General features: G+C 47.3%; 1 protein-coding gene across 1 annotated transcript; it reads left to right on the top strand.

Annotated features, from left to right (window-relative positions):
- The first annotated feature begins 3,957 nt into the window (after window positions 1–3,957).
- On the top strand, window positions 3,958–36,548 carry TNFRSF11A (TNF receptor superfamily member 11a). Its single transcript, XM_036245443.1, has 10 exons — window positions 3,958–4,030; window positions 4,362–4,443; window positions 5,895–6,020; window positions 9,795–9,938; window positions 14,843–14,936; window positions 18,580–18,674; window positions 20,724–20,837; window positions 22,690–22,742; window positions 24,235–24,982; window positions 36,244–36,548. The coding sequence occupies exons 3-10, from the start codon at window positions 5,903–5,905 to the stop codon at window positions 36,546–36,548; spliced, it is 1,671 nt and encodes a 556-aa protein (XP_036101336.1). The 5' UTR covers window positions 3,958–4,030; window positions 4,362–4,443; window positions 5,895–5,902.
- The last annotated feature ends 34,978 nt before the right edge of the window (window positions 36,549–71,526 follow it).

Consider the following 71,526-nt stretch of genomic DNA (forward strand, 5'->3'; position numbering starts at 1 on the left):
ACTGGCTACCGGTGGGGAGGGCTGCCTCGGAGGAAGACCCCCCATAGCCCGCTGTGCCGTTTACATTTCGTATCGTGTAGCTGAGCCTTTTCCTTCAACAAATACAAACATTTTAAGTGGTTCTGCTTTGTTTGCTTAAGGAAAACAACTATGGTTCAGAAACTCTGTTGTTTTAGAAGGGAGCCCGTCCCTCTTGAAGGAGAACCAGAAACAAGTCTAGATAACTCAAAGTTGGAACCTCAGCTCAGTTACCAGAGACCTTCGGGTGCTGCAGCTGAACAAAGAAACGAGAACGTAGGTGGCTGACAAAATCACCCAATTGACTGAAAAGCTGCAGACCTGTGCCAGACCCCCCCCCCCATTCCCTGGAGAGCGCCTCCACCCCATGTGAGCAGGAGCCTGTGGTTACCAAAGGAACGCCTTACCGGGATTACTGAAAATAGCAAGAGCCGCCACCTCGCAACCAGTGGGAGCTTGGTCTTGGAGGATGCAGCCGGGTCCGAATTCTGAGCCTTGGAAGGGCAGGGCCAGAGAACCAGGAGGGGCTTGGGTGGCCTGGGGGCGCTCCCAGAGCTGGTGAGATGGTAGATACTGAGCTAGAATTCCTTAGGGGAAATGAGGGGCTAGACTGGGAGGTGCTGAAGAACATTCGTTCATTCACACACACACATGCCATTTGGAGGATGCACCTGGCAGGCCAGCTGGGGAGATGGGTGAAATGAGATCCAGCACAAGCTAATGGGAGTCAAGCCCAAGCAGGTGGGACTACGGCAGCAGAGCTAGTCTGGGCTTCGGTAGCAAGAGACAAGTCCCCAGGAAAAAGCAAGACAGGCCAGGGAGTCTGATCTGGATTTCCTAGTGGTTACAAACACGAGAACTGCTGTGTAGACTGCAAAGCAGGGAGCCTGTTCCAGGAAGTGCAGCATGGGGTGCGGGGGACCCCCGTACACAGGGAGCTGCATAGTCCTCTAACGGAGGGTTCCTCCTTGTCAGGGTGCAGGGGCGGGGGGGGGGGGGGGGAGGCTGGAAGCACACAGCCAGGACCCAGCAGGAGAGAGCGTAACAGAGGCACGTTCTTTAAATACACAGGCACCTTCAGAGACTTTTCCACATTCTCTTTATTTTCTCCAACCATACTTCCTTAAATATATCTATGCATGTATGTTGTCTTTTAACTTGTATATTTATTGCCATTTTGAAGGTTGAAGGTGTACTGCGAAGTATGTAGTGTCACTAGAGAACACAGTTGAGCTCTGTTGCAGCTGTTCCTTAAATCAGACTAATGCCACGATTTCCTGCCACCGCAGCAGATTGACCCAGGAGCGAAACTGCTGCTGCTCCTCCCAAGACCTGAAACCTTATAGGTCTGTCAAGTAGACATGTCTGTTTGCGGGTAATGCAAATGCTCTGGAATCAGATAGCGGTGGGCATTGCACCACCACTGCTGAGCGGTGTCCTTTTAAAGAGAGTTTTATGGTATGTGAATTACATCTCGAATTTAAAAAGAGAGAATGTACCCAGGTGCAAAGTCACAGTAAGCCTGCCCTGGCCAGGTTTTCTTAGTGGTTAGAGCGTTGGCCTGCGGACCAGAGAGTCCCGGGTTCGGTTCCCGCTAAGGGTATGTACCTCGGTTGCAGTTTGTCCCCGGTCCTGGTTAGGTCGTGTGGGTGGCAGCCAGTTGATGTGTTACTCTCATATTGATGTTTCTCTCTCTCTTCCTCCCTCTCTGCCTCCCGCTCTATCTGAAGATAAATGCAAAAATGTCCTCGGGTGAGGATAAAAAAAAAAGTCACATAAACTGAGGAGACAGAAATGGATTCTAAGGAATAGTCTGTGAAAATCTGGTTAGGAGCTAGGACCTCTGGAATGGGGGACTTCCCCATTTTTCCCCTGGGGTGAAAGTCTGTGTTGGACGATGGGTGGGTTGAATGAATCGCAGCCACACTGCTCAGCGGGTAAAGACACTGTCCCCACGCCCACAGGAACCAGGGTCTGGAGCCCAGGGCACGGCCAACAGCACCTATGTTCCCAAGCAGCTGCTTCAGGGGTAGCCTGTATCAAATTCCCCTAAAAAGAACCTTTGTGTGCGTGTAACCCCAAGCATGCGCTTATCTCTCAGACTGCTGCAGCTCCCTTGTGGGGCAGAAGTGACTGATAAGCTTTCTCATCAGAGACGCGGCCCAACCGCGCAGTTATCACTTGCCTGTCATCAGTATTGTCGCAGGGTTCACATGAATCCTATTAGGCGGATGTGTGCCAGCCTCGTCCCGTTTACCTCTGTGCACCTGCTGCCTCCCTTCTACGTGCGTGCTTGACTGTGCCCGACAGGGGGCGCAGCAGCCTGCAGAGACATGGAGCCTGTAAAAACGAGAAAGACCAGAAGGGGGCGGTGTCCTGACTGCTGGGTCGTCATTCTTCCTAGTTTCCTCTGGGCTCGCGGGGCTGTCCTTGAGCCCCTGTCGAGCAGTGAATGCAGGGGAGCACCCAGTTCTCGTGACCCGGTGTTCGCCGGGTCTGGGAGGCAAGTCCGGGTACAACCTTTTTGGCACATCTGCCTTCAGGAACACATTTGACTTTCTTATCAACCTCCAAGTACCGTCCCTCCCGTGAGCCCTTTGCAGGGCCGGCTGGGGTCAGAGAGGTCCGGTCGGCTGCACCCCGCACCCCCTCAGCTAGCCTGGGTTTTTCTGGGCGTGGTGCTCTCTTGATGAAACTTCCTTCCATAACTGAGGCATTCTGACGATGTGGCTGCTTCTGGGCGGTTCTGTACCTTCCATCCACGTACAGAGGAAGTCCTCTGCATCATTGTGTGCATCTCCCCGCCCTGCTGAGGGAGGGCATTGCCACCCGCGTGCCTTTCAGTCATCGGTGCCTCTGTCTGAAGTGTTCTTACTGTCTTTTCTAAAACTGATTTGAGAGAGAGAGAGAAAGAGATAGAGAAACATCAATTGGCTGCCTCCGGCTCCCCCTACTGGGGATCAAGCCCACAACCCCAGGCATGTGCCCTGACCAGGAATCGAACAGGCAACCTCCGGGCGCATGGGACAATGCTCAGCCCACTGAGCCACACCGGCCGGGGCTGTTCATACTATATTAAAGAAGTTTTCCTTACCTCTGTGTCTGCCTCCACCTCCCAGTTCCCTTTTCCTCATCTGGCCGATTACTATTTACCTGTGCGGCTGAGCCCACCTGTCATGCCCTGTGGGACACTAGCCCCAGCCTTCTTCAGGGATGTAGGGTGCAAGGGGCCTCCATCATAGCACACACTCAGGTGTGTAAGTTTCCGGAGGGCGGCAAGGTGTGTAAGTTTGCACCCGGGACCCCGAGGGGAACTCGTCCCTTGGAATGGCATAATTTGGTGCCAGTTCAGCCAAACGCAGCTATTCAGTTTCACTTCATTTCTACGTGACGACCTGTCAACAGGCGCGTGTGTGTTTCTGACAGTGAGAAAGCCGATAGGAAGAGCGTGTCTGTGGCACACAGATAAGAATCTCTGGGTGAATGTAAAGGACTTGGGGTTTTGGTCTGTTTTACTTACACAGGCAGATTTGGAAGTGAGCATTTGTATGAGAATCATACAGAAAGGAAGCTGGGGCTCAAAAAGCTTGAGCAGTTGGTCCAGGTCCCAGCAGGTATGCATTCGGGACTCCTCGCTCTGGGCCCACACGGTTCCTGTCATAGCGTGCTGGTCCACGCTTTAAAATTCTCTGCAAGTTTAAAATGTTAGAAGGTAAGCAGTGTTAAACATCGCCTAGAAATCAGAGGTAGCTTGTCAGACCCAATGTGAGATCCCCTAGAATAATATACAGGGGTGGGCAAAAGTAAGTCGACTGTTGCAGCACGTGAAACAGTGTATTCTTATATTACTGATCAGTTACTTTATTGTTTACCATACAAACAACTGCAAGCCTACTTTTTACCGTACATGCTAAGGGGCCTCATTGTGTTCTCCTACAGTTTATGACCAAGTCGATGGAGCTCGACGGAGCATGTCATCCACCCTGTGACCCACAGAAGTGGGACCAGTTTTGTAGGTGGTTTTCAAACTTCTGCGTCCAGTTTGTCAATTGTCCTTTGATGCGTCGCCTTGCCATGAGCATAACCAAAATATTTGTAAATGTTTAAGTGGATTTTCACACCAGGATCTGTTGATTATATACATTCTTAGGGGGAACTGGGCTAGAATAGGAAAGTGTCATCTTGAGGGGGTGGGTAATATTACATAGAGCAATTTCAGGGCTGTTTATGGTGTTTTCTTATGTTTTTACCAAATGTGATTTGATGATTGTTTGTTCGTTTTACTTTGCTTTATCCAGAAAGAACTTGTGCATAAGCTCTGCCTAATGTTTGTTTTCTTTCAGGTGACTTTTCAGATCACCCCTCCATGCGCCAGCGACAGGCATTACGTGCATTTGGGACGGTGCTGCAACAAATGTGAGCCAGGTCTGTGCTGCTGCGCCACCCGGCGGCGTCCCTCACACGGGCTGGGGCTCTGTTCTTTTTAGTCTAAGGAATGATTTCTGTCTGCCAGATGAAAAGCGAAATTGGACGGACTTCTCATGGTGGTGCCGGCGGTAATGTCCGCCTCTCTGAAGACAAAAGCCTGTCTCTCAGAAGATAAGAGCACTTAAAAATCAAAAGCAATTTCTGAAACTGGTACTTAAGTCATGCCGGAACACCGTTTTCCAAAACACTAGTTTTTGAGAAGACAAGAAGGCTTTTAAAGGCATGTTTTGGCATTTTGTGGTTCAAATTCTCAAAATATGAAATTCAGCCCTGGCTGGTTTGGCTCAGCGGTTAGTGTCGGCCCGCGGACCGGAGAGTCCCAGGTTCGGTTCCCGCTAAGGGCACGTACCTCGGTTGCAGTTTGTTCCCAGACCTGGTTGGGGTTGTGTGGGTGGCAACCAGTCGATGTGTCTCTCTCATATAGATGTTTCTCTCTCTCTCTTTTCCCCCTTCTCTCCCTCCCGCTCTATCTGAAGATAAATGCAAAAATATCCTTGGGTGAGGATAAAAAAAAAAAAGAAAGAAATTCAACTCTTACTGAAAAGTGTCATCACAGAATAATTTGGTGGTGGTGGGGGGGGGGTAACCATACCAGAATTGTTGCTGCTGAAATCGCCTAAACCCTGTTATACTTTCTCCCCACATACATACCTGCTGAGGGGCAGAAGGAGGGCTGGTGACAAGGACTTCCCCAAATTGTTCTGTGGGAATGTGGCCACATATTTCTACAGCCCCAATGACCTCCCAAGTCCACTCACTGCTCTGGGGAGGGGAGCATATCTTTGAGGGAATGGTGGTTACTTTATAACGAGACCCTGCAGATATTTCAGCTACCAATATTTCTGGATGTGCAGAACCAAGATCCACTGTGCATGTGCGCGTGCGCGCATGTGTGTGTGTGTGTGTGTGTGTAAGACTCTCTGATCAAACTAAGTTAACCATGAGCTCGCAGTATATGTAGGACAGAGGAAGGTAGCTATCTAGATTGATGGTAGGGGGATTTTGAAGATGGGAGGGGTGAAGTGATGGCCCTCTTGCTTAGCCCCCAGAGAACCCCTCCAGGTCTGCAGGCACCAGTTTGCAAACCATTGTTCTTTACCTTACTCAGCAGAATTTTGGTGCAAAGGGCAATCGTTCACATGGAACTAAAAGGCGCCTGTGACCACAGGCACAGCAGACCCAGAGAGGCGATTTTAGCCACTGGAGGGCCTGAGGAATCCAGCACCGAGAGATGTGGCCTTGTCTCCTGTATCATGCTGTCTCTGGGGGACTTCCTGGGATCATGGTCACATAAATGATCCAGTAGATTGGAGCATTTTTTGTTGTTTCGTTTTTTGGATATTTTTTATTAGAAAATATTTTTGATATTTTCCCTCTTCTAATTTAAGGAACGTATATGTCTTCCAAATGTACCACTACCTCTGAAAGTGTGTGCCTGCCCTGTGGCCAGGATGAGTACCTGGGCACCTGGAATGAAGAAGATAAATGCTTGCTGCACAAAGTTTGCGATACAGGTGAGTTCGTCACGTCCGTGGGAGTGTGGCTGATGACACAGTTTTAGACACAGCAGTGCTGCAGCTCGGGGGCAGAGGAAGACGTTTTGACCACAGACCACAGAAGGATGGGCTTTGTAGCAGCAATTCTTCGTTGAGAACTTTTGTTCTATGTTTGCTGGTCTATGTTTGCTGCAGCTTAATCATGGAACACACCTTAGAGTTGAAAAAATATTTTTCCAGTGTTTCCGTGTCTGGTGTTGTTACATCCTCACAAAAGCCCTGTGAGGTAGCCACAATGATCCCATTGTAAAGATGAAGAAAACTGAGACTAAGAGAGGTTGGATGACTTCTCCAAGGTTATCCGGTGAGAAGCAGGACTACAAGTCGGATCTTCTGCATCTCAAGTCTTTTCCCTAAACAGTACATGTTCTATTAACCCGACAGGTTGCTCTCCTTATCAGTCTGCTATAGTTTGTTGTTGTCTTTTTGCCTTGCATTTTAAAAAATTATACTTTATTTGCAGGAATCAGGATCAAAATATGCCTCTTAAGTCTCAACCTAGAAGTTCCTTTACTTCTTCTTTTTCCTTATTCCATTCGGTTTATCTGCAGGAGAAACCTTGATGCCCATCCTGTGGGGTTTCCAGTCTGATTTCTGCTGGCTGTATCTTTTGGTGCTATTTAATGCTTCTGCCTCCTACATTTCTTGTAGAGTCGTTGTGAGATCTAGAAAGCTGCTCAGACTGTTTTGTGTTTTGTTCTGCTCTTGGCAAAACTCTTGGGTAGTTGGTACAATGCAGTCATGCCAGGAACTACATAACAACTGCTTTTCTCTTTCTGTGATGTTAGCAGCTGTTGACCATCGTGGCCTAGATCTGCTTTCGTTAGGCGGTGCTTTGGTCCTGGTATTCCTTCTTCACTTCTTAGCTGCTTCACAAAGAGAAACTTTCTCCATCAGCGATTCGTTACCCTGAAGCACACTACAGTACAGGAAAGGCAGGGTGAATGCTTGCAGCTTTGTTGACCACATTTCAAAATTGTGGCTTAATCACCAAGCTTTCTCCAAAGGATTTGTATGAATACTATGAACTTGTGAATGTAGACATAGTGGAGGTGTTTCGGCCTATTGCAGTGACTAGTTTTCCTGATGCTTGGATTGTCCCACCTCCTCCGGGTGGTCCCCATCTTTGATACGACCCCAGGAGTCTTTAAGAGCTCCCTTGCCTCCCAGCTCATCTGGGGCGTTTTCTGCCCTGCTGGGACCAGGAATAATATATATTATTCAGATAGAGCAGGAGGGAGAGAGAGGAAGAAAGAGAGAGAGAAACATCGATGTGAAAGGGACACATTGAGTGGCTGCCACCCACACGACCCAACCAGGGCTGGGGACAAACCAGAACCTAAGTACGTGCACTTAGGGGGAACCAAACCTGGGTCTCTCTGGACTGCAGGCCGACACTCTAACCGCCAAGCCAAACCGGCGAGGGTGGCAAAGTATCTTATTTAGCGACCTCAATCTGGGTGCTAGGGAGGCTCATTGCTTCTGGATTGATTCTTATTTATATGTTTTTCTTTTTCCCAGTGGAAAGAACTAGGACATAAGTTTTTTTTAAAACCGTAATTTTTCTAATGTGTTAGAGACAGCTGGCAGATTTTGGTTGGAGAAGATAATATGGAAACTCCAGTGAGCAGAAGCATCTGATCAAGTCTTTTTTCTTTCCCACTGCTTAGTAATGACCTTGACTCACTGCTGTCTCTTGGAAATAAAGAATCATTTTGTCTACTGCCAAAGCTGATTAAAGCACAAAGCCTGGTTCATTCAGACAGTCAAGGATATGTCCGGCTTGCATCCCCTTACGTTCGAGTGGGGCGCTGGAATTAGGGTTGTTCAAGGAAGCGACGGTGTCCATGTGTGTGCCAGGCTTGATGTACATGTTCATACACACTGGCCTGGGCCTCAGAGAGTGCACACGGGAGGGAATGGAGATTTCTCCGGGTTCACCATCTTTGGGTTTGAAACGAATAGGTATAAGAAAAGTGCCCCCTGCTGGCTGCCACTGGAGGCGATGAAGGGAACAGGTTTTCCGTTTGTTTTTCCGTTTGAGTTGTGTTCTAATCAGTTCAGGCTGCTGTAACAGAAATCCATAGACTGAGTGGCTTAAACAACACAAGTTTACATCTTCCAGTTCTGGACACTGGAAGTCTGGGATCAGGGTGCCGGTGTGGCTGGGTTCCTGGTGAGGGCCCTCCTCCTGGTCTCCAGACAGCAGCTTTCTTGTTGTGTCCTGGCCTGCAGAGAGCAGAGAGAGGAAGCAAACTCTGTTCTCTTTCTCGTGAGGGTACTAATCCCAGTCGGAGGGCTCCACCCTCAGAACCTGATCACCTCCAAGGCCCCACCTCCTAAGACCATCACACTGAGGGTTAGGATTCAATGCAGGAATTTTGAGGGGACACAAACATCAGTCCATAGCATGCTCCTTCCTGTAAGTATTCAGGACTATGAAGTACAAGGGCTGTCTGAAGGTGGATGGGTCCTATGGAGGTAGAAGGTCTATTTTAAGTCATGTTATTGTGCTCTATCATGTGTGTGTGCCCTTGGGTGGTTGATTCTCGTTATTCAGCAAATACTGAACCGCTGTTCCAGGAGAAATACAGGTTCCTGCAAGCCTCTGGTCACAGTGTTTTTGTCAACCAATCAACACATAGTCTTGTTTTCTGCGTGTTTCTGTTTAAGGACACTTTGCTTAATAAACGCTTTGATTCATTAACATTGGACTCACAGCCAGCAGTGCTGTAACTCATGCCTGAACCAAGTGTTTCTAACACGTATTTTCTCCACAAGACACCTCACAGCCTCCTTGGGCTTAGAAGCACTGACTGCTTGGAGGACACTTTAAACAGTGAAATCACCGACAAAAAGCACAAAAACGCCAAAAAGTAGAACACTAGACCACAGAAAGGACACTCGTTTCCAGCACGGGTACTGAAACAATAAAGCGGAGGTGTCACTTTTGTTCCCCCTCACCTGGGAACACGTATGTGCAGTGAGTGGCTGGAATTTTTTGCTGTTCTGCAAAAGTACCAGGAGTATTGCTTTGGGGGCTAGGATGACATTTTATCGAGTAGGTGAAACTGCAGATGTGAATCAGTAGATAAGAAGGATCACCTGTGTGAGCATGCACCTCTCTCTCCCACAAAAACTGGAGGGAACAGGAGATGGGGGTAACAGAAGACCACTTTGCTACGTGTTGTGAGAAAAGACAAACGTGTTATCCTGAGTGAGTGGAGAGAGATGAATTTCCAAGTAGATCTTCAGGCCCAACCTCTGCACTTGTCCACTTAGCGAATTGTACAGTGGCCCTGTTCTTCCCGTGCTGAATAGTGGTGACCCTGCAGGATCTCAGGGGGAAGCCCCACGCCCCAGAAACCCCATTCTCTTGGGTCCTATCTAGCATTCATGTTAAGGCGATTTATCACATTTGAATTTACTAAAAATCGGGAAACTATGAAGTCTATTTCACATTAGCCAAAGTACTCTGCGATCATCAGCGCCCTGGTCCTTAATCTTCCTACTAACATGAAAGTTGACTTTTAAAAAGCCACAGGACCCGGTTATTGAGAGTGAAAAACACCCACTGGGATGATTTAGTGCCAGCACAGGAAGCCAGCCCAGGGGGACCGGGAGCTCCCGAAAGCCGCTGTCTGGGATGAGTCAAGGTCGGGTGGGGTGGGGCGGGCCAGGAGCCCGTGCGTCCTGGCGCGCCTGGCCACCCTCTCTGTCTGTCGCCCGCAGGCAAGGCGCTGGTGGCGGTGGAGCCCGGCAACCGGACGGCCCCGCGGCGCTGCGCCTGCACAGCCGGCTACCACTGGAGCGAGGACTGCGCCTGCTGCCGCCGCAACGCCGACTGCGCGCCCGGCCTCGGCGCCCGGCCCCCGGGTACGCTGCTTCCCGCGTCGGCCCCGCTCCCCCGCTCCGGGCCTGCGACCCCCCACAGCGGCGCCCGGGCGGCTGCCCTGCGTCCTTCACGCTCCCGGGAGCCAGGGGGCGCTGGAGGAGCTCGCGGGTCCCCTAGGCGGAGCCAGGTTTGGTTTGCAGAGGACCTGCGGGTGCTTGGCCCGCGCTCCTCCCCAGTCTCCTCCGGCTGCGAGGACTCAGGCCCCCGCCTAGGAGAGAACCCAGTGATGCAGGGGCTTCCGGCTGAAAACAAAAATCCCGTGCTCCCCCTTAGCAGAACTCTGAAAAACCCACGTCCCCCTAGCATGTGTTCAAGTTGACAGCTCACATCTTTTATTACGAATTTAAAGCGTTGCCAAGTAAGACTGAGTGATGTGATAGCAATGGGAGCACTTTCTAAAATATTCAATGCACTGTCACTACCATAGCAGTCTGATGCCCATCATCATCTATTTAAAAGTGTACTCATCGCCCGGCTGGTGTGGCTCAGTGGTTGACCCATGCCCAAGTGGTCGCTGGTTCGATTCCCGGTCAGGGCACATGCCCAGGTTGTGGGCCCAATCCCCAGTGGGGGGCGTGCAGGAGGCAGCCGATCGATGTTCTCTCTCATCCATGTTTCTATCTCTCTTTTCCTCTCCCCTCCTCTCTCTAAAATCAATAAAGGGGAGAAAAAAAAATTTTTTTTAAGTGTACTCATCACCTTAACTGTGGGAAATGTTATATAGTCTTTTCCCTCCTTTGATTTGTATTTATTTCACCTTCCCCACAGTATTTTATTCTGATGTACTTCTGTGCTTGAAGGGTTTTTACTAATCACCTTTCATATATATATATATAAATGCACCTATTTGAAATCTTAATTTAAAAAAGTTTTCTGTGACTCAAGGTAAGGGTTATACACGCTTCTGGGCTAAGTTGTTACTACAGTTATTACATACCAGATCAAAATGAATATATTTTGCTATAATAACTAGAAACATAAAGGCTTTCTAAACTTCAGAATGAATGGAGTTTTTTCCAATTAGCTCATATCTTCATGGTTGAATACAACTTATTGCTAAAATGCATTCGAATTTCACATTAATTCTGTGTCCACTGAGTGCTGAGAAACGTGTTCACTAGGCAACTAAATGGCTAAGGAAGGACTCCGGGACAGGTGTCTCGATTCTGTCAGCGCCTTGAGTTATGTGTCTCACACAGTGATGTGACATCAAAGGCAGGCTTAATGATTGCTCAGTTGAGAACTCAGCTGTGTCCTCCAGTTCTGTTGGAAGTAAGGACACAGAAATCTTTTTGACTCAGAAAAGTGTTCTTAGAGTCACTTACTTCCTGACTTCTAGGAAGTACACCAAAGTAGTTCTCTTCAAGATGTGACAAATTATTTATACCTGTTCATCTTTCCCCTAGAGGCATTTTGTTTTAACCCAGAATATTAGGATAGGGTTAGGAGAATTAAAACATTATTCATTTCAGTTCATACTGAGGAAAATGTCCATCACAGAATCTAACTGGGTCAGTTAATCCCCATTATTAAATGTATCAACTAAACCAGACAAGCTTTCTCTTAGAAAAAGTCAGACTTGATTTTTTAAAAATAATTTTAAAAAATTTTTTTGTTACAGTCGATATACAATATTACATTAGTTTCAGGTGTACAACCGTGATTAGACAGTTATACAACTTATGAAGTGATCATCCCCAAATTGACTTGATTTTTCAGTTTTTAAAATAAAGCTCCTTGCACCCTGGCCGGTTTGGCTCAGTGGTTAGAGCGTCGGCCTGTGGACTAGAGAGATCCGGGTTCGGTTCCCGCTAAGGGCACGTACCTCGGTTGCAGTTTGTCCCCGGCCCTGGTTGGGTTGTGCCGGAGGCAGCCACTCGATGTGTCCCTTTCACATCGATGTTTCTCTCTCTCTCTCTTTTCCTCTCTCTCCCTCCCACTCTGTCTGAACAAAAAGTGGAAAAATGTCCTCGGGAGAGGATAAAAATAAATAAATAAATAAAATAAAGCTCCTTGTGACAGCCAGTTTCCTTCTGAATTCTGGTTCGCAGACAGACCAGGCTCAGAACTTATGAACCAGGCCCACAAGCTTGTCACCTGCATGAACAAAGATGCTGTCGCCTTTTCTGTTTTTTTTCCGATCAATGTTCTCTCTGCCTTGCTCCTCTGGGAATGGCTCATTCTTTGGCAATAGCTGGAGGACAGAGGTGATGACATGGGTGAATGAAAATGTCACTCCTGCCCTACCTTGCACTGTACAGTTGACCCTGGAACAACATGGGTTTGAACGATGCAGGTCCACGGACGTGTGGATTTTTTAAAACTTACAGTATCGTTGCCCTGGCTGGTTTGGCACAGCGATTAGAGCGTCAGCCTGTGGTCCAGAGAGACCCATGTTCGGTTCCCGCTAAGGGCGCGTACCTCGTTGCAGTTTGTCCCCGGCCCCGGTTGGTCGTGTGGGTGGCAGCCACTCGATGTGTCCCTTTCACGTCGATGTTTCTCTCTCTCTCTCTCCCTCTTCCTCTCTCTCCTTCCCACTCTATCTGAACAAAAAATGGAGAAATGTCCTCAGATGAGGATAAAAAATAAATGAATAAGTAAATAAAAACTTACAGTATCGTTAAATACAGTACAGTATTTTCTTTTATGATTTTCTTCAGAACATTTTATTTTCCCTAGCTAACTTTATTGTAAGAATACAGTACCTCCTACATATAACCTACAAAATGTGTTCATTGTTTATGTTATTGGTAAGGCTTCCAGTCAACAGTAGGCTATTAGTAGTTAAGTTTGGGGGGAGTCAGAGTTATATACGGGTTTTTTGACTGCCCAGGGGAGTCGAATCCCCTAAACTCCACAGTGTTCAAGGGTCAACTGTATGTGAGTTTAGAACAACTCACCCTGGTTCCAGTTACCCTGTTTCTGTCGTCACACTTTAGCCCTTAATAGGCGGGGAGAGGCTGTACTGAGAGGCTCTGCCGTCACCAATATTTCCACGTGTTGCTTTGTTTGGCATCTCAGAGGTTTGACACCAGGGCAGGATTTGGAGTGGGTAAGAAGTGTGCCTCTTCTGTGCAGTGGAAGAAGTGTGATCATGAAAGGGACAGGGGACAGAGAAGGTGCAGGATGCTCCTGGCAGGTCGGTTACAAAGAGGGGACGAGGAAGCCCAGTGTAGGGAAATCCAGGAGTTTTAAGCTCTGCTGCTTTGCAGCCCTTTAGAAGTATCTTTGTTTTTAAGGGCTACTCTTCTAGAGTGTGTTTATTTTTTTTAAAAGCTGTTTGAATTTACGTGAGTGACTAGATGTTAATTAGGCTTTTGTTAATATCATTTGAAGGCAGATCAAATAGATTAAGGGGCAGGTACCCGACGTATTGAGGCAATTGCAGAAATCAAGAAGCAACTTCCTGCTTGACTCTGGACAAAGAACATGTAATTCCTGTCCTGGCCAGTGTTGCTCAGTGGTAAGAGCATTGGCCCATGCACTGAAGGGTCATGGGTTTGATTCCTAGTCAAGGACACGTACGTGTGTTGCAGGTTTGATCCCCAGTCCTAGTCAGGGTGCGTGCAGAAAGCAACCAGTCTCTCTCTCTCTCTCTCTCTCTCTCTCTCTCTCTCTCTCTCTCTCTCTCTCTCTCTCTCTCTCTCTCTCTCTCTCTCTCTCTCTCTCTCTCTCTCTCTCTCTCTCTCTCTCTCTCTCTCTCTCTCTGCTCCCTCCCTCACTCTCTCTCTTTCTCTCTGCCCCCCTAACCCTTCCACTCTTTAAAATCAATGGAAAAAATACCCTTGGGTGAGGATTTAAACAAAATGAACACGTAATTTCTTATTTTAGTGTTTAATTCATTAAAGTAAATCACAGAAGTGCTACTGATTTCAAGAGTAATTTGTAGTTTTGGTGCAAGTCAATTGCCTGATCGTGATATCACTCGGAGTCAATGTTCTTTGTTGGAATTACCAAAGGGTCAGCTCATGTCAGCAGCGGTAAAGGTAATGGACATAGGAAATCCGAGACGTTTCCTACTTCAATAATATTGTTTGCAGGGAATCTGAGAGCGTTGAAGAAAGTTTACTTAGCAGGATCAATCCCTGTTTTCAGTGCTGTGGCTTACAGCAGGGGTCCAAAATCCACCCCACCACGTGTGTTCGTGTAAATAGTCTTACCGAAACACAGCCACCTCTGTTTTTAAAAACATTGTCTGTGGCTGCTTTCACGCTCCACGTATTTGCAGCAGAGACCAGAAGGCCTGCAAAGGGTATTTATTACATGGTCCTACATAGAAAAACTTAGCTACCGACCCTTGGTTGAAGAGAAAGAGAGGAGACCTGTAGGAGTCTGTGTGTTTGTCTTGTTTTTGTTTGTTCTTTTAAGAAAACTGTTGTCACTCCCGTACTTAGACTGGTGACATCAAGCTGGTCAGAGAGGTCAGGTCAAGAAGTTGTCCTTGAAAGCAGTAAAAGGACGGCTGTTCTCTGTAGATGCAGGTTGATGTAAGCCCAGAAGGCTGAGAGGAGAGATCAGACAGGTGTTTGGTTAAAGCAAGTTGGAGGCGGGCTCCCCTGCTCGGAAATAGAGTATTGGTGACCAGGACAGGGGCTCTGAACCGCAAGGGGTCCGACCCTAACTCACATACTGGCATTAGTGGCCTGACACTGAGCCAGCTACCTTCCTGAACATAGAACCCGTACCTCCTGCTGGGGTCGTGGGCCCTCTAAAGCCTGTGGGGCTGACGCAAGGAGCCCCAGGCGGCAGCGTCAGGGAGGGATGGAGAGGCGGGAGGCAGAGGCCCAGCTCCTGATAGCTGTCCTCTGGACCATCATCCTAGCTGATCTCTAAGTGTCCTTGTTTGGTTTTTGTTTGTTCTGTTTTTCTGTTTGTTTTTTGACAGTGCAGCTCAACAAAGACACGGTGTGTGAGCCTTGCCTCGTAGGCTATTTCTCCGACGCCTTTTCTTCCACAGAAAAATGCAAACCCTGGACCAAGTAAGTGACAATGAAGGAGCCCAGAGAGTTGGTTGATTTTTCTTTCTCTCTTTTTTATCTTTATTGTTGGGAGTAGTATAAATGTCCCCTCCTTTTTACCCCCACTGCCCCCCTTCACCCTGTTCCCACTCTGCCCCAGGCCTTCACCACCACATTGTCTGTGTCCATGGGCAATGCATATATGCATATGTTCTTTGGTGAATCTCTCGCCCCCACTCCCACCCCCACCCCTCTTTCCTCTGAGATCCTTCAGTCTGTTCCATGTTTCCATGCTTCTAGTTCTATTGTATTCATCAGTTTATTTTGTTCATTAGATTTCACATATAAGTGAGATCATGTGGTATTTGTCTTTCTCTGACTGGCTTATTTCGCTTAGCATAATAATTTCTAGGAATATATCCTAAGAACCTCAAAACTCCAACCAGAAAAAATATATGCACCCCTGTGTTTATAGCAGCATTATTTACAATAGCTAAGATCTGGAAACAGCCCAAGTGCCCATCAGTAGGTGAGTGGATAAAAAAAGCAGTGGTATATTTCTACAATGGAATACTATGCAGCTGTAAAAAAGAAGGTTCTATTACCCTTTGAGTTTGTTGTTGATTTTAAACAAAACCTCCATGACCTCATCTGGAAACAGACTGATTGAGTTTGGTGAGGCTTCCTCTCAAAGCCATGTTCAAAATGGAAAAAGCCTGTCAATTCACTGTGGGCAAAAGAAACCCATCCAACCAACCCTTCAACCCAATGTGAAAGACACTACAGTGATACCTCGGTTCTCGAACATAATTCGTTCCAGGAGGACGGTCGAGAACCAAACTGTTCGAGAACCGAAGCAATGAAACCCAATAGGAAATAATGGAAACTGGAATTATTCGTTCCAAGCCCCAGAAAATGCCTATTTACTGGCCTAATTTGTATATAATATGTAGAAAAACATAAGTCTCAACAAGAAATAAAAGTGTACAGTATGTCTAAGGGTTAAATTCAGTGTAAAGCGTGACTCCACAAAGCGTGACTCTCTCTGCACTCACACTGATGCCGCAAGCAAGGCGCGCTGGGCCGAATGAACGCCATTCGGCTCAACTCGGCTCATCTCGGAAGTTCGAGTTCCAAATATTTGTTCGGATTCCAAGACAAAAGTTTCTCGAATCTCCTGGTCGAATACCGATTTGGTCGAAAGTCAAGGCGTTCGAGAACCAAGGTATCACTGTATTACTTTCTAGATTCAGTTTGACTCAGTCTTTGACTTAGAGTTGCAGCTTCTTTTTTCCCTTTTCTGACCTTATGTAGTTGAAAATGATTGCTGACCCTTGTTATCATTCACTCATCAGCCCCACTTCTCCCAGCTTCCCAACACCACGCTTTATTGTCCAGAGATGTGTGTGTGTGCGTGTGCATAAAGAAGCCTCTTGTTTACATAAATGTTTGCATACTGTAAACACCATGGGTTTTTTTTCACATAATGTATCTTGAAGGAAGCTCGTTCCATATTAGTTCACTTAGATCTTCATGGTTTTATAGCTACCTAATATTTAATTGTAGAGATGTGCCATAATTGAGTTAGTAAGTTTCCTATTGAGCCCTGGCCAGTTTGGCTCAATGGTTAGAGTGTCACCCGCGGACCAATGAGTCGTGGATTCGATTCCGGTCAAGGGCATGTACTTCGGTTGCGGTTCGTCCCTGACCCTGGTCGGGTTGTGTGGGAGGCAACCAGTCCATGTGTCCCTCTTACATCGATGTATCCCCAGGTGAGGATTAAAAAAGAAAATAGGCCTGGCCGGTTTGGCTCAGCGGTTAGAGCATCGGCCTGTGGTCCAGAAAGACCCAGGTCAGTTCCTGCTAAGGGCACGTACCTCGGCTGCAGTTTGCCCCTGGCCCTGGTTGGGTCGTGTGGGTGTCAACCACTCGATGTGTCCCTTTCACATCGATGTTTCTCTCTCTCTCTCTCTCTCTCTCTCTTCCCCTCCCACTCCATCTGAACAAAATATCGAAAAGTGTCCTCAGGTGAGGATAAAAGAAAAAAGTTTCCTATTGATAGTCATTAGGGTTGTTTCCAGTCTTGTGTAGTCATCAATCATTTTGAATGAATCATTTCATATAAACCATTTCATATTTATGTTAGTGTATCTAGAGTGGAATGTGGGTCCTTTCATTGCATGCTTGCTGTTGAATATTAATAATCAATATAGTGATTCTTTTAGTTCCCAATATATTAGTTCTCATTAAATATTTATTTTCTGATCTACTTATCCACATTTTTTTTATTAATTTATTTTTGTTACAGATGTTTCTCCCCACCACATTGACTTCCTCCTCCCTATCCCCTCCCATCCCAATCCCAGCTTTGTTGTCTATGTCCATTGGTTATGCATACATGCATATAAGTTCTGTGGTTTATCCCTTCCCTCCACCCTCCCCCTGCTTCTGAGGAATGTCAGTCTGTACCCCACTTCTATGACTCTGTGCCTATTTTGTTCGTCAATTTGTTTAGTTCATTATATTTCAGAAATAAGTGAGATCATGTGATATTTGTTTTTCTCTGCTTGGCTTCTTTCACTTAGGATAATACTGTCCAGGTCCCTCCATGTTGTCTCAAAAATAAGAGATCTTTCTTTCTTACAGCTGCATAGTACTCCATTGTGTATATGTACCACAGCTTTGTTATCCACTTGTCTACTGATGGGCACTTGGGCTGTTTCCAGATCTTAGCTATTGTAAATAGTGCTGCTATGAACATAGGGGTACACATATTGTTTCTGATTGGTGTTTCAGGCTTCTTAGGATATATTCCTAGAAGTGGGATCACTGGGTCAAGTGGCAATTTCATTTTAATTTTTTGAGGTAACACCATAGTGTTTTCCATAGTGGCTGCACCAGTCTGCATTCCCACCAGCAGTGTACTAGGGTCCCCTTTTCTCCACACCCTCACCAGCACTTGTTGTTTGATGATTTGTTGATGGCAGCCATTCTGACAGGTGTGAGGTGATACCTCATTGTTGTTTTAATACTTATCCAAGTTTTATGTTGAGAAAGTTCTCTGTGTTTTCACCTTCAGAAGAGCATTCATCAGAAGTTTACCACTTAGCAACTGAAGCCTGTGGAATCTTCTGTACTGAAGACACCACTCTGCTGTCTTTCAGACCCTACTCTTGGAGTAGCTCTTAGAGAACACTGGTGACATTTACTTTTGTCACTCATTTTTCAATGGATGACATGTGGACAGGCGCTGGGGATCCAAACATCCAGGAAGACCTGAGTTCTTCTGAAGGCGCTAACAATCTAGTGGAATAGAGCCTTTTGTAGCTTTTCTTAAAAAACAAGAATATAGCCCTGGCCAGTTTGGCTCAGCGGTTAAAGTGTTGGCCCGTGGATCAGAGACTCCCAGATTCAGTTCCCGCTAAGGGCACATATCTCAGTTGCAGTTTGTCCCCAGCCCTGGTTGAGTCGTGTGGGTGGCATCCAGTCGATGTGTCTCTCTCATGTCAATGTTTCTCTCTCTCTCTTCCTCCCTTTCTCCCTCCCACTGTATCTGAAGATAAATGATGAAAAAAAAAAAAAAGTCCTCAAGTGAGGATAAAAAACAAAAACAAAACAAACAAGAATATAAAGTGGAAGCATTTAACTCCCTTTGCCCCCACAGCTGTACCAGTCTTGGGCTGACAGAAACACATCATGGGACCGATAAATCAGATGTGACCTGTAGTTCTTCCCCGCTGTCTACAAAACTACCAAATGGTATGTTTATTTTTTCCGTTTTATTGGGGTGACACTGGTTAACAAAATTATACCGGTTTTAGGTGCACAATCCCACAAAACGTCATCTGTACACTGTATTGTGTGCTCACCACCCCAAGTCAAGTCTCCTTCCATCACCATTTACCCTCCCACCCCCTCCTCCACTTCTCCCACCCCCAGACGCTATGTTTAAATATAGCAGGCTGGTTGGTAGATGCGCCTCCGAGGCGAGAGGAAGCCCCTTATTGTGTCTCTTTCCAAGTAACAACGTAGCACAGGGTCTGCTGGTGCTGAGACCCACAGCCAGCCTGCAAAGGTTTCAGTCTCTCGTCTACAGCACAGTGTGGCCTCAACCACTTTTTCCAGCCCCTCGATCACTGCATGGCTAGAGCCCGTACACAGGGTGAGGGGAAGTGTAGGTTTACAGTTGTTTGCATGGAAAATAATGCAATAATTCATCGACAACAACAGAAGAATAAACTGTGTTTCTTATGTACTCACAACTGTAAACTACTTTTGCCCCGCCCTGTATTATAAACTCCGGGGTTACGTGACCTGGTTTGTGGGACTCTGCCTTTCCCCTCCTTCTCTCTCGTTTGAAATAACACTTCATTCCCTTGGTGATTTTTAACATTATCTTCACAATGGTCTTTTTAAAACGCTGCTCTGACTGTGTAACTCCATATCCAGTGCCTCTGATGTCCCTCCTGTCTCCCAGAATGTCAAATCTAAACCCCCGATTTTCTTAGAGTTCATTCAAACCTGTTATTCCGTGGCCCAGGTCCTCCTGCCTCATTAGAACTGTCTTCTTGACGCGAAGCCACCTCACATGCTGTGATATCGGGACCCACCTCCACCTGGCTCACTCCCCTGGACAGCCAGCAGCCACCGCTAACCGTCACTCTCTGTCACTCCTTGACACTGTACTCAAGATTAATTTGCTCTACAAAATGTTTCATAAATAGCGATAGCTATATTCTAAGAAGCTGCTAACTCTGGTTAGTGATCAAAATCTCCCACTGACACTAGTACTGCGAGCACCCTTCCATATTCGGGCTTTTTTTTTTTTTATTCTCACCCGAGGACTTTTTTTTTGCATTTGTCTTCAGATAGAGCAGGAGGGAGAGAGAAGGAAAGAGAGAGGGAGAGAAACATCAATGTGAGAGAGACACATCAACTTGTTGCCACATGACCCCAACCAGGTCCAGGGACAACCTGCAACTGAGGCACGTGCCCTTAGCGGGAACCGAACCCGGGTCTTTCTGGTCCGCGGGCTGACGCTCTAACCGCTGAGCCAAACTGGCCAGGGCTTGGACATTTTAATGTATGTTTATAGTTCACTTTTCTTTTCTGTATATACATTAGTAGTGATTCATTCCAGAGTAGGAAATTATCAAGTAAACAACATATCTGGAATTAAAATACTGACACAAATTAAATACTAAACTGACCATGGATGAGATGGACAGGAGAGATGAGCCCTCCAGAAACGGCAGGTGATCTGGGGGAAATCTCCTAGAGCTGACCCTGTCTACGGGCGCTAGCCACGCAGTGATCGAGGGGCTGGAAAAAGTGGTTGAGGCCACACTGTGCTGTAGACGAGAGACCGAAACCTCCGCAGGCTGGCTGTGGGTCTCAGCACCAGCAGACCCTGTGCTCCGTTGTTACTTGGAAAGAGGTGATAAAGGGCTTCCTCTCGCCTCAGAGGCTGGTCCCCTGGAGAGACTGAGGTGTCCATAACGTAAGCAATGGAACTGGATGGCGTGGCAACGTGATCTGAATTGCTCTGAAGTAGAAACATTTCAGGATGGTCCTGGGCTGGCTTCACTGGAGCGATGCTGGACAGGACTGGGCCACGCTGGGGACTCCGCCCTCCGGACCGGGAGGGCTGGTGACAAAGCTGGGATCAGGCTCGGGACCCTCACACTTCTCTTACTCCAGACTGGCAGCCTCGATTCTGGGGCTTGAGTTAAAGGGTCTGGTTTTTAAACTTAGAGACTCAAATGAAATCACCTTTAATCGCGTTTTTCTCACCTTCTTCCCACCCAGAGTCCCAGATGTACTTGCCCAGTGTCGTCATCCTGCTTCTGTTCGTGTCCGTCGCGTTCGTCGCTGCCGTGGTCTCTGGTGTTTACTATCGGAAGGAAGGGAAAGCACTGACAGGTACGGCGTCCGGGGCGGCTTCGGAAGATGCGTCTGATAAAGTGGAACAGCCACATTTCCAGGTGTAGCTTTGGGAGATGCGTACGTCGCCCACTGACTATATCCAGTGATCTGCTTGTATAGTTACCTTGAGGTGGTTGTGCTTAAACGAAGGTGAAACATATACCTAATTCGTCGTTCTCTGGCAAAACAAGCAAATCCTGCCCTGGCTAGTGTGGCTCAATGGTTAGAGAGGCCCACACACCGAACGAAGGGTTCAGTTTCTGATCCATGGCCCATCTCTCTCGCATCAATGTTTCTCCCTCCCTCCCTCCCTTCCACCCTTTCTAAAAGTCAGTAGAGCCCGGCCAGTGCAGCTTAGTGGTTGAGCATTGACCCGTGCACCAAGAGGTCGCTGGTTCAATTCCCTGTCAGGGCACATGCCCAGGTTGTGGGCCAAATCCCTAGTCAGGGGGCATGCCGGAGGCAGCCAATTGATGTTCTCTCATCAATGTTTCTATCTCTCTCACCCTCTCCATTCCTCTCTCTCTAAAAATCAATAAAGAAAAAAAAGTTGTAAAATAAAATAAAAATAAAAATCAATGAAAAAATATCCTTGGGTGAGGATTAACAAAAACAAACAAACAAACAAACAAACAGAATCCTTTGTGCCTATTTATGTCTAAGCAAACAAAAATACTCTTGGGTCAGGAGACTGACAACTCCTAAACCATCTGTCCGTATTGTGTAGGTTCTGGGGGTCAGGTACAGGAGTGGCATTGTTCCTAGAATATAAACATTTTTAATGTACCCAATGAAAAGAGACGAAACGTTCAGGTCAGCGGTGGAGAGAGTTTTGATTGAGGTGTTACCTTGAAATATGAATCTAAAATTATGAAAACAAGTTATCTTATGCTCAGTAAAATGTCAATGCTCATTTTGAGAATGAATAACCAAGTGTAATCTTTTTTATTGCAAATAACTTTTGTACCAAAAAATTATTTGATAGTATCTTTTTATATCACATCATGGTTGACTTTTATACTATAAAGCTAAACCGTGTAATTTTAAAGAAAGTATTCAAGGCTTCAATAAGTTTCCTGAAGATATTTCTCAATGCTTAGATAGTCACTTCATTCTCTTTTGAAGCACTGTTGTCTCACCATCCTTTCCCATTTTCAGCTGCTCACTTGTTTATCTTGCCCACCTCTGCTTTGCTGTGATTTGATCAGTTCTCCCATGTTATATCCATGGGCTTCGTGAAACCCTGCATATCTTGCTAGTTCCATTAACACTGTGTTACCTCATGGCACACTGAGCAATTAAAAGATGGATTAAAGAGGGAAGATGGTGATTGATGATGCCAGTGTTACGCAGAGAGCAATGTTAGTCCAATTTTTAAAAGTGTATTCATTATTGAGTATTTCTATTGAATACAGCTTCCCTTCCCTAATAACATCCTAACTGGGGATTTGAATAATGCATGTTCAGATGCTAGAGACCACTCATGCAGCCAAGTCTTGTAGTTAAAGGTTACTTGCTAAGGGATGGAGAACGTCCGTTGTTCTAGCAGCAGCCCTGACACCCTCAAACGTGCCCATAGGTATTCAGTGGGACATTAGTGGATCATGGTTTGCTTCGCATGGATCAGAAAGTTCTGTTTTCAATGGGAGGAGGAGGGGTAAGATGTCTTTATAGTCGTTAAATTGGTTGATTTTCTTTTGAATGTTTTCACTCTCAGGCACTCTCTCTGAAAGGCTTGTAGAGGGTTATGTTTAAAGACGATATTAAATTGACATAGTGGTCAGTGATATTGAATTAGAAACAGGAAATAATAATTGCAAAGACCTTCTCCTTCCTTTGTTTTTTCTAGCTAATTTGTGGCGCTGGGTCAATGAGGCTTGCGGCGGCCTAAGTGGAAATAAGGTAAATGTAAAAGTCTCAAATGCCTCCTTGAAGTGTTTTTAACAATTAGGCTGAGATAGTTATTAGTCAACTATTGAGCCCCATTGTGTTAAGAGGAACCTCCTTAAGGGGATGGGACCCCAAATCCCAAGGCGGATCCCCACAGAATAACCCAAAGCCCGGGTCAGTACTCATTCTAAATGCTACTTTCTTGGTCTTGCATTCTATTTCTGCCATCTGTGTGTACAGATGTTAATTGTATTATTTTTTAGTGCCAATCTTGATTGCCTGGTATACAGATTCCTACAAAGAAAGAGCTTCCATTTTCCTTTACTTTGTGGTGATTTTGGTAACTATTAATTTTTTTAAAATATGTTTTTATTGATTTTTAGATAGAGAGGAAGGAAGAGAGAGAAACATTAATGAGAGAGAAACATAGATAGGCTGCCTCCTGCACGTCCCCTACTGGAGATCGAGCCCCAGACCCAGGCCTGTGCCCTGAGCTGGAATCGAACCTGTGACCTCTTGGTGTATGAGAGGATGCTCAGTCCACTGAGCAACACCCGCTGGGCAGTAACTATTTTAATATAATTTCAAAATTATAGAGAAGCAGTGAGAATAGTACAAAGAACGTCCACTTCCACTATTTTCAGGCCCACCAATTGTTTATACCTGTCACACTGCTTTATTCGCATTCTCTTTATTATGTGTATATATTTTTCTCGGACCATGTTAGACTGAGTGGCAGACATTGTGTTCCAATGCCCTTAAACATGTCATTGTGAATTTCTTAAGAACAAGGACATTCTCTTACAGAACCAGAGTTCACTGATCAAAATCAAGAAATTTAATAGTGGTGCAATACTATTAGCTAACCCACGTTTGATATTAAAACATCACCAGCTATCTCACTATGTCCTTTAGATCTATTTTCTTAGATATAAAAAGATATATATTTTAAACCACATGCTCACACTGATTTCTCCAGCTCCTGTCCCAGCAGCACGTTCTAATGTCTCCTTGTCCGGTAGCTGAATAGTGTCTTCCTCCCCGGTAGAAAACCAGCCTCCTATTATTCTCAATAGATTTATTCACTTGCTCAGTCCCAGAATACATAGAAAGTAGTTTCAGAATTACTAAACCTACCACAGCAAAAAAAACAAAGCTAGTAACTAGGGTTAAGTATTTGTTTAGAGGTTTTGTTTTTGTTTTGTTTTTGAATTTAGCTTGCGAGTCTGTAGTCAAAATGCCGTGCTGAGGGGTGCCTCGGGCCGGCTCCTGCCCTTCACTGTGCACGTGCTATTCGCGTAAAAAGCAGATGCGTTCACTGGTTTCTGGTTGCTCCATGTTAGGGTTCTCCCCACGCTGCAGTTTCAAATAACACAATATAGGGGGTGCTCCGTCTGCACTGGTTAGGGTGGGAACGATGGCTGTAACACCGTTTTCAGCAGCGTTTGGCAGAGCTGTTCTAATAACGGGGTGTCAATGCCTGCCCCCTGGATTTTCTCCGCAGGCATCCTCGGGCAACGATTTCGGGGGCGCTCGGGTGGAAGCCGCGAGCCCACGCGAGCTCTGCGAGGGCGTCCTGCTGCTGACCCTGGAGGAGAAGGTGTTTTCTGAAGACACGTGCTGCCGGGACCCGGGTGTCTGCGGGGCCCCCTGTGCACAGGTGGGAGACGCCGGGATGCTCACCTTGGTCAGCGAGGTGGAGGGGGACCCCTTCGAGCAGATCCCCATGGAAGACGAGTACGTGGATAGGCCCCCCCAGACCGCGGACTCTTCGCTGTGCCTCGCCCAACCTGGAAGCAGATCTGCACCCCCTTTCCCCGAGCCCCTGGAAGTGGGGGAGAATGACAGTTTAAGCCAGTGCTTCGCGGGGACCGAGAGCCTGGCGGATTCCGAGAGCTGCCACTTGGCCGAGCCCCTGTGCAGGACTGTTTGGATTCCCATGTCCTCCGAAAAGTACTTACAAAAAGAAGTGGAGGCTGGCAACTGTGCCCACTGGGCCGCCTCCGGCTCGGCAGATGGCTGCACAGGCTGCGGGGACCTTCCTGGGGAGGACGGGGAGCCCCTTCTGGGCTCCCGCGAAAGTGGACCCTTGCCCCAGTGCGCCTATGGCCAGGGCCTTGTGCCCGAAGAAGCAGCTGACCCGGCAGAGGGCGGAGGCGAGCCCGGGGCTGGGGCTGATGCGAGGCCTCCCAGCGCCAGCAGGGGGGGCCCTGGGTCTGGAGGCCCCTCCAGTGACCAGCCACCTGCATCTGGTAAGTGACTCTCTTGGTCTTTCCCTTTTGAGCAAAAAGGCCTGTTCATGGTGCGGAGTTTGGGGACAAGTGTCACAGACCATTTAGGGAAAAACGATCCTAAGGTAGGAAAAATTCAGCGCCAGCATGTTCTTTGCGAAGCCTCTTTCCAGGACAGGTTGTGGTTTGGTCCTCGGGTTGGGTTTGTGGACTGTGCCCATTGTCCTGTGACTTTACCCTCTGCCACGGGGGTGTCTCTTCGTTTCTTCGTGTCCCTTTCGTGCTCAGGCCTCTCATGATGGAGTTAGACCTCCAAGCACTGACCCCCCAGAGTCAACACTGACCTTGGGACTGGCTGACATCTAGGTATTCCTTCAGATTTCTAGTTTGCTGGTGGTTGTTTTAAAGCAACCTAGGCCTCAAATCAGCCCCCAATAAAGCTCTTATACATTTCAAGGGGAACAAACAAAATTGGTTAATCTTTCATTCATTAATTTTTATCAAGAGTGGCTTGTTGGTTCTATACCAAGTTGAGGCAGGAGAGCGTCCTCGAACGCTTTCTGTGAGAAGCCCCTTCTACAGCCACCGCGTAGAATAGACTTAGGCCACCCAGAGGATAACGTCACAATTTAAATCATCATAGACATGCATCACTGCACCACTGTTTGAGCATGAATACCCACCAATTATAATAGTACAACCTTTTTTTCAGGAGGGGAAAACATCCTCTGTCTTATTATGTGGTTACAAGGAGCTGTGCTGCTGGTGGTGAGGGCTCCCTCTGCTCACTGTGGGGGTGGGCGAGAGGTGGTGTGTCAGGCATCTCTTTGAGAATATTCTGGAAGCTATAGACACTCTCCAGAAAGATGGATATATACTATTTAAGGGGCTACTACACAGAATCCTCCAACCCTCTCCCCACTCTTCCTGCACAGAATCCCATCCATGGACCACCTTGACCCTCAGCTGTTTTTCTTTTTCTTTTTTATCCTCATCCGAGGACATTTTTTCCATTTTTTGTTCAGATAGAGTGGGAGGGAGAGAGAGAGAGAGAAACATCGATGTGAAGGGACACATCGAGTGGCTGCCACCCACACAACCCAACCAGGGCTGGGAACAAACTGCAACCGAGGTACGTGCCCTTAGCGGGAATCGAACCCGGGTCTCTCTGGACCGCAGGTGACTCTCCAACCACTGAGCCAAACCGGCCAGGGCTGTTTTTCTTTTGCTTTCCTGCCCCTTATTTACTGTAAGTGGTGCTAGCAGCTGGTCTTTGAATGATTTCATAACCCTGGGTAGTTCGATCCCTGCCCTAAACCCAGAGACCTTTGCCACTATGGCTCCTGACTTACTTAAAGATGCACTTTAACCAGCTTCCTACACTTTGTGGTTTTGCTACAACCACACACATTCACTGATGTGTAAATTCTATAATGTCAATTCTCAGTCAGACCCAGAGGAGGAGATACGTTTGGGGCTATTTTTCAAAGAACTGATGTGTTTTTCCTTCGGAACATTTTTCAAAGATTTTAAGGATTTCCTTTAGTACAGTTGAGCTCTCGTGTTCTGTTTCTCTTTAGTGGTGACTTTTCTTCCCACTGGTCACTGAGACATGCAGAGTACTAGTCAGGGGAGTGGGGAGGCAGGAGCTCAGGGTGGCAGAGGCCACGTCTCGGTGACGCTGCTGGGGGCAGACCAGCTTTTCAGGTGGTGGCACCAGGAAGGGGCCGTTGGCCACTGTGTGAAAATCATCGGCAGTTCCTGGAAGACCAGTGTTGGCCACATTTAAGGAGATCTTTCTTTTCTTAGTGCAATGCAGGGCGAAGCCAGACCTGTGCTCTCCCTTGATGTAAACAGTTAAAACGGTGCCCTTGTCTGTTTTTCATTATCTTTTATTTCTCCAGCTCGAAACATCTGGGCATGGAGGGAAGGGAAAGAAAACGTATGCCACCAGCTAAGTGGCGTTAGTTTGCAAAAAGGGTAGGTTGTCCTGCCTGGTGCTTCGCCGTGCAACACCTCCGTGGGGTGCCACCTGCGATGCCAGCAGCTGGCCAAGTGCATGTCGCCCGAGATGCAGCGGCAGCCAGACTGACTGCTGAGGCTGTTCCTTCCATAATTATTTCTACATGAGCAGGCATTCTGGTTTCGGGTTAAAATAGCACTTTCTCATCACTGCTTTTAAAATATGTGTCACCATTTCTGTTCTGTAAAATGTGTGAAAGAGGATGAGGTTGGGAGAAAATTAAGAGGGGGGGCCCTGATCTTATTTGATCGTCCAAAAGCCATTGTGCTCTCAGGATTTGAAGTGGCATTTTTTATTGGGTGTTAGATTTTTCTTTGTGAGTGTTTTAAAAACGTACAACCAAATGAGTAATCATTTCCTCAGCAGGGAAGAATGTCTCTTTTGCACCCAGCATTTTTGAGGAGACCGATGGTTCTTTAAAGAGCCCTCTAAGTCTATCTTTTCAAAGTAATACCCAATGCCAAGGCTACTTTAGCAATGGTATAACTTTCAGTAAAGACCAGTGAGAATTATTAGCAAAGACCAATAAAGGGGGAGAAACATAGTTTTGGTTATATCTTACATAACCATGTCTTAAATTTACATTTTACATCATTATCCTTTTGACATGATGGTGGTTACCTTGGTTACAGCCCTTTTGCCTGGAGTTTGGGTAATTCTCACTGTATCTAGAAAATGATTTCATGCCAAAGAAAAAAACAACTGCTTATATTTTTCTTATTTATTCTTGTGTTATTATTTATGAATTATTATGTTCTTTTGTTTAATCCCTTCACCTTTTCCACCCGGCCCTCCCCTCTGACAGCTGTCAGTCTGTCTCTGTTTTGTTTGTTAGTTCATTTTGTTCATTAGATAGCACATATGAGTGAAATCATATGGTTCTTGTCTTTCTCTGACTGACTTATTTCACGTAGCATAATACCCTCCAGGTCCATCCATGCTGTCTCAAAGGGTAATATTTCCTTCTTTTTTATGGCCAAGTAGTATTCCATTGTGTGCATGTACCACAGCTTTTTTATCCACTCATCTACTGATGGACACTTGGGCTGCTTCCAAATCTTGGCTATTGTAAATAGTGCTGCTATGAACATAGGGGTACATGTATTCTTTCGAATTAGTGATTCGGGTTTCTTCAGATATATTTCCAGAAGTGGAATTGCTGGGTCATAAGGTAGTTCCATTTTTAATTTTTTCATAAAATCCTCACCCGAGGGAGGGAAAGAGAGAGAGCGAGAGAAACATCGAGGTGAGAGAGACACAATGATTAGTTGCCTCCTGAACGTCCCCCAACCCCAGGGAACTGAACCACAACTGAGGTACATGCCCTTGACCGGAATAGAACCTGGGACCCCTTGGTCGGCAGGTGGATGCTCTAACCACGGAGCAAACCGGCAAGGGCCCATTTTTAATGTTTTGAGGAAACTGCACACTGCTCTCCACAGCGGCTGCACCAGTCTGCATTCCCACCAGCAGTGCACGAGGGCTCCCTTCCTCCACACCCTCACCAGCGCTTGTTGTTTGTAGCAACTGCGTATAATTAATGTGTCTAGAGCTGGCCAGTGACTTGCTTTTGGCTCCTGGCATCACTTGGTTGGTTCAGCCACTCCTGAGCTGGAGTGATTTCTGTTTCTATTTACAGGTCCCACAATGATTCTTAATGAACACTTGCTACATATTTGTGTTTCTACCAAATCTTTATTGAGGGTCTACTGAGTCATGGAGACTTGGAAAAGCCTGGGAAACAAGTAGGGACTGAGGTCGGGGAGGGGACAACACAAAGAGAACCAGTACTTTGAGAAGGCAAAGCCGCCTCTCTCTGACCCTGGTCTGTGGTCCCCTCCACCCACTCACCCACCTATGTTTTGCCCAGTGTCAGCCCCTTTTAGCAGAAACACCTCTCACTGTCTCGACATGGTTCCCTTTTCCAGAGCACACAGTTCCTCTTGCCCTTCAAGTTCCAACTCAAGTGCTCCTTCCAAACCAGGGATGGCAAGCATGCCGCTGTGTGGCCACTGTCCCCTTCTCTGCCCCCGGCAGCCCTTCACAGTGCGTCCTGGAGTCTTTCTGACCGAGCCTGGCACACTTGAACCTCTATCAATTACCCATCTCTTGGGAGCCACAAGCAGTCTTAGGAATTACCATGACCTTTGCCACACCTGATCTTTCTAGTCTCTCCCAAGGTGGCTTGGTCACTGTATGTTAAGTGAGTGTTTATAAGCATCTTCATTCATTCATCCATCTGATCACGAATAACTAGAGAAACAGAAATCAGAGCTCCCTGCTGGTTCCCTGACTCACCCTCAGCTTCCCACTTCCTCCACGTGTTCTGGGGAGCGGGGATGGAAGGACTGGCCACCCTGGGCAGACCCAGATGTCCTGGGTAGAGGGCGCACAGACCCAAGTGGCACAGGTTGCCAAAGCCAATGCCCAGCCCTCTTACTTCCCCCATCCAGGCTCCCATCCCTGGTTCCACCCTCTCTTGAAGTGACTATTTTTGACCATCCATTTCCATCCTCAAAGAGCAGATAAAGATTTTCCTACCCCAATTTTCTTCCTTTTTCTTCCCCTCCCCTCAAGCGATAGACATTCCTCTACTTCTTTCTTCGCTCTCCTATCGGAATGCTGTCCACTAACTGTGCTTTAGTTTTAGCTACATACTGTAAGGGCTCATTGATCCTGTACGTTCAAAATATTTTATAATTTTGTTATTTGGTAATAACACTGAGCATTCGTTGATGCTAAAAGTCAATGCACTATTTCAAAATATATGAAAAATTAATTCCCTGATACTTTGTTTAATTTAGTCCTGCTTCCCTTCTCTCTGTTCTAAGGGGGCTCACTGTGGAACTGCTCCACTCATTAGCCATTGTAAGTAATTTTCAAGCCTGATTCAGAATGGAAGGAACTATTGAATACTGCTTGCCTCCCTTATCATCATACACCCGTTTCTTCCAAATGCCGAAAACAGAGCTCGCATTTTCATCAAAAGGAAAATCATATGAGAAGCATATGGACTAAATATAAAACCAGTTTTTAAGAAATTCCGAAAGCATTCAGTGTAGCCTGGGTAGCTGGCGCGTATTCGTGTATATTTTTAGCTCTTTCCCTCGGAAGAATATCTAAATGACAGTTGGATGGTCTTATTTGCTGTAGTTCTTGTGATTTAATATTCATACATTATGCATTTGAAACAAGATAATAAGCTTTTGAGAAGAGAAGTGTGCATTCCCTTGCTGGAAAATGTAAATTCCATCAGGGATTGAGTTCCTAAAATAAAGCTGCTTCTTTCTCTCGCCTGTAAAAGCAGGGGGCTCCGAGCACCTTCTGGGCACCGGGGGCCACTTTATTTGTTCATTGTTTCTGTTGAACTAAAAGCTATTTTTAACTTTCTCAAGTTACCGGAAAATTCTTCTAGTTAAGTCACCTTAAATATTCAAGTTAGTGCAAGCTAACTAACCCATTTTGAATGTGAGAAACTCTTCAAAATGTCTAATTTACTAAATATCCTCATGTCCTCCTGGCTCCCAAATCATACTCTGGGCGGCGGTCAGATAGAATTCCTTCAGCCAGCGTAGGAGTGTTGACCTCCTGCTTGTCTGACTGCAAAGTCTGCACCTGAAACCACGCTCCGTCCCCTTAAATCGCCGCCCGGGACGCTGACTTCCTTTGTTTCCTGTGTGTTGGCGAATCTTCGGTGTGCCACAGAACAAGGGTGAACGCAGGCCCTGGAGACTCTGCTGCTCTGCTGAGCAGGGGGCAGTGCCCGGGCCAGGCCCGGCGGCTTCCACGGACAGGACACCGGGGTCTGTGTGGTAGGTGATGGCACCTTGGCCTGGGGTCCCCTCTCCTCTGCCTGTTGTTTCAGAAAGTTACTGTTTTTGCTCTCACTGATTCTTTTCTGAAGAATGCTCTTTCTTTCACATGCCTCCAACCCTGTTTTTTTCTGCACGTGAACTAAAGTGAAACCACATGCCCGGTAGGGAAAGCTGTCAGAAAGGCAACTGAAGGGGACGAAGAGGGAGATGCAGGGCCCTTGTCTTCCTAGAGGCTCTATGGACTGAGTGCCTCAGGCCCCTTTGTGGCATCATCCACACCCTCCTTTCCTTTTCCTAACCCCCTTACCAGCTACCAGCAAGAGAGGAGTCTCCCTTAAACAGCAGAACATCCTAGAGCTTCCTTGGCACTCCGTGGAAAGAGTTACTCCTTTGGGGCCACGTATCAACTGCAGAAACCATGGCAACCATGCTGACCCGGAGGCCCCGCAGCACCCACCTGGGCATGCAGCCTGCTGGCATGGTGGCCTACTGATAGGCCATCCTGGACCTTGCCCTGGATCAACTTGCATAACCCTATAAAATCTTTCTGTTCTGAAAGAGTGAAAACACATGGGAAGGAATCATTGTTTTTAAGCAAAGGACAGTTGAGGATTGAGGGATATTATAGGATCAGGATATCACCAACTGAGTCTCAAAAACTGGGATCTACTGGAGTCTACATTCAGCTCGAAACCTACTTGCGTGACAAGAAATGAGAGCATGGGGTTTCATGTAGACATTATGTAGATGAGTATTCAAACCAGAGACAGAATGATGGACTGTTCTGAGAAAACAACAAGTTGGTTAGATTTCTAGAGGAAATCTAGACATTGAGATTCTCTGAACAAGACAGGGATGGGAAGGCAGCAGTACTGCTCTGTTTCCTGGGGAGTTCAAGAGCACCAATGCTACATTCTGGGACTAGTAATGCCTTCACTGCACCTGTGACCAATTATTTGCTGTTTCCCAAGTATTTTCAAATCTATCATCTCGTTTGACCCTCATGCTGTCCTGCCAGAGTTCACACATTCATTTATTCCTTCATTTCATATTTATCAGTGTCTTCTCGGGTGGCTGCACCTTGCCAGGCTAGATGAGCTTGCAGATTGATGCTCATTTCCTAAACGAGCAGACCGAGGTCTGGACAGGTGTTAGGTGGTTGGCCCCCATTCCAAGGCTAGCGGAGGCGGAGCCGGACAAGACCAGAGAACTTTCAGACCCTGCACTCTCCTCTGTCCCCTCCCTCCGTCTCACCCTCCTTTACTCAGCCAGCCAGTGAAACCGCCATCCCTTTAGTCACCTCTGCTCTGCAGAGACCAAAACGCCAGGGTGGCATCGATGCTGTTGGATTATTTGCACACGAGTCTGCACTAGGACAAGCCATGAAAGGATGTCAAATGCGAGAGGGGAAAAGGCAGCATACCTGAACGCTCACGGGCCGAGTACCTGCAAGCTGGCATCGGCTGTGCAGCCTGCATGAAGGGAGCACCCAGTGACTCCAGGAGGGGTGGTGTCGTTTTCTATCACTATTATAACTGTGACGGGTGCTCTCTGTATCTCCATTTAACCCATAGATTGGCCCTCACACTCCTTTCCCTCTGTAAAGCCAGCTGACCGCAGCTTGCGCACACTGATCACTATAAGTAAGGGGTCACTCTGGAATACCCAGGCCCTCTGCTGCCGCCTGGAGGGTGACCGTGTTTCCTGAGCTCCGTCCTGAGAGTGTGAGCTGATCCGGTTGTAAGTCTAAAAGCAACTGTTACATTAACTGGTGCAAAGAAAGGTGGATAAGCATGAGAATTGTTTCTGTGGAAACTGTTGAACACTCCAGGACAATTATCAAAAGGAGTCCCTGAAAATTTTTGCTACTGAGGTTGAGGAGCATGAGACAACAATGAAAGATTTGAGGGAATAAAACTCTGGGAGGATTCTGTACTTAGACTGCTTGGCAAGTGACTTAGTTCTCATTCCACTTAAAAAAAATCAAAACAAAACCGGAGATTGTAGGCAAAGCATTCAAGGTGTAATCGATCCTGTCAGTAGCCCTTTTCCGAGAGGAACAGGCCTCGGTTCTACATCAGAAACTTGGTGTTGAAATTTTTACAGCAAGAGGAAAGTGGCTTGACTATCAGGAAAACATGCAGGATCCATCCTGAGTAGCTCCTTGTTACTCAGTGTTTCACCAAATCGTTCTTTATTAATAGAGAAAATTAGATTGGCCAACACTTGTGCAATATCAAAACATGTCCAAGTTATAAGATATTACCTTCAAAAAGAGTGATGCTAACTAAGAGCATCAATGGGGGAAAAGCCCAGAGCAATACTCCTAAGAGGACAGGCTATGTAATATCCAGGGCCCAGTGAAAAATGAAAATATGAGGCCCCTTGTGCAAGAATTAGTAAGAATTTCAAGATGATGACAGCAGAGTATTAAACCAAGTGTGGGGCCCATCTGAGCACTCCGTGTGACTAGCAAATCAGAGCTTTTACAAGAAGTCCAGTTGGTACCAGTTTACTATTCATAAAAGTCAGCATGGAAGGAATGGACTTGGACTTGATTAAGGTTGTTTTTGTCATTAATTGTACCTTTGATAAAGAAACGCGTAAAGAATAAAATTGTTTGAGAAGCTCATATTCTTTCTAGGTAATTTTCTTTACCTCCTAACCATCAGGAATGTGGAGGCCTTGTTCTCGTCCCCCCCCCCCCCCAAGAATAATATTCTTTATCCAATCTATAAATCAAAGGATTCTGAAATGTTTAAATATATCTTTTAGGCAAAGGGTTGAGATCCATTTGAGGGAGAAAAAAAAAACAAAAGAATATAGACCCTATAAGTTACATCAAAGATAGTGTTTGCCGTGAGGTATTGTTTCCATGCCATTTGGCATGGCATGAAATTCTTAAGGTGAAAAATGTCACACAAATTCTTGTGTGCAAGATGATGGTAAAAACATGGGTTTTTACCTGAGTTCAGACAAACTGAAGATTCTGACAAGGAAAGAGGTCAACAACAGTGGATTCACGATGATCTGTTGGAAAGTAATATTTTGAATGATGGAGAAATCACATGTAGCATGACGTAAAGAGATACATCTCAGTAGGAAAGGAAGAAAAAGAGGTGAGATCAAATTTTAAAATGTACGTCAATCACCCAGTGGCGAGGATGGCCTCTGTGTAATTTTACACTGGATTGGAGAACACAGAGCCAGCAGTTCGTGACTTGTAATAATTAAAAACGAAAGGAACTATGCTGAGAAAATCAGACTTCTAAGCAACCAATAATCACTGGTTTTATTACGTAAACATGGTCTATTTTAAATGAGAATAGAATGTGAATGGTATATGCACGTTTTTAGTTTCTCGCTTTGACTTTTTCTGTAACTAACTAGTGATCCCTTAACCAGGGGGACTTCTGTGTCACCATGCTTGCTCATTCTGCTGCCACCCCAGTAGGAGTCCTTATATCAGCCCTAGTCAGGAGTTGCTGAGTTACTTGAAGAGTCATTTAGAAGTTCACATCTTAAACAGCTCTTTTTAAATTAAAACATATAATGTACATTCACACACCAAAGATTTTTTAGTATCGGGTCATACGTATTGGCTGCTTATAGTTTCCTGAGCCTTCACTTACATTGACAACGGCATCTTAGCTCCCAGTTTCTATTTGTTTAGGGTGCAAAGAGAAATTATCAACATTTGCAAAACACGTTTGAGTGCAAAGTCCTTCTGGACTTTTAATGTCTTTTTGTTTTGTTTACTTTTTCCAACAGTTGCCTTGCCCATACCACACCAGCTCAGCAGTTAGGTGATGTGTTCTTTTGTTTTGTGTTTAGCGACTCACTTTTCATTCGATTTCCTCATGAGTTCAACTGGTAAAAACGTGCTTGAAAACTAACTTGGTAACTAGTGGGAGCAGAAAGGCCTAGACATACTAGAGAGCAGATCCCTAGCTTGGAGTTCACTGTCTGTTATGAGCACCTGCCAGTATATTTTAGAGGGAACCGAGAAGAACGTGGGTCAGTCTGGCTAGCTGGTGAATGGAAATACTATCTGGTCTCCCCCATGTTGCCTGGAGGGATATTAGGCAAATAAATTCCCTCACTACCCATCTGGGAATATACCCCATACGACTGTCTAAGGGAGAAATAGCGTGAGTCGCAAATCTTCCCATATGACAAATCCCTGCATTTTCATGGGCCACTGTGCCCCAGTCCCAGCTTCTCTACAGGTACCCTGTGGGTGAAGGGAAGGCTCCCCAAAGGGATATCCTGTATGTTGTTGGTATTTTAGACCATCCCAAACATGCCTTCCAAATTTGGAGAGGCTCTCTTCATGTGGTGTGGCAACAGAACCAAATTTATTTGTGTAAATCATTACTAAGCGGTGTCACATAGGGAAGAAAAAAGATGACGTTCACAGTGAGGAACCGCTTTGATGATCTCTGGTCAGACAAAAGTTCTGTTTGTGATGCTGAGTGTTGGGAGCACTTCTGTATCTGCTTGGTTTGCGGCATTTATTTTCAGTTTTCACCTGGGACATTTTTAGGGCATCATTCTTTTAAAATAGAAGAAGAATACAAGGTTGCAGTTTTCCTAGCATTTATGGAACCTCCTGTTTGTTTTCCAAAAGGCCCATTAATTAAAGACAAGCTAAATCCCGTGTCCCTCGGAGAACTGATAATAGAGCCCCACAGGGACAGAACACTCTTCAGTGTTCAGAAGAAAGGAGTGATTTATAGGATTGATTTTTCCCCCATGTTAGTCTTCTGAATCTCTTTCATTTTTTTCCAGGAGTAAAAAAAAATGTTAAGAAGATTGATTAACTTCTGCTAAATACTGAGCCCGGGTGGCCTGGTGGCCTTCCAGGGCTGAGCTGGTAGGGACCTCCAGGGAAGGTGGGAGGCACAAAGGCACCCAGGGTGACAGAGGCCTCAGATGTGAGATTGGTCAGAGAGGAGGCCGGGCTGAGGTTGGCTCCAGAGGCCTAACAAGGTGACAACCTTCCCTTCAGCCTTCATTTTCCTTCCTGATACGTTCGACCACGGCTTAGCCATTGGCGGTTTGCTGCACATGGATCACACGTGGACACACACACCCTGCTGTAGCATCTGAGTCTTGTCTGAGTCTACAGTCCGGGTGCGCTCCTGCCAGTACTCCCAGAATGCCATGCGGCAAGTGACAAAACTTGAGCAGGGCCCATCGTCTGGCTCGTCTTCCCTTGTCTTCACCCTTCTCTTTTCTCGTGTTTTCTTGTCTCCTGTGTCTCTCTCCCTTCCTCCTGGGCCTCAGGCCTGGTAAGAGCCTGATGCATTTAGGAGACATGTCGGGGAGCAGGGGCGGCCCTCACCCCTCCATTCGCTGGGAAACTTCCCTCTCCTAAGATCCAGTTCTCTTCTTGAACCGATGACTCACCCTCTCCGTGTTCTCTCTTCCTCTCCCTGTAGGAAATGTGACTGGAAACAGTAACTCCACGTTTATTTCCAGCGGGCAGGTGATGAATTTCAAGGGCGACATCATCGTGGTCTACGTTAGTCAGAACTCCCAGGAGGGCCCGGCGGGGCCAGGCGGAGGCGCCGGGGAGCCTGTGGGCCACCCCGTGCAAGAGGAGAGCCCGCCGTGCTGCGACTCGTTCGCGGGTCTCGGGCCGCGCTTCCCGGACACGTGTGGCGCCCCGGAGCCCGACAAGGCCTCGCGGCCGGTGCAGGAGCAGGGGGAGGCCGAGGCCCGCGCGCCCGGGGCGCAGCGCTGAGCGCCCAGATACCCACTGTGGCTCTCGGCGCCTCGGATCCCGGATGCCACCGGACCGGCCACGACTTCCCGGCCATCAGCTCATCCTCAGCGCCGGCACAACAGGGACCACGCACTTCCTCGGCGGCGCTGGCCACGTGGGCTGAGAGCACCTGCGCCGGGGCGGGGCGGGGCGGGGCGGGGCGGGGCGCGGCCGGGGGCGGGGCGGAGGGCGGGGCCCCGGATCTACGCCTTCACGCAGCTCCATTCGGTACTTCTGTGTCCCAGGGGCCCGACACGCTCTGCCCACTCTGCTCTTCGTAGAATCGGGGACTTTTTAAAAACGTAAATGTGTTATCACCGCTCACTGGCATCCAGTCACATATCAGCTAATGACTCAGGTACACGTTGCTCTGTTTGGTTGCTCCACTTTGTATTCCCTTTTATGGGTTTTCTTCCTGCCTCCCACCTGCCATTATCATTCATCAGTGCTTGGTCTCTTTATGACATCTGTTTTGATGGCGGTCCTGTTCTTTTTGGGTCTGTTTTTTCCCCCCTTCCTGTATTTGTATGTCACGTAATCTCAAGGTTTTTCTTGATACTCACCCCCCCTGCTCACCCCTCCGCCTCCCGTCCACTTTTTTACTATTTAAGGATTTTTCTTGAATTCTCCCAAGGTGATAGTCTTGACATATTTTCTGTCGCACCCCTTCTCATAAGCAGGTGCCTGTGTTTCAGGAGTGGCTGGAGGTGGGAGCCTGTACTAAGCACTTTTGGAAAAAGACTAGAAATGTGAAGCCTGGAGGGAGTCTCGGAACAAGTGAAGGGAGTTTTGGTGTTTGAAAACATCTCTGTGTTCCCATTTTTCTGAAAGAAGGAAAAAGGGAAACCCCGTTCTTCCCCTGCATGGTTTTACGTTTTGGCCATCGTTAGGCAGAAGTGAGCTACAGTGTGTGACTTCTTCCCCTGCACCCCCCAAATGTCCACACCTGGGGGTGTTTGTTTACCCGATCCAGCAGAGGCAGTCGGCTACTTTGGTAAATAAATCACTAAAAATGCGGGCTGCTGCACCTAGGCCTTCTTATTCTCGATGTCTCTCCGGAGAAGATGTGGGAACTGACTCGGGCTTGGAGACACAGTGAAAAGACCTACCAGGGCAGTTCAAGAGAGAAAGAATAAAGTTGAAAAGTTAATATGCATTTTCTTTCTCTAGATAAGAGTGGCATAAATGTGTTTAGGCATTAGGCCCTATTTTCCTCCTAAGTACTTGGGCATCTGTAATTTAGCCTTGTAGAAGTGGGAAACATTCCTGCAGTTTTCCAGTGCATTTAAATTAAAAACCAAATCCTCCTATCGTGAATGGAAGATCATAAAAATGCTTTTCTCTTAGCATCATACCTCTTGTGAGGAAACATATAGTGTAATTCAATTCGAAAGGAGTCACCTGGGTTGTTCCATTGATCATGGTCAGTGAATATTTGTTCTCCTCATATACTAGAGAAAAGTTAAACTACCTAAAATAAATCTTGCGGGTCTGGTAGGTCACTGTCCACTCTAATGGCCCAGCTGAAGGAAATGACCGTTGACCACCGGTTTCTCCCTACTGGTTGCTGTTCTCTTGGAAATGCTTCACTAGTAGCAGTCAATTACGATTTTTAATGGAGAAACAGACGGGGTGGCTTTATAATTTATGGAATTCCTTAGCTGATGTAAAAAATTGCAAGAAGAAACCGCATTGCCAGGATGATCAGTTGGTGGGAATTTACTGTCTGGTCTGCCCTTTCGGTTAACATTCATTCAAAGAAATGTTATGAAAAAGGAAGAAACCATGACAGTCATCCCTCGCTTCTCGCGGTTAATCCGTTCCAGACTCTAGCGGTTGCACCTGGCGTTGAAGGGTTCCTGGGGTGCTCGAATACATAGGCCTACCGTCCATACGTACAGTAATTTTAATTTTAATTGTAATACAGGGTGTATAATTGACTCAGACAACCGAGTGCACGCTGTATCATTTTCACTGTCTCGATCAACTTTTTAATGAATATATTTGAAAAAACCACAATAGAGTGAAGCTGTGAAGGTCGAAGTGGCGAGGGACGACTGTATACCTTTTGAGATGGACTATATTAAACAAAGAATAGTTCAAAGAGTAGAATGCTGAGCTAAAAACCCAAGTTTCTACTGTGACTGTCATTATCCTACTGATGTTACTTTACCTCTCTGTGCTTTCATTTTTCTTCCTATGAAAAGGCACTAATGATCATTTTTGACACTCTTCCTACCCAGAGATGACAAAAGGATAACCTCCTTACAAAAAGAGTGCTAAACAAATAAGAAGCTACTTTCAGAAAAGGGTAGTATTCTTATTCTTTCCCACACGGATCCCTACTAATTCTGTATTGATCCAAAGACAATTCATGATAGGAAATGTACAGCAATTATAGGTCTGTGTCTGTGTATTATAGAGATTTATGTGACAAATGTAAACAGAATGAAATGAAGGCAACAATGAAAACTTGTTTGTAAGAATGTGATAGATTGTAAAATGTATTTTTGACCATAAAAGATCTTTCTCATGGTTTGCTTAAACAGGGCTCTTTGTAAAACAATGATCTGTCTTATTCCTGATCTCGGTGGTGTGCCTTGGTATTAAATGCTGGTAATTCTGTGACTTTTTTTTATTTTCTTTTATTCTTTCCATCATCATTTATCCCATAATTTATTAAATGATGGTGGATTTATTCCCTCATTTAAAACCTCTATGACCTCTGCTATCTACCCCCAACCCCCGCCACCTGCCCCACCCCCCTAGCAGTCACCACACTCGTCCATGTCCAGGAGTTCCCCCCCCCCCCTCTTTTCGCCCAATTCCTCCAGGTTATGTTGTATCTTATTGGTGGAACCCTTGACAACTGAGTTGGGACAGAGCATGACTTGCTTTCTTTGATGATTTATCTGCTATTGATCTCATAAGAAATTTATTGAAAACAGAGTTGAAAGGGAAATGGAGTCTAATAGTTCCTACCCATATTTCACTCAGCTACCAGAAAAAGGAAAAAAAATAGATTTTTCTCTCTACCTATAAGAGCAAAGAGCAGTTTGAATGTGCTGCACTGGAACCTTCGTATGGTAGGGGGGAGAGGGTTCTCGCTAGGAAATAAACCATGCACGTAGTCAGGTAACCCCCACTACAGTCAGCACGGAGACCATTTCCATCAATGCACCAGGTTTCTCACAGTCTATCTCCTCTCCCCACCCCCAGCCCCTGGCAGCCGCTGAGCCTGTTCTCGGGCCCTAAGCCTTGCCTCTTCCACAGTAAAAGGACTCACACAGTGTGCAGCCTTGCGAGCTGGCCTCTCACTTAGCACAGTGCGTGTTGCGTGTGTCGGTAGTTGGCTTTGCATTGCTGAGTAGTCTTTCGCCTGGATCTACTGTAGTTTGTTTATCCATCACCAGGTGAGTAGCATTTCGGATATTTCCAGTTTGGGAATCTGCATAAACCTTCTCATACAGGTTTTTGTGTGGACATAGCTTTCTGTTTCTTTGGGTAAATACCTAGGAGTGGGGCTGCGAGACTGTATGGTCAATGTACGTTTGAACCGACTGCTCCCCTCCTTGCCAGCACTTGGCATTGTCCACACACTGACTCTAAAAACAGTTACAAATAGTTGCTAAGGTGCAGAGTTTGGTTTGTTTTGGTTTCCCAAACCAAGGCTTCTGTAGGTTTAGATCTAGCCAAAGAAGTTACTAATGAGATACAGCATTCTTCTGGGCAATTGCTGTCTTAAATTATGGCCTTTTCCCTCCTATTATTTAATTAAAACGTTTACCGCCAGCATCCTTGAAATCAAGCTGTAAGTAGGGCAGCAATTGGTCCTATGCTCAGGAGGTATTTTTAAACACTGAAATGAGGTTGTATTTTCTTTAAAGGAAGCTTTCAACTTCCTTCATGCTGTTTGGAAAGAACGTGAAGATTCCTGCGTTCTGGGGAAATCCGAAACTGTAATTAGAACAATGGCAACCTTGGACTGTTCTCATTTCTCTTGCAGGAAATGACTTTTTTTTTTTTTTTTAAGTTAGCCTTCTGTAGATACACACAGATTATCTACTTCCAGAATTATGTTCAACCAGTTTAGAATACTGAGTTGCTCCAATTTGCCTCTAATTCCCTTCACTGCCCCAGCCAACTGACACCCCCACCCCACCCCCCCTTCAATCCAGGCATGCTAGAAACTAATGTTAAATCATTAGCATTAGTCCAAAGGGAACAGAAATAGAGAACTCTGTCATCAAAGTCATTGTATAGCCCTGGCCAGTTTGGCTCAGCAGTTAGAGCATCAGCCCACAGACCAATGAGTCGAGGGTTTGATTCCGGTCAAGGGCACGCACGTACCTTGGTTGCAGTTTGTCCTCAGCCCTGGTTAGGTTGTGTGGGAGGTGCCAGTCGATGTGGCTCTATCACATCGATGTTTCTCTCTGTCTCTCTCCCTCCCTCCCACTCTATCTGATAATAAGTAGAAAAATATCCTTGGGTGAGGAATAAAAATAATAATAATAATAACTGTATAAGCCAGTATCAAGACAAATACTCATAGCTTGAAGTATTCACCATCTTTGGAACGTGGATTCTATCAATCTTCATTAGCCTGGGAAACAATAAAATGAAGATGTGTCAGCCACAGGTGACAGAGAAAGATGTGGAGGAGACACCTGGGCAGGAGTCTCCCTCCCGCCTTGGCCTGTTTCTCAGTAGCCTTCACAAGCCAAGTGAACAGTATTTGTAAAATCAGCCCCTAACAAGAAAACAGAGGTTTCTGTGAAGATTTGAGCTAACAGTCCCTGAAAGAATCATTGAATGTTTGAATTACTAGGTAGACAAGGATACTGGCTTAGCTTCAATAGAATACATTTGTACTACCTGTATGTCCTAAATGTTGCAAGGGACATGCAGATACTAAAAAATATTCCCTGTTTATCTGTAATGAAAATTTAACTGGACATCCTATATTTTCATTTGTTAGGCCTAGCAACGCTGGCCCTCATTCATGTTTCTGGCCACGCGATGGAGATGACAGTATCCTGCTGTTTATTCTTCCTTAATTAGGTCATTGCAAAACGATTCTTCTCATTGAGTGTTTCGGGTGGTGGAGTGAGGGGGGCTCTAAGGAAAGCTCCATGTGAGTACAGTACTGTGGGAAAATAACAAGCTTTTCCTCTTGCCGGGTCGCTGCACTGTGATCGGGGCTGGAAAATGCCGGGCTGGCCAGGTCGTTCTCCAGGTGGCCCACATGTCTAGTTTAGGGCTTTCCGAAGTCTGTTACCGTGCAGCCCTCACCCCTGACCCGAGCTATGTCGTGGACAGACAGCTTTAGGAAATGCTGCAAACAGCACCCCCTTGGGGAGTCCCGGCACATCGGATCATGGGCTATCTTGAGAAAGCCCCTGGGAAAGACTGCACTTGACTTTCTGGAACAAAGACATGGCCAGTCTCTCTGAAAACATGAGTGGGAGCCCCTGCCTGTGGAATGACCTGAAACTCAGTTCTTCCTCAGGTTCACTCTGAGACTCTTTTTTTTAATCCTCATCCGAGGACATTTTTCCATTGCTTTGTTCAGATAGAGTGGGAGAGAGGAAGAGAGCGAGAGAGGGAAACATTGACATGAAAGGGACACATTGAGTGGCTGCCACCCACGCGACCAACCAGGGCCGGGGACAAACTGCAACCGAGGTACGTGCCCTTAGCGGGAACCGAACCCGGGTCTCTCTGGACCACAGGCTGACGCTCTAACCATTGAGCCAAACTGGCCAGGGCCACTCTGAGACTCTTTATAGAACCCTGAAGCCCTGTTTACATATTCATTTTTTTAATTAAAATTTTTTTTCCCCTTGATTGATTTTAAGGAGAGAGAGGGAAAGATAGAGACATTGATGGGAGAGAACATCAATTGGCCACCTCCTGCCTGCCCCTCACTGGGGATCAGGCCCACAACCTGGGCCTGTGTCCTGACTGGGGATCGAACCAGTGACCTCTTGGTGCATGGGCTGATGCTCAACCACTGAGCCACACTGGCTGGACTACATATTCGTTTTTATTTCAGGGGCCTTGGATGGAGTTGAGTCAATAGTACTCAGTTACTAGCACTGAGCTCACATTGTCTATAAATTCCTAGAGGTGTCGGCTCTCTGGGCTGGACTGCACCCCATCTACTTGTCCCCTCTTGCCACTTTGTCACCTGCTTGCCCAGGCTGCTGGGTTCTCCCATATTGATTTGCCCATGCATAGACACTAGCCTGCTCCTTAATTCTCCTTTTCCAGGGCAGGACCGAAGAGACAGCATCGTCTCTCCTGCCCTCCATCCGAGGGTTGCAGGTAGATGTTTAACAACTGGCCAGAGGGGGTTGATTCCGAGTGTTGGCACTTCCCATGGTGTAAAGACTCCCACTGTGGCCGATTTTAAGCTGCCAGCTGTGATGTCATTAAATGGGAATTGGACAAAGATGCACAGTAGCACACCCTCTATAATATTTCCACCAACCCACATGCTAGACCTCAAGAATATAGGTAATAATGTAGCCATATAATTATGAAGCGATGAGCTTTTGTATTTATTAACTTTGTGTTTAATATAATGTATTTAATTGTAAGTTTATATTATTTAATTTTTAATGATGGCATGTTTATCAATCAGCTTGCAAAGTTCCTGGGAATTTTTATAATCATCTATTGCAAGTCCATGCAGCTAGCTACTCAGGGTACCTTCTCCTCTGCCTTCAGCCTGTATCCAGAACTCCCACACGCTTCTCCCACCCCCACCCAAGCAAAGGGGTGCACTTGAAACCATGTTTGTCCTGCCCAGACTCCAGCCCAACTGCTTCCCCCAGCAATACTCTGTAGATTAATAACGACAGATTTTTATGTTATTACAAAAGTCCTTTTATCTTGAGCCACCTTATTTCGGAACAGGATATTTGCTTTACTTTGCATAAACAAAAACAATCAGTGTGTTTTCCCCAAAGAAAAAGAATAGTCTGCCCCCAAAGGTGATTTATAGCCTCTAGGCGGAAGTCAGCACAGAGGAGGACCACTGAAGCTTTGGAATTTGGGGGGCACTTCCCCCCCAGGATTCCAAGGACTTTGGGACCCATCTTAGCTGGGGCTCCAAGTCTCTCACGAGGGCAGTCTGTTCCTCAAGAGCTACTGAAGAAAGACTTTCCCAGGCATGTGGCCAATGGGAGGGGCTGTGAGTTGGATTGTTTTCCCCTAAAATATGTTGAAGTCCTAAACCCTGGACACCTTACTTTGAGGTCTTTTCTTCCTCTTGTGGACTCTACTGATCTGAAGAACCTAGAAGCCTGTGCAGGAATAAATAGATCCTTCTCCATACTCTCCTCGGAGTGTCCTGTCCTGATCCCAGTGACCCTGGGTTTATATGTAACCCATGCAAGTTGAATTCACCTCTACTCCAAAGGTTTGTCCTTCCCAAATAACCCACTTCCCAGATGGGACCAAGAATTCCAGAAGTCTCAGGAATTGACGTAGTTTACCTTGAAAATTTATGGTTTATTTTTTATTTTTTTAGAGAGAGACGAAGGGGGAGCGTGAGAAACATTGATATGAGAAACATCAGTCAGCTGCCTCCTGCATGCCCCCTACTGGGGATCGAGCCCACACTCGGGCATGTGCCCTGACCTGGAATTGAACCAGGACCTCTCAGTCCATGGGACAACTGAGCCACACTGGCTGGGCACCTTGGAAATTCTTAATTCAGTTGATTTTTTGTCTCATAGTAGATGTTATAGAAATACTTGCTTATTGACAATATTCTCAGTCTGCATAAATGTTTACACCATGTTAAAGGGGATGAGTAGGGAAATGATATAATTATTGCCAACTAATTTTACTAATTGCTCAGGCATGATGCAGTTGGCAAAAGGAGAGCGTGGTCCATTCCATCCATGAGAGGTGCTGGTCTGGCTGGTCCATGGACAGGACGGGGTCCCCCTTCCTTCCAGGCTGCAAAAATAGGACAGTAACAGGTTAGAATTCCACTTAGTTGGGAGAAACCTACATTCTATATCCTTTATGTTAATCAGCCTTTGTTTTGCCTTCCCAGAGTAACACTTTCTATCTCTAACAGATATGAAAAACATCAGGCAGTCATCTGGTTAAAGACAAGTGTATTCATTTCCCATTTCTGATGTAATAAATGACCACAAACTCAGCCGCTTAAAACACAGATGGATTCTTCACAGTTCAGGGGGTGAGACACCTAAAACAGGTCTCGCTGGGCTGAAATCACGGTGCTGGCTCTTCCCCCCGGGAGCCCTGGAGAATGTCTCTGCCTTTTCAGCTTCCGGAGGAAGCTCCATTGCTTGGCTCGTGGCCCTCCTTCATCTTCAACACCAGCAATCTCATCACCACACCCCGGCTGCCGTTGCCCCGTCTCCTCTGACTGTCCCACTTTCCTCTTTATGTACTTGCAAGGACCTTTGTGGTGACACTGAGCCCACCCGGACAGTCAGGATGATCTCCCCTCTCCAGATCCCTAACCACATTTGCAAAGTCCGCTGTGCATGCGGGGTGAGATGTTGACGTGTTCCAGGGATTAGGGTACAAACAAGGAAACTGGCCCAGAATGTGCCTACACTGCTGCGGTTGGCCAGCTCCTACCCTGCTTGCTTCCCTCTCTGGTGGCCAAGACACACCACCTTTCTGCCCCGACTTCGGCCTCCCAATGTACTGAGAGATACACTTGACGACTAGCTGTCTGTCTGTCCTTCTGGAACTCTGGAAAAGAGGAAATTCCCAAAATGTCAACTCGGAAGGTTATTTGAAAACTGATGTTCTGGCCATCTCAGTATATTTTCTTAACGGTGACGGTCAGGGTCCCACAATCGGTTCTGCCCAAATCTCCTCGGCGCCACACCAGCCATCTGGGATTCACATTCGCAGAGCGTGCTGTCACCTTTCTGCATGATATGAGGGGTGATAACTCAGCCAGGCGAGCAGGGCCTGTAATGTCAAACCGCGCAGGAACATTCATTCCGCTGTGATCTTTTAGGAAAGTCTAGGTGTCTGAGCAAAACTTTCAAAGAGTTCCATCTGAAAAGAAAAAACTCCCAGAAAGATCCTCCATGGGCCTCCTCTGGGAATTCTCCGGGCAGTAACAATGCCTGTTTCACTAACCAAAATGCATTTCAAGGAGGATTTCACTAACTAGTCGAGAGCTGGGTCTCAGGAGAGGAGGCGGTCTCTACAGTCAGGGATGCTTTATCAAGGGCCCTCTGGCATAGGCAGAAACAGGAAGGAGCCTCACTGTGAGCACTTGACCTTCTATTAGGACTGTGGACTTTCCTCTCTACACTGAAACCTTCACCAGCTACCGATTTGTTTGAATATCAAGCTGCGAAGACATTGACATCGGTTGGCTATCGTGATTGAGGTGTGTCAGGTCAACTCTGGCAGGTCACGGCTACTTGTAACCCTGGCTGCCACAATCTGTTTGTCATCACGGAAACCCTCCTCAGTCACCAAACTCCCACCAAGTCTGCCAAATCGCCGCCAGCAGTAGTCAGCCCGCCATCCTCCACGCCTCCCTCATTTCCCTACGTTCTTCTCCAAACTCAGACACTTTTTCGTTCACCACTAGGACTGAGCAAAGGAAAGCTGATGCACCGAATGTAAAATTGGCAAAGACGTCAGGAGAGCCACCACTTAAATGAAGCTGTGTGTTCCGTAGGCATTGACACATGTTGACAATAGGTTCAACCTCTGACAAGAACAGGCAGAGATGGTTTGTGAGACGTCAACAGGAGTTCAATTCCAAAGGATCAAGAAGGAGGTCAGCTCATGCTAGGGTACCTTTGAAAAATCAGAAATGCTATTCAAATTGGAGGTGCAGGCTTCTTTTTTATTCTTCTTATTTTTTTCTTTATTCATTTTTAGAGAGAGAAGAAGGGAGAGGGAGCGAGGCAGAGATAAACATCGATGACAGAGAACATCAGTTGGCTGCCTCTTGCAGGCCCCTCACTGGGGATTGACCCCACAACCTGGGCATGTGCCCTGACCAGGAATCAAACCGGTGACCTCTTGGTGCAGGGGTCAATGCTCAACCACTGAGCCACACCTGCTGGGCACAGGTGCAACCTTCTGTATTAGAGCTGAACTACAGAACTTTCTAGATGATAGGAATGTACACTTCAGTGGTTTTTTTGTTTGTTTTTGTTTTGTACTTTCAAAGAGTTGTGCAACCATCACCATAATCAGTTGTAGAACATCTTCATCACCCCCCAAAAGAAACCCAACATCCGTGAACACTCACTGCTGACTGTCCTGCAGTCCACTTCCCAGCTCCGAGCAACCACTAGTCATCCTGTCTCTGCAGATACACCTGCTCTGGACAGTTCATACAAGGAAATGAACACGGAATGATACAATATATAGTCTTTTGTGACTGTCTTCCTTCACTTAGCATAATGTTTTGAAGGTTCATTAATGTTGTAGGGTGTCTAGTACCTCATTCATTTTTTGCAAATAATATTCCATTGTGTGAATATGCCATATATTTTTGTTGTTGTTTATTGTTCTTCCATTTAGATAACATTTGTATATAATGAAATGTACATATCTTCAGTGTGGCCAGACCACATTTGTTATCCATTTATTAGTTGAACATTTGGGTTGATTCCATATTTGGGTGAAGTATAGTTATGAATATTCATGTGCATGTTATCCTTTGAGACTACATGGAGGGACCTGGAAAGTATTATCCTAAGCAAAATAAGCCAAACAGAGAAAGACAAGTATCATATGATCTCACTTATTTGTGGAATATAATGAACATAACAATCTGAGGAATGGGGTTGTCCCAGAGACGTGGAAGTGGGGTACAGACTGACAATCCCCAGAACAGGGGGTGGTGGGGGAGAGATAAACCACAGAACTTATATGCATGTGTGAATGAACAATGGACATGGACAACAAAGCTGGGGACAGGGCGGGGAGGGTGGAGGAGGGGGGAATCAGTGGGGGAAAAGGAAAAACATCTGTAACAAAAATAAATTAATAAAAATAAAAAATTTAAAAAAGTGAATGTTCATGTGCATGGACACTGAGTGGAATTGCTGGACTGAAGGAAGAAATGCATCTTGGTAGCCTCAGTACCAAGGACAGTAGTAGAAATGTAGTAAGTTACCAGTTTCTTCCTCAACGTCAGCACCCCATCAGTTTTACTGTGTTTTGCGATTGGGAGGGAATTTTGCTGTCAGCAGGCTATGCTCTTGGTCAGGTGATCATCCATCCAGCTCTCGGTCATGACGTGATAGCATCCAGTTCACATTTCTCCATCTTGTTTGTGTGGTACCATGAGAGCCTTGGCCCAAACACACATCCGTGAGCTCTCTGCACTCCCCCGTCTGCGAGTCTAACAGTGATCCTGTGAAACGGGAAAATGTGGTTAGTTTGGCACCACAGTTGTTAGAGCTCATGCCTAGGGCTGAATAAACACTGCTTAATGATAGATTCTCATCTTTAGCCAGGAATTAACACGTACTTGTCTGTACATCCCAGATCCCACCTCCCCCCTTCTTAAAGACAACAGCTTTGTCATTTCTCTCTCTTTGCTCTGGCTCCTCAGCTCCACCCCTGCAGCAGCTCCCTGCCTGGGGGGTCAGCTCTCCCTGTCCTGCACTCAGGGTGTTAAAGGAGCAGAGTTCTCCTCCCCCTCTGGGTTTCACATCTCTAAGCTTATTTTTATTTCGCACTTCCGAGTAGAAAGATCATTTTCCATGATACAGAAACAAAAGCATTATTGAGTAGTTCTGAGTACTTCTGAGTCGTTCTGAGAGTTGTCCTTCCGGCTGGTATTTACACTGCAGTCTCCCCGGGGCCAGTGAGGTGTCTTCCTTGTTCCTTGGCTCCAATAGATCAACAAAGCCCTCTGGGTGGCCACCAGCCCTGATCGCTGCAGCCTTTAGAGCTTCATGACACAGTTCTTAAAGGTCCAGGTTCCTCTCAGAGGGTTGGCCATAGAGAAGTCACCCAAGGAGCATGCGCCTGTGGGCAGCATCTCAGGATGACCTGTGGGTGGCGGGGATGCCTGGTTCTCTTTTCAGCAGGTCCCAGGGATGGGCTGGCTGCCACCATCTGCTTTCCTCAGGCTTCGTCCTCCCACTTGGGCACCGCAAGAAGGAACCCGCCGTACATCTCTCTTGCTCCCCTTCAACTCTGAACAAGGTGAGTAATACTTGTGAAGTCATCCAAGGCAACTGAATGCTGAGAAGGGCAGGAAAACAGTCAGAGGAGAGTATTTAAAAATAACAGGAAAACTCTCACATCTATCAGAGTCACCCCTGGAGCCGCCTGGCACATGATGACTCTAGATCTGCTCCTTCTCAGTAACTTCATGGGGTCAGCAAGCCAGCTCCCCCCAATCCCCCCATCCCCATTTCAATTGTAGGGACCCTGCGTGTCCCTGTCTTCCCTCTCCTCCTCCTTCTCCATACCTTCCTGCCATAGGTGGAAGAAGCAAAGATCAGGCTGCTCGATCTACAGATCAGAAGTCCTCTCCAAGTCCCACCACGGTTTTCCACATAGTGTAGTTACCGTGATGCTCCATGTGGATTCTGTTACTGCCGTGTAGCTGTGTTTGTGTGTGGTCTGTTCTGTTTCTCCAATTGGTCTATGCAGTCACCATGAACTCTGGTGAATCCTGACACTGCTCTTAGGAGAAAATGCAGGATTAGTGTCCTTCATCAACTGGTTTGCTGTATGTGTTTTTGTTTAGAGACACCTGTTGTGATACCGCGCGCTGCAACTTAGGGAGTGAACGTGAACGGAGTGAACAGACTTTTTAAAAAATCCTCACCTGAGGTTTTTGAGGTTTTATTTTATTTTTTTGCATTTATCTTCAGATGGAACAGGAGGGGGGGGAGGGAGGGAGGGAGGGAGAGAGAGAGACTGGTTGCCACCCACATGACCCCAACCAGGACATGACCCCCCCCCCCCCAGGTACGTGCGGGAACCGAACCCCAGCCTATCTGATCCGCGGGCCGACGCTCTAACCGCTGAGCCAAAGCAGCCCGGGCTGAGCGGATCACTTCCAGCAATGCCATCAACACAGAGCAGCATGCGGGGACCAGGCCCCGAAGCGGGTGGGAGAAGAAGCCCGCGGACCGTGCAGAGCCGAGCAGAGGGCGGAGCCGGCCTCGTTCGCCCGCGGGGGACCGTGTCACGGCAGGTCCGATATTTGCTCTGCGCCTCTCAGCAAATGACCGCCAAAGCATCACACGCATGCACTAAGGGGTTACAAATACATTTTAGTGAGCCTGCGAATTCGCATATACAAAATCCACGAGTAATGAGGGTCAGCTCTACCCACACATACATGCATGCACTCACACACGTATACACACCCGTGTGTACACTCTCATACATATCTCTCTCCCAGGGCTGATCTCATCGGTCTGTGTGGCTCCTACCAGTGCATTCGCCATACCTTGCACAGGGCCTGGCACATTGTCCAGTGAGGTCAATCACACGCTCACAGACTGCGCTCCATCTGCCATCCCCTCCAGGTACACAGCCCGTGAAGGTTAGATGCAGTTCTGTAACAGTTACCGAGGCCATCTTGAAGTTGCTCATCACAACTTTGCCTTCATTAGGTACATCATTTTCATTATGAGGATGATTAGATTGATGTGATTCTTTAAGGGTCAAAAACAAATTCATGTCGTTTCTAAGCCTACAGTGTCTATAAGTGTTGATTCAGCCATCATCTGAAATCACTGTGGAGTTTTGCTTGTTTGTTATTTGCTTTTAATAAAGCCCAGAGAAACACTGTGATGAACAGGGTAGTCCATAGACTCAGTTCTGTGTGTTTTGACTCATCAGTAATCTGGTCTCTTTCTATAGCCATTTGGATTTCAGGGGCCTAAAGAGTGTGGGTGTTCACTATGCATTTGGTAAGAGTTCAAGATGTTTTGGAGGGGAGAAAATAGGCATGTCTCCACCTACTGGTCAAAAGCAAAATTTGGGACCATTGAAATGGGTTTGGTCCATTCCGTATACTGGTCTATGCACCAAAACCTGGTCTTTTTTTTGTGTGAGTCAAAGGTTGGGGAGGTGAAAAAGAATTAGATTGGTCAAGGAAAATCCACCAAGATTCCTATGGAAAGTGTTTTGAAGACAGTCCTCTATGAGCTTTGGAATCATAAACTCGAACCAAAATTCCAGCTCTCCCAATAGAGACCTGTGTGATTTGGGACAAGATACTGAGTTATCCACATCTCAGCTTCGACTGTAAAATGGGGACAAGAGTACTTATAGCATGTTTATTTAATCATTAAGAAAATAATGCAAATGAGCCCATGAGCACAGTGTCTGGCACATAGAGAGCAGTGAGAGACAGTTATCAAGGATATTATGTCTGTTTGAAAGGAAGGACAAAGTATTTCCTATAAAGGCAGCACTTAAGGGTTACGCACATGCATGTGTTATCGGTGACAAGGCAACACAGATTGTAAAAAATATAAGAAATGAGAGTGTGACAGGCTTTCATGCAATGAGACATACTGAATTATCTATCAGATAAATAACTAAGGAGTCCTAGATAACGTGACCGAGAGGAAAGTTTCTACATATTTCAGGCCGACTCTCCCTTTCGATGGAAATGAACAGATAGTGTTAAACAGGTCCTATCTCTTTCTTCTAGCCTACTGGAACTAAAGGGCAGGAACTTAGTGACAAATGTAAACTAAAAGATGTCCCAAATAATGAACGAGCCCTTACTGCCTTACTAAGAAAAGAACACGTCTTTAAAATAGATCCTGTCTTTAAAATTCTGATCCTATGGCAACAATGGGCAGTGTACGTATCATGGTCTTGTCAGGTGTTGCCCACATAGCCTCACGTCGCAGGGGTCTGGATGGATGAGAATGTGGGCACCAGGGAAAGAGCCCCTCTCTCACACCCGGGCACTAGTTGCTCTTGTGCTTTTTTGCCTGAGTCTCTTCTTATTCCTTGTGGGTTGGTGTGTCCCTCAGAAGGTATGCCGAACTCCTCACCCCCAGTACCTGTGACTGTGACCTTCTCTGGAAATAGGATCTTGGCAGGTGTGATCAAGATGTCAGTAAGACGAGGTCATCCTGGAGGCAGGTGGGCCCTCACCCAATTCGACTGGGGTCCTGTGCGAAGAGAAGAGACGCACAGCGTGGCATGCCGCCTGAAGACACAGGCACGCACGGAGGGAGGGCGGTCTGAAGACACAGGGAGAGCACCGTGGAGTGTTGGAGGGAGACGCTGGGGCGATGTGTCGTCAAGCTAAGGAACGCCAGGTGTGGCTGGGGACACCAGAAGCTGGAGAGGCAGGACGAGTGTCCCCTGCAGGTTTGAGTGGGAGCGGCCCTGCTGACACTGTGATCTTGGACCTCTGCCTTCAGAATGTCACACATTTCTGTTGATTTCAGCCACCAGTCTGCAGTCATTTATGAAATTCACTGTTCCTAGCAAAGAACTTCCAGGGTTGCTGGGTGGTGGGTGTTTATCCGAGTAGTTTTTAGTTCCCTGCAGCTCTAACCTTGTAAAATCATGGCAAGCTGCCTCTAAACCAGAGGGAAGAAAGGGTCGAAGTCCTTGTGTTCAGCCACACTGAGCAGCAGGTGATGCGGGAAGGAATGAAACGTTTAGGGTTTCGTGCCATGCCTAGCAGCCTGGGTAGGGAAGAGACAGGAATTTTCCTCTCGGGGTGGCTGAGAGCCAGCTTCCTGGGGTTCCAGGTCATCTCCCTGCTTCTGTTTTCACGAGGATGACATTCATTTAATCTGCACATGCCTGAACTTGGGCGGGAAATTCCAGGACTTTTGCCTTCTTCTCTCCTCTCATCCCTGCTTCCTTCCCGGCTGCTAGGACTCCATCCCAGTGAGTGTAACAGACCACTCTGCTCTCTCCACTCAAGAGTAAGTGGAATTCCAGCTATGAAGCTTGGAGACAGCCTCGCTCAATTAATGAACGCCCTGTTTAAGCCCATGGTGTCTTAGCGTGGCTTACTTGGATTTAGGAAATGCCCGATCATCCTGTTGACACAGCGCCTAAAATAAGAAGCAAATGCCAGGCCCCTTCCACCAAGGGACTGGCTGGCAGCAGAATGCCTGTATTTGAAGACAGTTCCACTAGGTGGAGCCCCCCTGAAGGTTGGGCACTGGGTCCTTGCACCTCCCTCTGAGCACCCGCAGTGAAGGGGAGCAATCGGGGAATAAAGAAGGCAGAGCTAAATTGCTCTGGTGTTGCTTATCCTTAGCGTTCGACTTCATCTTCAGATTAGGCAGAACCTCCGACTGCCTCATTCACAGCCTCATCCATAATCAAATTCCTCCTCCCTCCCTCCCCTGTGGCTCAGGATCCACACACAACCAAACCACAGAGTCATAAGGAGACTCGTGAAAGGAGGCTGTCAGGGCTCTGGGGCTTAATGCAGGAGGCACCTGTGTTAAGGTGGCCTGGTGCCCGGCGTGGAGGTGGTCGGAGCTGGCAGAGAAGCAGTGTCAGCATCTCGTCGGTGGATGCCATCTGGTGCCGGCTAGACCGAGCAAATGACCACAAGAAACGACCACTTAATGCCTGTGAACACCCTCTGAAAACCCAGAGAGCAACAGGCAGAAGATGAGATGGTTTGACACAACGGGATTAAGTGAATTTCCAGCCGGACAGGAGGAAGGACCTGAGCCCATTTCTCCCATCAGGATCACTGTCAGCATTTGAACTTGGGAGTCCAGACATCAGGCTAAAAACAAGAGACTGAAGAGTAACGAGATGAGAAGAGCTCTCCGGCCACCATACCGTGTGCCTTGAAAAAGCTTCCTCTTTTTATCGGTGGTAGAAGAGGTTGCTTTTTCTAAGTGGCAAAGGTCCTGTGCGACACCAGCTTCGTGACATCCTCCTGGTCCTCAATGTCCTCGACTGTGAGTTGGAAAGAAAGAGTTCTTTCCTTGTGGTGCTGTGACGAGGCTTGGAAAGAAAACATGAACCTTCCTAGCAAAGGGCTCGGCACCTGGCAAGTCCTCTACGGGTAACGCCCCTTCCTGCTGCCCTTCGGAGAACTTTGGAGGAAAGGGGCCGATAACCACAAGAGACTGACACAGTTACTCGCTAATCGCCAATGCAGAGCTGCTGACCACCTTGCTGCAGATTCTGCCACTGGCACAGCTAGAACAAACCCCGCCGGTTCCACCTTCCCCGGCTTCGGTGTCGGTGGCTGGTTTGTGACTGGCAGGGAAGGGGGCACGAGGCTCCCTGCTGCCCTCCACTCTGGTTTGAGGAAGGACCCAGAGAGACAAAGCCAAGTGCACTGATGTCCCCCAAATAACCTGAGGCCTCAGGGGCATCCCACAGTCACTGAGAAATAGACGACGCTGATATCGAGTGCCTTCAATTTCTTCTTCTGTAGAACTTTCTTTCCTCTCTCATCAAAGTTACAGGCTCCCAATTTCTTCCCTTTTCTCCTCTAGTGAAACTGATCTCAGGGAACAAATCCATTATCAGTAACTCTCAACGAACTAGACATTTGTACACAGCTCTTCTTTAGACAGGATTTGCCCTTATTAACTCGCCACCAAGAGGGGGGTGGGAGTGTTTTGGAAGGCAGAGGTCTTCTGGTGTCCCTGAGATCACCCCAAAGGACACCTGTGTCCTTCCCCCCGTCTGAGCTGTTGGGAGCGGGAGCCTACTTCAGACGGCTCTCCTCCATCAAAGGTGGGGGTTTGGAATAGTTGGGAACTTGCTACTGGAATTCCTGAAAAATAGCAGCAAATATACATAAATAAACATTAGAAATGAAATACGGAATACTTAGCATTTAACATATTTTTATTTCATTTTATTTGTTGACTTCTAGAGAGAGAGAAAGGGAGAGGGAGAGAGAGATAGAAACATTGATGAGAGAGAACATCAGTTGGCCGCCTCCTGCATGCCCCCGACTGGGGATCAGGCTCACCACGTGGGCATGTGCCCTGACCGGGAATCGAACTGGTGACCTCTTGGTGCATGGGTCGAAGCTCAACCACTGAGCCACACCCGCTGGGCCATTTAACATATTTTTGAAACACTGTTTACCAATGTCCTTCCTCTTTGCCAGCTGTTGGAGTTACCAAGCAGCTCTTTAAGATTTGGCCTGGCCCCACCTCTCAAATGATGACCCCGGCTCATGGAAAGCAGGATCTGAACTCAAACGAGCCAATGTACACTTACATAGGAATTACTCATCGGTCTCAGCTTTCGTTCTCACGGGGCAGCGACAAAGCCCCATAGTCCTTCTCAAGGCAACTCTTTGAGAGTGGGCCCTGAAATAACACTGACCAGACCTTGATGTGTGTCCCTAGTGGGAGGGCCACAGCCATCTACCAATTGTTAAATTCTTTAAGACAGTACAGAGTAGGTCTTTCAAAAGAAACAACTGACCACCCCTTAAATTCCTCCCAACTTCACTGTTACCTAACGCCTGAAATTCTGTTCCTCCAACATCCACCCAAGTCCAGAGCCTTGGTGCCTGTAGGGCAGACATGATACTAAGTCCTCTGCTCGTGTTTATTCATGTAATTTTCATAATCTGCTATTATCCCCATTTTACAGATAAAACACTGAGGCTCAGAGAATGAATTGCCCACGGTCATACACCCGGTAGGTGGCAGAGCCAGGATTATCAAAACTAGGTCAACTTGACCTGCAACTTTACCTCTTGCTTTCTCCACAGTATCGCACTGACTTCAGTGGCTGAGGACTTGAGAAGGAGCCAGGGGAGAGCGTGGGAGGCCGTGGGATTCAATTCCTGGAGAAGGGAGCAGAAGGAAGGCTGCAGGGCCAAAGATAAATCACCCACCTTTCACAGTCCTGCCTCTCTGCTGGCCGTGGCTTGAAGTAAGAAAACCTCAGCGTGGAAGCTGACATTTTCCCAGAATCGAGGTGCTTTCAACAGGACTCACCAAATCTGCCTTCGATCAGCCAAGAAGAGAAGCAGAAAGCAGGTATGAGCTTCGGGAGGAAGGCGCCCCAGAAATGCAAGAGTCATTGTGGGTGCTGCTGTTACGGTAAAAGTACACATTGTTATTACTCTCCCATACAACTGAGGGCAAAACTCCCAGCATGCTGCACGTGCTCAGGTGGTTCAGGTATTTCCCACCCGGAGTGGATTCTTGTCAGCGACTCCCCTGCCAGACAACAAAGTCGGCCATAGTGATAATCATGCAATTAAAGAAATAGCAGTAAGGCAAGACATGCAAACAATGACGTTTTTCTTTGATTACACTTCAACTATATAATCATGGCAGTTAAATAAATAAATGAATAAATAAGTACATAAGCAGGTCATTACCAAAATAAAAAAAGGAAAAGTAAATACTTTATTTTTATTTATTTATTTATTTATTTATTTATTTATTTATTTATTTATTTATCTATCTATCTATCTATCTATCTTCACCCGAGGACATTTTCCCATTTTTTGTTCAGATAGAGTGGGAAGGAGAGAGGGAGGGAGGGAGGGAGAGAGAGAGAAAAAAAAACATCAACATGAAAGGGACACATCGAGTAGCTGCCACCTGCATGACCCAACCAGGGCCGGGGACAAACTGCAACCTAGGTATGTGGCCTTAGCGGGAACCAAACCCGGGTCTCTCTGGTCCGCAGGCCGACGCTCTAACTGCTGAGCCAAACCGGCCAGGGCGGAAAAGTAAATACTTTTAATTAGTCTTTTTTTTTTTTTTTTTAAAGAAAAGGGGAAAACTTTTTGCCTACGTATTGGTAACAAACAGAACATGAGTTTTGTTTCTGAGACTTCTGCAAATGTGCTGATTTCATCAAAATGTATCTTCCTTGAATATTCGCATGCAGTAGGCAGCACAGACAGATTTGTCGATCTGTCTCATAGTTGATTGAGGAACTTTTTTGTCTGCTTTCATCTCTGAAGTTTCCTTTCAGCTGCAACAAGAGACACGTGAGCCGTTAAGGAGAATCTTAAGCGTCAAGGTACATTTGGCAGAGACCCATATCTGTCCCATGTCAGCAAATTCCAGAAACAGCAAGACAGTCCACATCTTTGTTCCTCACCATCGATTCTAGCAGCTTTCAACTGTCCGCACAGTTGACATTTTTTCACCAAAAAAAAAAAAGGCACTAGAAAACTTATCACAAATTTCTATTGCATTTGGGTCTCAAGTTTTTCTTCTGCAAAAATCAGAGAATTGGCTAAACAACAAACCGGGACTTACTCCAACCATCGCATGCTTGTCCGGCTCCTGGTGACTGACTCCGGCTTCAAACACAGTGCTTTTCGTCCCCCCGGCGATGTGAGACCGGCACCTTTGGTCAGCCCTTCTTCTGGGAATTTGATTCTCTTTCTAAGTAAATGTCCATTTCCTCACCTTTCTTTGGGGGAGGGGGGAGTAACAGCCCTTTCCACAATTTCCTTGCACTGGTCCTCAAGGGAAGGATCGGTACCTTGTTCAAGGTGGATTCCAACAGTTTGCAAACACTTTCGTGTGGTTCCGGAGAACAGCCGACTGGAGGTCACTGAAGTCCGTGCCTCTGTCTCTGATCGCTCCTACTGTTCACCTCTCCTGCCCTAGCCGAGCCCTTGGGGGCTGACAGCCAAATTAACGTCCACATGGAATACAATATTTATTAAAGGCTAAACAATAAGAATGTGCTAGTTTAGGCTTAAATAGATAAGATTAAACTCAACGCCAACCACTGTTGGTTCGAACTTAGACCAACAAGATTATGAAGGCAGAAATATTGTAATGGTGAAAATAAAAGGCAGACTAACTCCTAGATGGTTTTACCAGCATTTTAAAATTCTCTGCAGACAAGGCACGAGCCCGAGTGTTCCCACTATCCAGTTCTAACCCACGGCCCTTGCCTAGAAAATGCACTGGCCTCGGCGCTGCGGGTTCGATCTCAGGAATACCCCTTTGTGCTCCCGTGACCCCATCACTTCTCACGGTCCAGCTGGTTTCATTATACAGGACCTAAAAGTGTTTTAAACAGGAAGCCCGCAGGTGGTTTGCACCTACTCACGCTACATGGCCTTTACCTGGGAAGGGACCCAGGGCTGTCAGTCAGCTCCATCCCTCTGGTCACAGGGCCCAGCTCTCAAGAGCAGCAATACAAGCCTTCTGGAAAGGAGGGTTCTTGCCCCCTTTCAGCTGCCAATTAGCTTTGGGATCCTGGCAAAAAGGACTTTCCCTCTTGCTTCCTGAGTAATTCCTAAAACCCTTTCTAACATCCCCGGGGGCTGGCTGTGAGGTCCAATGACCTTGGCTGCCCGCCCGGGCTCCTGGCAAATGGCTCCCATGCAGTGAAAGGTCAGCTCCGCCAGGGCGTCTCTCAGACTCTTCCTTGTACCCAGGGGCATTGCTGACTCCTCAGACTGTGGTGTTTCCTTGTTTGGCATCTTCAGGGCCTGGGCCCTGAATTCTTCCTCATGCCTCTTTTTAATCAGAGCCGGATTTCCTGGCCAGTGCCCTCCTCATGCCAACGTTCTTATTTGTTATGGCACTGCCCTCGGAGTGTGCAGGAACGATTTCTCAAAGACAACCCCGTTCTGTCCCGGGCCCACACTTCTGCTCCATATAGGCCTCACAACCAACCAGTGGTGGAAGACAAGGGTGGGATCATTCCCATCTTAGAGATGGGAAAACTGAGATACCTGGGGTTGAAACACATCACCATGGTGGTGCCTGCAGCTGCCCGGAGGGGCAGAACTGGGACTAAAACACTCCCACCCCCCAATTTCTTACTCACTCACCCCTACTTGCCTCTAATCATTTACGATCCAACAACAATTGCAAGATTTGTACATTGAGTATCAAGATGTCTTTAGAATATGCAAAAGTAATCAGCATAGAAAGAGCTTGTTATATGTCTGTATATTTTTATATCAGGATGTAAAAATCTGTTACCTATGTCTGGTAACTACATATTTAGGAAATCGTCCCTTAAAATCTGTATGCCAGGGGTGACAAATTTGCAGCACGTGTTGCGATGGTCCCTGGGGATGTCTGTGGCAGATGGTGACTTCATCAGGATTCTCTTCCCACTTAGCAGAGATGCATCTCAGAATCTTCCTCACAAGCTCTCTGCCCAGCCACAGGGTTCACGCCAGGTTTCCACCAACGGGCCAGACTGGATCTGCCATCCCTGCTACTGATTTCAGGCTGATTATTCTAAGAAATGTGATACGAGCGAACTGTGGGTGTTTGCCCTTTCGGCAGGCTGCTCCCTGGCGTGCTTTCTCTGTTCTGCACCCACACTGCCCCCAGCCCCCCAACAAGAGCGAAAGGTCAGCTCATTGGCAGGAAGCGGGTAATCATGGTTTGAAACAGAAGTTACACATCTGAGAGCTATAAAACATTCGCAGGAATGAATGACCGATTTACTATGGAAATCATTCCTTTACAAGTCAGCCCCACCCCCGCCGTTGCTGAACTGCCGAATTCCTGGGGCAGGTGTTCCTTGTAAAGACCCCACACTCAGGTGCTTCAAAGTGCCCCGCCCCCTTGAGAATCACAGCTGAAGACATGATCTGGGAGCTTCTCAGAGGACCCAGTCTTGAAGACGGAGCCTAATTGCTGAGACATTGTCCGCGGGGAAATCTCAGCCCCAGGAGAGAATGCGAAGGAGGTGCTTTGAGCACCTGCTATCGGCCTCATCCCGTCATGACATCCTCTCGCCCTCCCCTTTCAGGTTAGTCCCACTGTCACCACAGGTAACTCTAGAATCCAGGACACGAAAGGAGCCTCGAGCCCTGTGCTAGGTTGAATAATATTCCCCCCAAACGTCATGTCCACCCAAACCTCAAAAATGTAAGGATCGAGATGGGATCACACTGGACCCAGCTGGCCCTAAATCCGATGCGAGCGTCCTTACAGAGAGGGAGGAGGACTCAGAGGCACAGAGGCCTGGAGCCGGAAGCAGAGATCAGAGAGGAGTAGTTCTACGCCAGGGAACACCAGTATTTGGGCAGCTGCCAGAAGCCAGGGAGAGGCAAGGAAGGGTTTCCCTGCACCCCTGATTTTGGACTGCTGGCCTCTAAAACTGAGGAAACGTACTCCTGTTGTTTTCAGGCACCCAGTCTGCACGCGTGTTTTTTTTATCCTCACCCGAGGATATTTTTCCATTTTTTGTACAGATAGAGTGGGAGGGAGAGAGAGGAAGGAGAGAGAGAGAGAGAGAGAAACATCGACGTGAAAGGGACACATCAAGTGGCTGCCACCCGCATGACCAACCAGGGCCGGGGACAAACTGCAACCGAAGTACGTGCCCTTAGCGGGAACCAAACCCGGGTCTCTCCGGACCGCAGGCCGACGCTCTAACCGCTGAGCCAAACTGGCCAGGGCTGTACTCCTGTTGTTTTCAGGCACCCAGTCTGCACGCGTGTGCTGCTGCAGTCCTGGGAGTAAGGACACCTCCTAACGAACGTCTGCTCAGTTCTCGCTCGGGCTCTGCTCGGGAGAGAGCAAACCCAAGCCCAGACAGCAGGTGCAGGTAGCCTCGTATTTATACTTGCAGGTGACAAAACCGTCTGTTTCAGAAATAGGGTCACAAAAACATAAAAATATGGGATCCTTTCGTAAGCAATGGTTGTGGTGAGAAGGACCCTGGGGGGCGTGAGGGGTGGGGAAATGATCTTCTTGACACCCTGGCTAAACAGATCTTTCACAGGCTTCATCCCCAGGTGCTTTTTTTTGTTTGTTTTAATCCTCACCCGAGGAAAATTTTCCATTTTTTTGTTCAGATAGAGTGGGAGGGAGAGAGAGGAAGAGAGAAAGAGAAACATCGATGTGAAAGGGACACAGCGAGTGGCTGCCACCCGCACGACCCAACCAGGGCTGGGGACAAACTGCAACCGAGGTACATGCCCTTAGCGGGAACCGAACCCAGGTCTCTCTGGACCGCAGGCCAACACTCTAACCGCTGAGCCAAACCGGCCAGGGTCCCAGGTGCTTTATTTCACCGGGATGACCATTGGTTTGAGAATACAGTTAATCAGGGCATTTTGCCCGAGAAAACTGCTTTACAATCAGTAGCTCAGAAGACAACACCAAGGTACTTCTCTTTCTCTTGTTTGATATATTTTTCAAGGTAGTAGTTGTTAATTTTATTTTTTTCCGGTTTTTAAAACAAGCTCTGGCCAGTTTTATTAAAGAAAAATGTTGCATGATTTTCTTCTCACCGGTCTGTTCTAGCATGCTTCTAAGGACCGCCGAGCCACCTGGGTCAATGACAGCCAGTGTGCGTCCTCTGTAGTCTTTTGCACACGCTGTGCCCAATTCAGTATCACTGCCACCTTAGTGAGGGACCCCGTCTTGGCCGATCTGGCCAAGTCCTCTATTTCAGATCCCCTCGAGGCTGGGCAGGTGTTGGCGAGGACCACCAGGTTCACTCCGCCGTCTTCTCATCCCCAAACTCCGCTTGCACGTGGCACGTACTGCCCACCTTTCATAGCAAGTTGGAGCCTAGAGTTTTGCATCTTCTTTTTGGCCACCAGCTTCCTGCCTTAGGTGTGGGACGCCCCTGTCCCCCAGAAGGCCAGGGAGCGAGACAGGCTATTTCTTACTATTTTTTGAGAGCTCCTGGATGCGACCCATATTTCCTTTTCAGGCAGAAAAAGCCTCAAGCGTTGCCTTTTCTTTAATTTGCGATTATTACTGACAATAACAGAAAAGCATCATCAACCTATGCTGCACGTTTTCATAAACATGAATAACCAGCCAGCCAGTAGTCCTTTACCCCTTTCGCCAAAGAAAAACACCTTATCTAGTGAGGCAGTGTCCTCATTAACGATGACTTCCATCTCCATGGCGTCGTTTATTCGCCTTGGTGGATGGGAGAGGGGCCATTCTTCAGAGCCCTGGTCTTCTCTAGATAGAACAAGCACCCGGTCTCCTCTGCTCCCAGCCTGCACAGGCTGGTGTCCGCGAACCTGGGGGATGGAGGGTTCAGTAGAAGACAGTGGGAAAGAGGACAGAACATCTGACCGCAGCGTCCTTGTGTCCTTGGGTATCTGCATGTCCCCACCTTCCTCCCTGGGACAAAGTCCCCTCGTGTCCTGCTCTTTGCTCCTGGTCTGCATCTCCCAAGGGATGACTCTGAGGTGCTGCTGAGCCAAGGAATCTCTGCAGGCTGGCATGGCAGCCCGTCCAACTCTGGGGCAATAAAACGCAGCCAGAGGAAGGCGGCGTCAGAGAGCAGGAGGCAGAGCCTCTGGCTACAGGCTTCCAAGAATGCCGCAGTGCCCAGCCGGTGCGGCTCAGTGCTTGAGCGTGGATCCCCGTACCAAGAGGTCGCCAGTTCGATTCCCGGTCAGGGCACATGCCCAGGTTGTGGGCCCGATCCCCAGTGGGGGCATGCAGGAGGTGGCCTGTCGATGTTCTCTCTCAGCAATGTTTCTATCTCTCTCTCTCCCTTCCTCTCTCTCTAAAATCAATAAAAAGAAAAAAAAAAAAAAAGAGAGAGAAGAATAGCCCTGGCTGGTTTGGCTCAGCGGTTAGAGCGTTGGCCTACAGTCCACAGAGACCGGGGTTCAGTTCCTGCTAAGGGCATGTACCTCGGTTGCAGTTTGTCCTTGGCCCTGGTTGGTCGGGCAGGTGGCAGCCACTCGCTGTGTCCCTTTCACGTCGATGTTTCTTTCTCCCTCTCCCTCCCTCCCACTTTATCTGAACAAAAAAATGGAAAAAATGTCAAAATGCCCTTGGGTGAGGATAAAAAAAACAAGAATGGTGCAGTTTCTGCCCTGCGTCCCGAAGAGCCGCCACCCGGTGGGCCGAGCCGCGGGACTCCGTCTCTCTCCCGGCGGGCCCGCTGCCCGTCCCAGCAGCGGAAGGGGCGTCACGGCAGCACACGTGGCTGAGCCCCTGCCCCTGCTAACACGGGTCTCTGAAGGCCCATTTTGTAGGGAGTCCCCCTTACCCGCCAGTTCGCTTTCCGCGGGTTCAGTGACTCGGGCTCAAGGATGGTCTGAAGATAATTAAATGAAATTTTCCAGAAATAAGCGATTCATACGCTTTAAGCTGCAGGCCCGTCCGAGGAGCAGGATGAAATCACACGTGGGCGGCACTGTCCCGCCGGGTGCGATTGCCCCGTTGGTCCCGCGTCTCCACGCGGTAACCTCTCCGGGGTCAGAGGGACCGTGGGTGTCACCGAGCTGAGCTCCACTCGCCGCACTGCACGGGCCCCAGCCCGAGAGTTCGGGGCTCCACAGGGCGCATGGGGCGCTTCCTTTCCCACAGGAGGTGCAAGTGCTCACTTGAGGAGGAAGGAGAAACTCGGTGCGCAGGTGGCTAAGATCTACGGTAAGGACGCAGCTTCTGTCCGCGAAATTGTGCCGGTGCAAGAAATGTCGCTGCTTTGGCTGTCGCACCTCAAATGGCAAAAATTATGGCCACGGCGATGCGTGCTGAGTGAAGAGGGAAAGGCGTTGAGTTTGTGGGGGAAGACCACACCGAAAACGTGCTCTGATCGACGGCAGGGCCAGAGAGCCCTGAGCAAGACTGCAGCCAGGGGTCCCCCAAAGGAGCAGCCCAAGCCTTTCCCTGCGGTGAGGGGTGCTTACACCCTCAGTTTGTCCTTGCACCAGGTTTGTCGTTGTAGCATCTCACGTCACCACAAGAGGAAGGGTGAGTACAGACAAGAAGAAAATTAGAGAGAGAGAGAGACCGCATTCACATAACTTAGGACAGTTTATTTTAATTGTTCTGTTTTAGTATTGGTGATTGTTGTTAGTATCTTACTGTGCCTAGTTTGTGAATTAAACTTTATCACAGGTGTGTATGTATAGGAAAAACGCAGTGTCTATAGATAAGGTTTGGTACTATCTGAGGTTTCAGACATCCCCTGGGGGTCTTGGAAGGTGACCCTCTAGATAAGGGAGGGGGGGAGCTCCTGTATTCTTAGGACGCGCACCAAACATATGCTTTATTTTCATGACTCCTGAACCAGATTTTGATAAAGTGGAGTGATTTATGGGTTATATTTCAAATAGAGGTTAACTCCCCTCACCCTCCCAGCATCACAGGTCCCAGGATGCTGTGTAGAAATTGTCACTCTAGAAGGGTGGCACCTTCCAAAAGTCAGAAGAGACCACGGAGCTGCCTGGGAAACTGCCATAAGGCAGGGTGGGGCCAGGGGCCAGGGGCCAGGGGGCAGTGACCACAACCTAGTCTGGATCTACACACAGCTCTTCTAGCTAGCTGTAACTAACTACTAACTAGTTTTAACTACTAACTAGCTCTCAGGCATGGAAATGCCCCTCTCTTGGTCTCTTGTTAGCTCGCCTGCAGGAAGGGCAGCTTGTCCTTGTGGTTAACCAGGTCCCATCTATTCCCAATCTCTCCTGATCTTGAAACACACTGAGCATCCAGATTGTCCTCAGACCACCAGACAGATGCCCAGTAGTTCTCGTGGATGGTTCCAAACTTTTCTGAGCCCTGAGAAACTCGTTAATGAAAAAGAAGAGGACTTAGAGCTGGCTGGTCTCCCCTTCCCAAACGTAAGCTTGGAAAACAGCCCCCTTCCCTGAGGAGTGGAGAACATGACACATTTGGAAACAAGAAAGAATTTCCTGAGCTGCAGGAGGTCTGTAAGGAAGAAGAAGCCTGCGGATTGCCCCTCCATAAGCTGTCACAAACTGTCGGAGCAAACCAGTAATCATGGTGTCTGCTACTCGACTGTCAGCTGCAGCTGGGAAGGGGCGGGAGGGAAAAATGCCACCCGCAGCGTCCAATTATGCTATGATAACTGTTTAAATTTTATTGAATAAATAATTATCTCTGTGGGTTTAACCAAAAACAAAACACAGCATAACACCCATGAGTCATCTGTCTGAGGTAAGGCTTAAATGTATATTTAACACGTGCCTTTGAATTCAGCACTCTGATGCGGAGTGGGGCCTCAGCTATTCGTGCCTCCAGGGGTCAATGACTAGTTCTTTTGGTCAATTAGGTTTTCGTTTTTGTCTCTTCTTAGAATCTTTGTTTTTGGTTTGTTTGGAACCGAAGGCAAGAACGGAGTGGAATAGATAGGTATCTCACCACGACCTTCGTGAGAATGGGGGGCGAGTCCAGCGGGGTGTCCGCAGGTCCAGTTCACAGGGAACCAAGAGGCACAGGAATATTGTTCAGAACAGGAAGGGAAGCAGACAGCGGAGCTTTGGACACACTGATTTGTCTTGAAAAGAGCAGTGAGTGAGCCCTCTGTTGTAATGTCCGCGCTGGACTGAGAACGAAGGGCAGTAGCCGACGCAACGTTGAGATAAAATAGGGGGTTATGCCGTATGTATGGTCCCTTCTGATTATAAGAAGTCAAAACAAAGCTTCATGTGTCGAATCAGATGACAGTTCTTTGTAATTAAAAAATGAAGAAATGGGTCGTCTGTGGGGTGCTGGCCTCTGGGGTTAGGTGTCCCCCTCTGGAGTCTCTCTGGGTCGTGACTACATCTTGATTTTCTTGTTCGGTCGGTATGGGTTTAGGGGGTCGGAATTAGCACGGTGGGAAAGGCGGTGATTCTGAGGACTGGGGCTGAGCGCTCTCCTGACACGGGGTGGGGGGTGAGACTGGCAGAGAGATGCTGGAGAACTCAGAGGTGGGTCCTTGGTGAATATGGAAAATATATTCATTGTCACACTGTGGACAAGGTCAGATAAGGCTAAGCCATTTGGTAGAACTTTCATGAACATTTTGGGTAACATATGAATTTCTTCACCATCGGGCACCACTTTCTGAAGAACCCTTTGTCTTGGTTTGCTACTGAGCCTAGTTCCTCACGGGAAGAGAAGGGGGGAAAATACACATACACACACACACACATAGTGCTTGGTTGATCTTTGTTGGCTAAGCCATCTTGTTCTAGCTTGAATCTCCTGGGAGCATTAACTGGTTGCTGTGGGTGCCCATCCAGGTGCCCTTTACCTGGCCAGCACTCCTCTCCTGCTTAGAGCTGATACCCTGGAGGGCTGGCCTGGTGCACTGGATCTGCTTTGCCTGTGACTGTCCGGCCACTAGGGTACAAAAGGCCGGTCCCCTTACATCTAGATGGACACCTTTGCCATGCAGTTAGCATTTAAGAGCTTTCTTCAGCCCTGGCCAGTTTGGCTCAGCGGTTAGAGCGTCGGCCTGCGGTCCAGAGAGACCCGGGTTCGGTTCCCGCTAGGGGCACGTACTTCGGTTGCAGTTTGTCCCCGGCCCTGGTTGGTCGTGCGGGTGGCAGCCACTCGATGTGTCCCTTCACGTCGATGTTTCTCACTCTCTCTCCCTTCTTCTCTCTGCCTCCCACTCTATCTGTACAAAAAATGGAAAAATATCCTCCGGTGAGGATAAAAAAAAAAAAAAAAAAAAGAGCTTTCTTCAAGTTGAGTGACCTTAGATCCCGATAATTTTTTGAAGAGTTTTGGGGAAGAGGTCGTCGTGGCCTGGACTAAACTTCACAGCCTTCTGGCTAGAATCCTGCATTTAGGCGTGGAGACCCACTCCCCCCGCCCCGTGAGAGAGGTGCTGAAGATTTATTCAGGCCAAAGGTGGTGTCTGCCCTCCTTAACCAGCTCACCCCGACGTGCAGCTTTGTAGAATGGTGCTGGGACCCCAGAGGCAGCTGACACCAGAAAAACAGAACGCTCTCCCAAAAAGGACGTGCTACCGAAGCCAAAGCTTAAGGCAGTGATAACAACTTTGATTTATACTGAGAACTATTTGTACATAATTACTAAAATATTGATTGCACATTCAGCAGAGTGCGCAACTTAAAGGCAAACCAAATCTGGTCACAGTGCCAAAAGAATCTTATTGCAAACTGTCACCAGTTCGATTTTTCCTGCAATAATCTGGTGGTATTTATAGAGCCCAGTTCAATGGATCAAGCGTTGTATTCGATGATTGTGGTTCATCGCTGTCCTTAAGGAGCTCCTGGTGAAGGCATAAAACAGAAACCATGATACATGTCAGTCCTGTAAGTGCAGAATGAGATAGAAACAGGGATGGGGATGCAGACAATTTGCAGGAAAAACATCAAAGATGAGGGGCTGGGGAAGGAAAGGGCTCCAGACAAGAAAGGCTAGACAAGCCAGGACGGAGGGGGCTGTAAGGATCACTGAGAAGGTACATTTTATAATAGACTCACATTTAAATTTGTAGCCACTAAGGTCTCATGGGTCTTTAAAGTGTGATTTCTGCCTTAGTATTATCCCTTATTATTCTGCAAGACCCCCAGGACCTGCCCCCATTACCTGTTCGATCCCCCTACACACACCTTTCCACCCACATTGCTTCTTTGTTAGGCAATCAAATGTGTCTGGTGTATCCCCTCCTCTGGGCCACTGTTCTTGTTGTTCCCTTTGTCCAAAATGCTTTTCCCCCCAATATTTTCATGGGTTGCTTCTTCATCTCCTTCAGATTTTTATAGATTTTATAGATTTTTATTGCTCCCATAGATTTTTATTGCTTGCTTATTTTTTGTTATTCCTTTTTTTAGTCTTTGAATATTTGAAACATTGTTTTTTGATATATTTTTGAGTCTGATCATTTCATTACCTGGAGGATGGGGGTTAACGTCTGTGGTCCATTAGTTTCTGCCAATTGTCACTCAGGGTGGCCTATTTGCTTGTATTTTTCATGTCCTCGATTCTGAACTCATTGGTTGATCTTAATTTCTGGGAATCCTGAGGGCCTAAGATAGGGATGATGCTGTTATCCAGGGAGGACTTTTATTTGCTTATACTGAGGGCCAGGGTCCTAACGCGACCTTGGCGGGCAGGCTCAAGGTCATGCTGCCTTTCGTGTTTGCTGTTCCCCATTCTGGGTTCATCTCACTTTTTTCCCCTCGTTATTTAACGTGAGCCCAACAATGCAATGAAAAGTCCATTTTATACAGAGTTGGTTGTGGGGCAGTATACCGCACTGCTAGAATAAATCCAGGTTTTCCTGTGGCTCTCATGCGTCTCCCCGGAGTGGTAGGCTCTTTTGTACGGGTGGTGCTGAAACTGTCTCCTGGCTCTTTGTTGTTGTTTTTGTTTGATTCTTAAAAAATTGATTTGAGAGAGAGAGGAAGGGAGAGGGAGAGAGAGAAACATCGATGAGAGAGAACATCAACTGGCCGCCTCCTGCATGCCCCCCACTGGGGATCGGGTCCACAGCCTAGGCATGTGCCCTGACTGGGAATTGAACTGGTGACCTCTTGGTACATGGGTCAGTGCTCAACCACTGAGCCACACCAGCCAGGCTCCTGGCTCTTTATTATCCCTCAAGCACAGTGCTTTGTAAATAAGAAGTGTTCAATATAGAACTCCTGATGTGTTGCTTAATCTTTACACATCAAATCAGGCAAATTCACATGCTTGTTAGTTGGGCCCCTTTAAGCTGATGCTGTAGTTGCATGTGGTATGGCCTTTTCTAGTTACTGGAGTGTGCATTATTCTCAAGAGCTTCCTCTCGTCACCCACAAGGATTAATGCCACGTCGTTGGTACAGCCGCCCACCACCACCTCCACGCCTGTTGGTCTGGCGTGGCTGGCCCAGCCTCCCAGAGGCCTGCTTGTTTGTCCTCATTGCTTCTTGGCTGTCCTCCCATCTACTGCCAGCACGGAGTTATTTATATCAAATCCCAGCAGCCTGGTGAGCTTTGCCATGATCACACGCATCCTCAGAATGCCTAGCTGCCCCAAGTACTTTCCACGGGTGCCTTCACAGGAAACTCTCCCTGGCTGGGGAGGGGAAACTCCCGTTTCCGGGGATGGGGCAGCTGCTCGGTCCATCTGCTTGGCTGTTAAAGCGCCTGCATTTGGATTGGGAGCCCAGCCCACAAAACATGCGCTGCCTGGAACAAGCCCGAAGAGGTCGTGACAGCTGAGTCACGGAGATTCTCACTGAAACACAGTCCTGGGGGCTGGAGTGCACCTCCCAGCCCAGCATCACTTGCTGTGTGCCAAAGCTTCCAGAAGAAGTCACCATTCCCAGGCCGGCTCAGTGGGCCCTGCAGTGCCGAGACCCATGTGCACCCCCCTCGGGGTGACTGTCATCAAGGTCACATTCTGGCTGCAATTCATTGGCTCTCATTTTTTCAACCAATGAAGCTTCATTACAGCTGGGATTTCACTGTGAAACACAAGTTAAAGCCAACTGAAGGCCTTCTGATGTTCTGACAGCACTCCAACTCAATTAACAAATTAACCTGAGTCTATAGGCACAGATCGCTAAAGAAATTAGATCACCTCTGCAAGGGGTGGGGTTGGGGAGTGCCAATAATCATTTTAAATGAACAAATCATTGATAGTCAAAGCCACATCTCGCTGGTGCTTGCAGAGAGAAACATCCGAGGCGTGATGCTGGGGAAAGGGCCAAAGAGAAAATTTATGGCTTGGCAGAATTTCGTGCTGAAAATAAATATTCAAATCAAATTTATTTATAAGTCGAACACTATCAAATCATTATGCAGGGAGGCTGCTCCCCAGAAGCCTGCCCCATCCCGTGGCCTCTGGGAAGGAGTTGCTACCCGGGGAATATCAACATTGCACCACTAGGACCAGTGTTGAAATTCAGTGGGTGCAGGGAGGTGGCAAGTGTAGGCGGTAAGTTTCAAAACATTCGTTTTGAAACACCCACTCTGCCTGGCATCACGGGTTCTGCGTCAGGCAGGATCAGCTTTGCTGTTTACACATCCACAGAAGGTTATTCTGATCCTTGCATTCATAAGCAGACTGTCTCGTTTTAGAAGAGCAAAGCTCGCTGCTTCTGGCTTTGTCTCTTTTTTCTCTTAAACGCAGCGCTTGCCACGGCGTGTTGCCACTGGTTAAAATGTCCCCTTTGCGCCGAAAGAGTCCTTCCTCCTTCTCGGAAGGCTAGTCAGAATCGATATTATAATTTGGACTCCAGGCCTCGGACGAGCAGGTGTTAACTGCTGCATCACTTTTGTTTCTGGAGAAAAGTAAATAGATTGTGCTCTCCAGAGCAGGGTGGTGGTCTCCATAGAGCCTGCCCTGTAGAACAGCAGTTCACTCCAAAGGTAAAATGATGTACAATAAACTCTCCTGCTGTTGCTCATAGTGAACCTTTAGAGATTTTTCTCATTTGATTTTTATCGGAGGACACAAATAATCAGGAATAGTGAAAAACAACAACAACAACAAAACCTTTGAATTTTGATTTAGGTTATATCTGTTTCCCTCCCGTTCTCATGCCTTCAACATCATATTCCCCCTTTTGATTATGGGCATTTGATCTTATTTCACCCGAAAATGGGAAGAATCAGAAAAGAACTTCTGTGTCCCACATCCCCCTATCTGCTAGCTCCCCCAATCTGTTCCCATCAGCTGTAGCTTCACCCCCTTACTCGTACCCAGTGGCCTGTCCTCCCATCCCCGCCCCCCTACTCAAAAACTGCTCCTATGACTAACTTCTCTCTCGGGCTCTGGAGCCTTCCCAGGAGCACACAAGCATGCTGTCATAGTCCATCTGGAGTTACCCTCTTGACCCCGTGTTGTCCCCACCCCACCCCTGTCCTAGCCACGGTCTCATTTCTCTGCTTCCTTTATACAGGGACTTCTTTAATCGGGGCTGTTTCTATTTCCTTTTCTCCCACTCTCTCCCGCACTCACTCAGATCAGCCTTTTGTTCCCACTACAACAGTGAAACCACTCTTGTCAAAGTCACCCAGGTGGTCTCCAGTGCCAAAGTCAAAGGCGGTGGCCAGAGTCTGGGTTGAGGGTGGCACGTTCACCAGGCCAGTTCTGTGAAATGCTTTGGAGACATCCTTCCTGTATCAGAAGCCCTTGTCCAAGTCTGGTTCTCCAACCCTCTCAATATTGTCGGCACCCTTTCAATGAATTCCGTTTTGGTTTACATTAGCTGCAGCTGGTTTCTGATGCGTGTAGGGGAGAGACCCGAACTGGTTCATTGGGGGAGCTAGACCGACATGGTTCTGAAGAGTCATCCTAAAATACAAGAATGTGGGAGATTCCCTGGGCTCTGCACTGCCAGGAGGAGTGGGGGGGCTTTGTGGTTCCATCTGCTGATGGTTAAGCAGTAGCCAGTCACCACCATCCAGACCAGTCATTCTTTCCTCCTAATGCTGCCCCTTGATGATGGCTTTGCCCCTTTGGGGTTGACCATGATGCTCATTCTGTCCAGATTTCCTCATTCAAAAATGAACACATGGGACTACATTAAACTCAAAAGCTTCTGCACAGCAAAAAAACAACCATCAAAATGGAAAGGCAACCCACTGTATGGGAGAACATCACTGCCAATGATGTATCAGATAAGGGGTTAATTTCCAACATATATAGAGTGCTCATACAACTCAACAAAAGGAAGACAAAGAACCCAATTAAAAAATGGGCAGAGGAGCTAAATAGACACCTCTCCAAACAGGACATACAAATGATCAGGAGACATATGAAGAAATGCTCAACATCACTAATCATCAGAGAGATGCAAATTAAAACAACAGTGACGTATCACCTCACACCTGTCAGAATGGCCACCATCAACAAATCATCAAACAAATGTTGGTGAGGGTGTGGAGAAAAGGGGACTCGAGTACACAGCTGGTGGGAATGCAGACTGGTGTAGCCACTGTGGAAAACACTATGATGTTTCCTCAAAAATTAAAAATTGGCCCTGGCCAGTTTGGCTTAGCAGTTGGAGTGTTGGCCTGCAGTCCAGAGAGGCCGGGGTTCGGTTCCCGCTAAGGGCGCGTACCTCAGTTGCGGTTTGTCCCTGGCCCTGGTTGGTCATGTGGGTGGCAGCCACTCGATGTGTCCCTTTCACGTCGATGTTTCTCTCTCTCTCTCCCACTCTATCTGAACAAAAAAGTGGAAAAATGTCCTCAGGTGAGGATAAAAAAAAAATTAAAATTGAACTGCCATTTGACCCAGTGATCCCACTTCTAGGAAAATACCCTAAGAAGCCTGAAACACCAGTCAGGAAGAATATATGTACCCCCATGTTCATAGTAGCACTATTTACA

The sequence above is a fragment of the Molossus molossus genome, unplaced genomic scaffold, assembly GCF_014108415.1.
Source record: "Molossus molossus isolate mMolMol1 unplaced genomic scaffold, mMolMol1.p scaffold_m16_p_6, whole genome shotgun sequence".
NCBI classification, from domain to species: domain Eukaryota; kingdom Metazoa; phylum Chordata; class Mammalia; order Chiroptera; family Molossidae; genus Molossus; species Molossus molossus.

Coding starts and splice junctions, on each gene's coding strand:
- TNFRSF11A (XM_036245443.1), top strand. CDS start 5,903: ATGTCTTCCAAATGTACCACTACCTCTGAAAGTGTGTGCCTGCCCTGT. Junction 9,939..14,842: donor CCTCGGCGCCCGGCCCCCGG/GTACGCTGCTTC, acceptor GTTTTTTGACAG/TGCAGCTCAACAAAGACACG. Junction 24,983..36,243: donor TGACCAGCCACCTGCATCTG/GTAAGTGACTCT, acceptor CTCTCCCTGTAG/GAAATGTGACTGGAAACAGT.